General features: G+C 45.3%; 1 protein-coding gene across 1 annotated transcript; it reads left to right on the top strand.

The window, feature by feature from the left end:
* Positions 1-11,456: 11,456 nt before the first annotated feature.
* Positions 11,457-51,200, top strand: LOC120935231 (zinc finger protein 501-like; the record flags this gene model as incomplete). Its single annotated transcript, XM_040347397.1, has 3 exons — positions 11,457-11,547; positions 16,738-17,270; positions 50,523-51,200. Coding segments are annotated over exons 1-3 (1,302 nt in total), but the record flags the coding sequence as incomplete, so codon positions are not given.
* Between the last annotated feature and the right edge of the window lie 18,180 nt (positions 51,201-69,380).

Raw genomic sequence — 69,380 nt, 5'->3', positions numbered from 1 at the left:
TACTGTAGGCCTGCAATTCTTAGGAATAACTCATTTAAATCTGACCAAACAAGAGTCTTGTAGGCATCCCGGGTATGACATTTTTTTTAAAACAAAATTATAAATTATAATATAATAAATAATTATAACACGTAATAATATAATTATAATAAAAATTATTCAATAATGTAATCAACTCAAAATCACTGAAATGTGCTCAGTTGCAGAATTGTCGCTGTCATTACTTTTATTTTTTTATGACGAATTTCCCCACAAATCGCTATCGCACAATTCTGCAAGTGATTATAATTTATTATCGCTGTTTTCTAGCTGCTCTAAAACCATTTTTGACATAAAGGGACACTTTTGGTTGCTATGGACAATCTACAGTTTGCAGGCAGAAAGAACAGTTTTTATTATATAAAAGTACATGTAGGGCACTGGGCAGACCACTAGGGACAAGGGGGGTGTGTATTGTTTACATACAGTACTGTAATCTATAAGATTACAGTATACTGTATGTAATGTGTTTGTTTACGTTTTTGAATTTGGCGCCGTTCTCCGCACCTGTGCGTCGTAACGTCGCAGGGAACGGAGATCGGCGGCACAGGAGGACACTGTGTGAATCGAGCGAGGACCCGCTCGCTCACACAGCGTGGTGGCATCGCTGGATCCAGGGACAAGGTAAGTAACTTTGTCTGCTGCTGCAGGGAGGCGAGCCCGAGTCTGACTCGGGGTTACCGCTTTTGGTATAAAAATCTCACCCCGAGTCAGACTCAGGATTACCGCTAGGAGGGTTAAAAGAATATATATTGACATAAAATAAATGAAAAGTAATGTTTAGATTATCAATGACATCCTAGGACCGAGGGAAATATATGACAATCGCTTCCGTTAATTTAGAATTTTGTTAGAAGAAAGAATTATATGAGAAATATGAGTTTAAATAGAAGTGTTTTAAAGAAGCTAACCAACATTATGAAAGATATCGAATTGCGATTATAAAAATGTGAATTAACCTGTAACACATATTCATCAAACACATATCAAAATGATTCATGTATCCACATTATTAATTATTTAGCAGTGATTGGGATATAAACCTATGCATGATTGGAAAGAATGTTTTTGGGAAATATACGTTTATAGAGGAATATAGAAACATGTTATGTAGAAATCAACAATATACAAATTGTATCATATATAAATATAAAGTTACCAGTGTGTATATATGTGTGTGTGTATATATATATATATATATATATATATATATATATATATATTACACATATACATATATATGGATAATCTCACAATAAAGGTGAGACACCTGGTGATTGAAAGTGATATGATATTACTTCTCAGAGTCTAGGGAACAGTTAATTATTAAGTTGTCAGCCAATAGAAAACAGACACGTCTTGACAGGAACTCCCATATGGGCCAGGGACCTATGAGTTAAGGACAGATGTCAGATGGGGAGAACTTGGTATAATTTTTATAGTCTTATTGTTATGACGGATATAAAAGAGGGAGAAAATTAGATAGAAGGGATCTATGGAGAAGACCCCAAGAGGAGACCCCATCAATAGGAGCACCCCATAAGAGCAGGAATGAAGCAATGACTGAAGTATGATGCAGGGAGGACTGACTCCGATGGGGAGGGGCACGCTAGGACGATGCATGAAGACATCTCCTTATAAAATGGAGGTACACAGAAAGACTGCAACCATTTTAGCTCTGGTCACTTGCCAGTGGGAAATAGTCATTTTGGAATCGGTAATTATGCCATTTTTGATTTTATCTCAAATCTATTGTTGTTCCCTAAAAATGTTGAAATATTGAATATCTTGTAGTTATGGTTTGTTCTCATAATCAATAACTGGTAATTTTTCCTTAAAGAGTACAATTTTTATTATATCTTTATTTTTACATAGTTCTATTGACAAAACAAACGTCCAATATATTTCACATTGTTAACCACTTACTTACCTGCAGTATAGTAACGGTTGGACGTGTGAAATAGACGCTTTTGTTTCATTGTCATTTACATAAAGTTATTTTGAGAACTTACCATGACGCTAATGTCAAGTATATTGCATGCCCCATTTGTTTTGTTTTTATTGATTTCAGGTCGTTCATGTAACGCAATTGGTATTTTAATTTCATGTAAATATTCATATTTGTCTACCAATAAATTAGCTATTTTGTATGATCATACGTCTCCGTGAATAAGTTCATATTATATTTAATGAATTAAAATTCACTGAGGTCCAATCAGCAAAATTTTCTTCCAGCAGGGGTCCGAACATCATGTCTTTACCCGTGGCGCCTTTTCGCATGTGCCAAACCGCATGTTGCTGCCGCACTATTTTGAAAAGACGTCAAGAACGTCTTTCTCCATGTTTTTTGCGCGCAGTGCAGCCCATTAAAAAGGGCTGACCTACCCACGACATGTGCACCTCATGCACATGTACAGATCTGAACCCATTCTTACATCAGCATCCTCAGTCCCCAGTGCACATCAGAGCCCTCTCCCTCTTGAGGATAAGGGACTGGTATGGATTTTTTTTATTTTAGCATGTGGTGTACCCTTAAAATGCATACCAGACAAAGGGCCCTGGCATGATTGGGGGTACCCTATGTTTTTATTTTTCTTAATTTTTAAATGTGAGCAATTCATTTGTTTACATTCAGTAGATGCAGGGCTTTTTTTCAGGGGGAACTCAGTTCCACCACCTCTGGCTCAGACCCTTTGGTGCCTGCTCACCACAATCACTTGTAAACACAGAAGTCTGGTTTCTGTGTTTACAAGTGACAGCTTTGTAACCCCCTGAACTCTGCACTTTGTATGTAATGCAATTCTGGTATTTAATGCCCCTTTAAGACCCTTCTACTGTTTGTGAAATCTGAACAGGTCGTGGTTGAGTTCCTGCACCTATTTTCTGAGAAAAAAAGCTCTGACCATGACTTATGGTTGTTAAGGACACAGCAGCTGTCTGATTCTTAACAACTATGTTGTTCACTGATTGTTAAAGATTCCAGCACCTGCCGTCTCCTTAACATTCGGTTAAAATCAAAAACACATTCCTTAAATATTGCATGCCTCCATCGCTGCTTCATTATCACATGCATTTATTTTTTTATTTACTGCTGTTAATTTACTTTAACACTGTTTTATGTGGTATTTACTGAACTTTTTTCCTTTTGGAAATAAATACTGTACAGCATAAAGGGAAAGTGAATTTACATTTTCAGCATCGCATGTGGTATTTGGGAAATGTGTCAGATCACCTAAATACTGCCTGTGATCAGCTTTAGAGAATGGAGCCCATTATATCTTGTGAATTACACAAATTAACCAATTGTATAAAAAAAGAATATAGTATAATGGTCACCCCTGTATGAGTGATCAGGGATATAGCATAGTGTGGCGTCATCTATAGAAGTCCCAGTTGATACAAGTCAAGCAAGCCTATGGTCCCCTAGGAATGCCATGTTCACTGGTGTGGTGTCTTGCAGGTATGTAGTCAGTGGGATGTGCAGATGAGTCCGTTCAGCATGCAGGCAGAGACAGGGTCAGCAAACAGGCAAAGGATCAGTCCAGGCAGCAGACAGACTCATGGTCAATGAATAGGCCAAGGTAAGTACAGGTGGCAGGCAGGGGCAACACTGTAACTGGTGTGGAGGTGATCAGGGACACAATAGCTGGAGTGAAGGTGATCAGGGACACAATAGCTTGTGTGGAGGTGATCAGGGACACAATAACTGATGTGGCCGTGATCAGCGACACAATAACTGGTGTGGCAGTGATCAGGGACACAATAACTGGTGTGGAGATGATCAGGGACACAATAACTGGTGTGGCGATGATCAGGGACACAATAACTGGCGTGGAGGTGATCAGGGACACAATAACTGGTGTGGTGGTGATCGGGGACACAATAACACATATTACCAGAATGTAGCTCCAAAATGAAGACAATGTTCCGGCCCCATAAATGGGGAAATGCCCTGACCCAGAAGGGGTTAATCTACAAATAATAAATGTTGGGGCAGCGCTTGCACTATGGACAGAATATCTGAATCCACAACACGATAGTTCCAATACACCTTTCTGATAACAAAGTGTCAGACAACTCCTGGGGTAACCTGGCAGCACTTACTCAGAAATACCCCGGCTGTAGATGACTAGGTGTGCTGGGCTCTGTAGTCCCACAGAGTTTGTGGTGCCTGAGAAGCAATAGACATCTCTATAGCAGTAGATGGGGAAAACTGGGAGTCCTGGCTACAGATACTCTGATGTGTTTGGATTGGAAAATTACAATCTTTGTCCATGAGGGCTATTGGCAGGTGAAGAGATCCAAAAAAGCGCTCCTACCCCCTCCCAGATTCCGTAACCATTAATAGCCCAGAATAAATTAAACATCTTCTATAGCATCATATATCACTAAATTCATACCAAACTTTATAATCATCAATAACTGGTAAAACTACATAAAATACTATAAATATGCAAAGAAAAGATGACTCAAAAGCAAACAGCTCAATATCAATATTCAGTCCAGCCGGAACAATTGTATTCAACTGGAAAATCAATTTTGATTCCCATCTGAATGTCTTTTTTTATAAAATTCCCCCCTCCCACTGCGGGTTCACATCTCATCCCCCCAAAATCCTGTCCCTTTCAGACTCCTATTGCGAGACTCATCATAGTGTCTCTGGAGGAGCGCTGATCATTCCTGTGTAAAATCTTACAGAAATCTTCCCTAATCCTGACCTTTAATTATCATTTCATTCCCCCCCACATACAATGTCTGGAACCGACATTTACTGACATCAATAACTCCCCTCGTGGTACAGACCATAAATTCCCTCATTGTAATATACGGGGTTATTCTACATTTCCACACTATATATGTGTGTACAGGGCCGGTGCAAGGATTTTTGCCAACTCAGGTGAAGGTGCATTTTGCCGCCCCCCCCCCCCCCTGCTTTTAACCTCCGCTAGCGGCCAAGAAAGAACACGTGCAAGGCGCCGCTTTGATTTCAATGGGCAGGGTTGCTTTAGGATTCACCGCTCCAGTGTGAAAGCACTTGGGCTTTCACACTGGAGTGAATGTATCCACTCTTTAAGGGCGCTTTGCAGGCGCTATTTTTAGCGTTATAACGCCTGCAAAGCGCCTCAGTGTGAAAGGGGTCTTAGGCTACTTTCACACTGAGGAGCTTTGCAGGTGCTGTAGCGCTACAAATTAGCACCTGCAAAGTGCCCTGAAATAGTCTCTTTTCTCACTCCAATGCGAAAGCCAGAGAGCATTCACACTGGAGCGGTGCGCTGGCAGGATGCTCAAAAAAGTCCTGCTAGCTGCATTTTTGAGGCGCTGTAAGAACGGTGTACACACTGCTTCTAAAGTGCCCCTGCCCATTGAAATCAATGGGCAGCGCCACTGAACTGCCAGCAAAGCGTCACTTTGCGGCCGGTTTTAACCTTTTTGGGCCTCGAGCAGTGTGCTGGCAGGACGCTCAAAAAAGTCTTTGAGACGCCCTGCTAGTGGCTGAATAGCGCCACAAAAACAACAGTAAAGTGCTGCTAAAATATCGGCGCTTTACTGCCGACGGCGCAACGCCCCAGTGTGAAAGTAGCATAAGTCATGTGCCAGGCATATGACCAAACAGATGCAAGCAGCCAATCAAATATAGTACTTGCTCAGTATGGATTAAATAAATTAAAATTATGCATAGCCATGGATGTAAATAAAGTGATTTGTGCAACAGCAGGTACTACTTGCACAAATCACTTTATTTATGTCTCTTTATATCTATGGCTATGCATAATTAACATTTATTTAATCCATATTGAGCAAGTACTATTTGGCTGCTTGGCACTGGCAGTTGGAACCTGGCTGGCACACATCACACAACATTACATTACATACACATGAATGATGATTTGGGGTTCCCCTAATTTCAAGCCTATGCTAGCTAGTCAATGGAATGACGCCGATCTGGCCGGTCACACTTTTTAAGCATGGGGGGCGCCTGTCACACTCGGTGCCTCCATGCTGCGCTGCCAGACTGCTGAGCTAATTTTTTTTTGCAGGTGCCGTGCCGCCGCCGGGGATATAGTGCTGGAGGCGGCCGCAGCGGAGCCATAGGAGGACAGGGTTTTACGAGCAGGGGGCTTTATTTTTTGGCGCCCCCCCCCCCCCCCCCCTATAGCGACACATGGCACTTCCCATGTCTCAGGCTGCCAATGCCATACCGTGGTCCATGGATGATAAACACATTGGCCCGGATTCAAAGAGAGCTGTGCATTATTTACGGAGGCGCAGGGCAACGATTTTGCCCTGCGCCCCCGCAAATTTGCTCTGCTGCCCTTGATTCACGGAGCAGAAAAATTGCCCGGCGCTAGAGCACGCAATTTAAATGATCCCGTAGGGGGCGGGAATCATTTAAATTAGGCGCGCTCCCGCGCCAAGCGTAGAGTGCATGCTCCGTCGGGAAACTTTCCCGACGTGCGTTGCGGCAAATGACGTCGCAAGGACGTGATTTGCTTCCAAGTGAATCACTTACGCAAATGACGTGAAATTCAAATTTCGCGACGCGGGAACGACGGGTATACTTTAGCATTGGCTGCCCCTACTATTAGAAGGGGCAGCCTTACGCTAAACACGCCGTACGGAAACGACGTAACTTGCGTACGCAGGGCTCGCGCAACATTGTGAATCGGTGTTAGTATGCAATTTGCATACTATACACTGAGCACAATGGGAGCGCCCCCTAGCGGTCATCGCAAGAATGCAGCCTAAAATATGCGTGGCATAAGAGCCTTATGCCACGCAGATTTTAGGCTGCAGTCGGCGTTACAATGTTCCTGAATCAGGAGCATTCGCTACGCCGGAGCAAGTAAGCAATTGCGCTGTGTAATCTATGGTTACACAGGCGCAATTGCTTCTTGAATCTGGGCCATTGTTCTGGTGGCTGCGGTAACTAGGCGGTGGTCAATTTTCCGCCCTGTTCCCAGGGTCGGCGCTGGCACCGTAAGGCAAGTGCCCATCTTGCCTTGCGCTAGCGCCGGCCCTGTGTGTGTATCATCTGCTGGAGATAAAAGACGTCACAGTGACTATGGAGGAAGAGGACGGACATGACGGGGTTACTGGGTGTAAATAGAAAATAAGATCTTATTACCTCCTCTGCTGCCACTTCTCTCTACTTCTTCCCGACTCAACTCTCACCCAAAACTTCCTGTCTGAACCTGACATCACTTCCTGTCTTCCATAGAGACGTCCTGTGTAGAGGTGAGATCACCATCTTGTGGAGCTCAGAGGAACTGCAGCCCAGAGAAACATCTCGTAGTGTGAACACGGCCTTGTGCTGTGTGTGTATGTACTGTATATTCTTATAGATGGGTCATCTCCACTCCCACCAAGGGGGATAGAAATATATTACTGCTCGGGGGAGGGGGGAGACATTTTGGCCCCTTTGATTTGGCAGTAAAATTGATGTGAGATTTAGTCATGTAGAACATCTGTTATATGGATACAAAGAACCCCAGCCGAGAGTAAAGGGTGGAAATGGCTCCTGATCCCCAGATTTGGGCAATTATGTCCCCAATATAAATAGAAAAAAACCTGCGCTATGTGTAACAACTCAAATACCTCCAGAAATAACTTCTACCGGACTGCTGCTGTAACAAAGGTAAGTCTTCCCTTTATCACCTAGAAGAGCATTATGTGTCACAGCGCTGTCCTATTGTGTGTGCCGCCCATCAATTATCACAAATACACTAAAATATGTGGAGACATTCATATATAAAGTGCTAGGGACTCCAATAATATTCTCTGCAGATCTACTGCTTCCACGTTACACCTACTTCATTCATCTTATAGTGTTTGATAAATGAAGTAAACTGATCCATGTGCAAATTCATATACAACATAAAGTGCTTTGTACTCAAGATGATGTTCCCTGCAGATCCACTGCTTCCACTTTACACCTACTTCTTTAATTGCTGCTTTATTTAAAAAAAATCTTTGCAAATTCATGTAATCATACAATATTTTGTTCTAAATATAGTGTTCTCTGCAAGTCCACTGCTTCCACTTTGCATCTACTTCAACTAAACGTATTAAAAAAATATCCACCAATCAATGAAAAGTTGATACTATCCCACAGTTGTACAGATACAATACAGATAGGTGAGAATATTCTGGGACCTTCTATGTCCCCCCTTTGTCTTCTGTGCTTTTACACGTTTTTACCTTTCTTTATCTACGATCTTATTATCCTGGCATTTCTACCTCATTATAGATACCCCTTTACTGTGAATCTGCTCCTGACGAGTGGTATGTAACCACGAAATGCGTAGAGCTCCCATAAGATGATATGTCACAGTTCTTATGTTTAATATCTGTATTTTACCATTTTATTGTAATGAACCAATTTACCACATGGTTTACATGATACCATTACAAATTTTGGTCTATATACCCAACGTCTGCTACTATGTATTACGTTGAGACAATTGTGTACCCCCATATATTGTTAAGACGACCTATTATTATAAAATGCTACTATTTTACAGGTGTATGTATGCCATTTTTTGTATTAATAAAATAATGGATATATTAATTGGCTCTTTTGATTAGCAGAGTGCTTCATACAAAGTCCCACTCTTTAGCTTGTGTTGTTTATACTGCAACTGAAGGTTCATCTTGGCTGAATACCCATTCAGTGCAGCCGTTATCTCACCCCAAACAGGGCAAATTCACTCCAAACCCAAACAAGTGATCTGTTTATTGGTCCCTTATTGGTGACCGATGGGAGAAGGATCCCCTCATATCAGTGATCAGTGAAAGAAGGACATGTTTACATTATCATGAAATTGTTGTTACTGAAAGACAGAAATGTATCAATTCACAGGGAACCCCTAGAATCCTTTGGAGGATCCCTGGCTGATAAAGGCTGGACTAGTCAGTAATTTATTTCTCTCCCCCTTGGTGGGAGTGGAGATGACCCATCTATAAGGATATACAGCACATACACACACAGCACAAGACCACTTCAATATATTTCTCAGGACTGCAGTGCCTCTGAGCTCCACAAGATGGTGATCTCACTTCTATCAGGAATACAGACAGGAAGTGATGTCAGGTACACACAGGAAGTTCTGGGTGAGAGGTGAGTCAGGAGGAAGTAGAGAGAAGACATTGGAAGTGGCAGTAGAGGAGGTAATAAGATCCTATCTTCTATTTACACCCAGTAACCCCGTCATGTCCGTCCTCTTCCTCCATAGTCACTGTGACGTCTTTTATCTCCAGCAGATGATGATACACACATATATAGTGTGGAGACCTAGATTAACCCCTTCAGGGTCAGAACATTTCTCCACTTACAGGGCCGGAACACTCTCCATTTTGAAGATGTGTCACCTTTCCCACCAATCACCTTCTCACCACCTATATCAGGGGTCTCCAAACTGTATAAACAAAGGGCCAGTTTAGACTAGGCCAGTGGGAGTAGAAAATGTCCAGTGGAAGTAAACAATGCCCTGTCATTGGTGTCAGTAGGAGGAACTGTGCCCTATCATTGGTGTTGGTGGGAGGAATAGTTCCCTATCATTGGTGTCGGTGGGAGGAACTGTGCCCCATTGTTCGTATCAATGAAATGATTAGCGCCCCATTGTTAATATCAATAGAAGGAATGGTGCCCCATCATTGATGTCGGTGGGATAAATAGTACCCCATTGTTAGTGTCAGTGGATGGAATAAAGCCACGAGGGCCAGATAAAGGCAAGCAAATGGCTGCATGCAGCCCCCGGGCCACAGTTTGAAGACCGCTCGTCTATACTAAACGGTTTATACCACTTTTATTAGTGGAGGAATGGAAGTGTATGGCATTGGAAGAAATCACATCCAGGTACATGGTTGTCAGGAAAATTTGGCTGTACGCTGAGCGCACACCATATCTCCTGTGGCAATAAGCACACATTTCATCTAATGATATAATGCATCTTCCCCATCATTCTATTTCCCGTATATACCCAAGTAAACAGACATCACCACAGCTTACGTTCTCAGTTCCATCGTACGACTGCCCCAGCGACCAGTAGGGCTGCGCATCTTCACCGGTCTCACGATTCGATGCGATTACGATTATCAAGTCCACAATTCGATTTGATTAGATTCCGCGATGCATCACGATTGCAGCGCAAGTGCGCATGGCTCTCCCCCCGAAATACTAAAGGAGATGGATCAGAGACTGCAGACGTGGTATAGGAGATGATCAGAGACTTCGGGCATAGTACAGGAGATGGTCAGAGACTGCAGACATAGTACAGGAGATGGTCAGAGACAGCAGACATAGTACAGGAGATGGTCAGAGACTGCAGACATAGTACAGGAGATGGTCAGAGACTGCAGACATAGTACAGGAGATGGTCAGAGACTGCAGACATAGTACAGGAGATGGTCAGAGACTGCAGACGTGGTACAGGAGATGATCAGAGACTTCGGGCATAGTACAGGAGATGGTCAGAGACTGCAGACATAGTACAGGAGATAGTCAGAGACTGCAGACATAGTACAGGAGATGGTCAGAGACTGCAGACATAGTACATGAGATGGTCAGAGACTGCAGACATAGTACAGGAGATGGTCAGAGACTGCAGACATAGTACAGGAGATGGTCAGAGACTGCGTGCATGCTACAGGAGATGGTCAGAGGCTGCATGCATGCTACAGGAGATGGTCAGAGACTGCGTGCATGCTACAGGAGATGGCCAGAGACTGCGTGCATGCTACAGGAGATGGTCAGAGACTGCGTGCATGCTACAGGAGATGGTCAGAGACTGGGTACATGCTACACGAGATGATCAGAGACTGGGGACATGCTACAGGAAATGGTCAGAGACTGCAGAATTTATACAGAAGATCAGCAGGTAAGTATGATTTTTTTTTTTTAAAGAAAAAAATAATACCATTTAGTATCACTTTAACAAACCCATTGAGTCTTTTGGCAGCAACTTGCATAGTAAACAGGTCAACATCACTGCACAAATAAAAAAAAGGGAGACATTCCAATCAGCAAGAAATATACTGCTTCTAGATCAGTAGATGGTTCCAGAGGGGAGAGATGATAGGGAAATCACAGGAAGCAATTAGACAGTAAAAGAGTTTGTGCAGCCCCCAATGTGTAAGGCAAACAGTACACACACAGGATAGCTGCAGCAGGGAAGGGGGGGTGTGCCACCTTTACACTCACCCATATATCAAGCATGACAGGCTTATCTCTCACCTCCGGAGCACTTTCATCCCCCCCCCCCCCTCCTCTCCTCACAGCTCGTTTGTAGTTTCCAGAAGCCGACTTTATGCCTCATCGCACGGATGTTACAACAGCTGCAGTTTCAGCTCCGTGCGGTGATCTTTGTGTCTGTCTCTCAGGCAGCTCCTTGTGCAGCTCGGCACCGCCCATCGGGGAGATGACCAGTGTCACTGTCCAGTCAGAGCTCCAAATCACAGAGGAGGGGGAGATCGTGGGTGGGGGCAGCAACGAGGCTCAGGCTACAATGTGTGAGTTGAGGAGGGGACTGCTCCAGGCGCAGCCAGCCGATCGGCAGCATATCATTCCAGCAAAAACATTGTTGTGCGGGGGAGCGGGAGGGGCCGCAATGACGTCATTAATAATCGATTATTGCCGAATACGGCATCGATGCAGAATCGGGCAGGGTATAATCTCGATGCATCGATCATTTTCAACACCCCTAGCGACCAGTGTGCTTGGCTTTTTACCACAAAAGAAATCACAAACAGGAAGCGATGACTCCAACAGCCAATCGCTTCCTCCATGGAAAGTGACATCACAGGAAATTACCTTCACACAGGAAATGACCTTACATAAAATCCTTCCAACAAAATTAGTTACAAACAACCAATGAATAATGGCTAAAGGAGTCCTATGGGCGTGTCTGAGCAGAGACAGAGTGTATGCGTTACCTGGAAGCCATGTTGTTTAAAGGGGAGTTCCAGCCATTTGTATGTTTATTTATTATCCTCTCCCCGGCCGGCGTCTTTATTCTCAGTGTGGGCACCCGGCCGTGACAGCTTTCGGCTTCACGGCCGGGCACCCACTGCGCATGCGCGCGCGGCCCGGCGCCGCGCCGTGTAATTGGCCAGGAGATCGCCTAGGACCTGTGACGTGTCCTAGGCGATCGCCTACAGCAGCCCCTTCCTGAAGGCGATTAAGCTTAGTCGCCTACAGGAAGGAGGAAGTGGGACAGGAAGTCCCACTCTTGCTGAAGCCCCCACTCCCCCCCCAAAAAAATTACATGCCAAATGTGGCATGTAAGGGGGAGAGGAGTGGGTTAAGAGGAAGTTCCAAATTTGGGTGGAACTCCTCTTTAACTAATCAAAGGCATCCGCATGGCCAAACAAACATGAACTCCATTTGTGACCAGAACAACTCAAAGACTCCCATATTTACCGCTGGTTATGAATCCTTATTCTGCGTTGTTCTAGAGAACAATGCATACCCGGATTATACTACCGTTCCTGGGGATGGGAGGTTATCTGCAGGTGTACGCTACGAGTCCTGACATTTGCTGAGCAGAGACAAGAGCGTACATCCGCCTATAACCGATAATGTCCTTGAGAGTAAACATATCCCCTTCAGACAAACTTCTGTGCAATGCACAGGGGCCCTTTCGCTGGCGGACATACCCCCACTCTGCAAACACCTCTCTCCAATCACAGGAAGTTTTCCACTACCAGACGGGATTCAACCAGCATCAGTCAGTTTTTTAGAGCGGGTTTCGTGAGTACTAACACTGGGTGACACTATGACAATACATAATAAATACATCTTCATTAAATTTCCACAACAATGTGAATGGTCAAGTTGGTGACAAGATACACAGCGGGTCCAACCAGAAAATGCACAGTGAGACCTATCTAGTAATAGAATTTCCATCCATTGTGGTGAGTGTCATCCATGTGGGGTCACCTGGAAGTGGTCACGTGTTTATCTGTTACTAATGGCACCAGCCATTGTTTTTCAAGCAACTAATATTTGAAGGGGTCTTTTTGATACATTGGACATTAGTTATGTTTTCTGGTGTCATTCATTTATTTATCTTTTATCTTTTCTATTTATCTTTTACATGTGGCAAAATCTTGATTTTCATTTTTGGCAGCGCAGTCTTTATACACATTTACTGGAGATCATATGACCATCACATTGCCTCCACCTCCCTCCCTGATAGAATAGAGAAATAAAAAGAAGATTCTAGAAGTCACCAGAGAGATGATGTAGGAGAGGGGAGCGGTGTCGGGAATTCTGGGACATTATCCAGTAACAGACAAGGGGTGTGTCTGGATGGTGACTGTATCATTGTGTGTGTCAGGTTCCTATAAGGTGTCAGGATGTCACTGTCTATTTCTCCATGGAGGAGTGGGAGTATTTAGAAGGACACAAGGATCTCTACAAGGACGTCATGATGGACAATCAGCCGCCCCTCACATCACCGGGTAAGAGGAGACTTTATTGTAAAGGAGAGAGCAGTACGGAGGCTCCACCTAGATCCCCCATCATCTGATAAACACATAGAAACAATGTATTCAGTCAGTGTGTGTGTTTCCTACAGATGGATCCAGTAATGGGAACCCACCAGAGAGATGTCCCCGTCCTCTGTATTCCCAGGATTCCACACAGGAAGGTCACACCATCCCTCACCATCATCAGGTAGATGAGGAACAATCACTGATAGTATCATTAGGATCTGTACATTATCTGCATTGTTACCATTGATGTCATTTTTATTCTATATTCAGAGTGGAAACCTGAGATATTCTAAAGTTGAGATTAAAGAAGAGATAAAAGAGGAGGATGATGAGGATGGGGTGATGGAGGAGTCAGAGTCTCTAAAAGAACACAAAGATCTGTACCAGGACACCATGGTGGAGTCATCCAGCTACAGAGACCCCCCAGAGAGATGTCCCCGTCCTCTGTATTCCCGGGATTCCACACAGGAAGGTCTCACCATCCCCCACCATCATCAGGTAGATGAGTGACAATTATTGGTAGTTCTGATTTATACACAGCATGTTTGTTACAATGAATGTTTTATTATATATTTAGAGTGGAAATCTCAGGGATTATAATATTGTTGTTAAAGAAGAGTATAAAGAGGAGGATGAGGAGTATGGAGTGATGGAGGAGTTTTCAGAAGGACACAAGGATATCATGGAGCCACCTAATACCAGGAACCCACCAGAGAGATGTCCCCGTCCTCTGTATTCCCGGGATTCCACACAGGAAGATCACACCATCCCCCACTGTTACAAGGTTGGTGGGACAGAGATTATAAACCACAGACTCATGGAGACAATGTGTGAATTTGTGATGTCACAATAATAAAGCTTTTATTTTACGGATGATATTCTCTCTCATTTTCTTGATTTAGAGTGAAGATCCAATCGATATAGAATTTGAGGTTAAAGCAGAAGAAGAAGAAGAAGAGAAGTATGTGAGGGATGATCAGCAGTCTATGGAGGAGAATGGAATAATAAGACTAATTATAGAGGAGGACACTCCTACAGAGATCAGCACAGGTGGGTCATTAACACTAAATACATTCCTCCACCCATACTGCTCACTGATTGGTGCAGACTAGGATGGGGACTGGGTGATATCAGCCTGTAATCCCCTGGTCACTTTCCTGAGCTGTGTTCCCTGTCCTGTATTCCTGGGTGGAGGGATATGTCTGTAAGGTCTCAGACCCAAGTCACTGAGTGCAGTCTCAGGAGATGGGAGGCAGCGGTGTGGAATCTCTGCAACATTTAGGTTACCGCTGATTACTGAATACCAATATTATCCACTTGCTGATCACCCATAGTAAATATACGTCATTACTTTGAAGTTAAATACAGGTGTTCTTTCAGCAGCTAGCAGCCATAAGCCTAGTATCACTATTTACTGTGGGTGATTCTCTACACAATAAAAGTGGATTAGCCCTCGAGATCCCTTTTATAGATGACGGGTGAGGTCCCCTGCCTCTTTCCAGTCTTTTCTGAGCTTACTGTATCCGTCAGTTTACCCGGACTTGATCCGATTCAGCTGTTTGCTAGGCAGGAAGTCAAGTGAGGACAAGATGGCCCCCACGTGGCTCTATGCCCTTGAAGGACCGGAGCGACCTCTGACGTCAGTTTCAGCAATGGCATAAACAAAGGATTTTTTTTCTTGAAGTCAAAATGTTTTTTTTGCTTTTAAACGTGAATGAGAGTTCTGGGATCATGCTTACTTCTATTAAAAGGGATGTTATCATTCCTTGTATTAGAAAATTAATAATTATAAAAAAATTAAAGTGCCCCATGCCTCCGTGCTTACGCAGAGAAGCGAATGCATATGTAAGTCACACCCGCATATGTAAAAAGTGTTTTGCTGACCATGCCATATCAGAATGACGGTTACAGCGCGGTCAGCTTATTCTGGGAGGGCGTACAATGACATACTCTCAGATGGAGCAATCACTTGTCAACAAACTGTCATCATATCCGGTTCAGCTCCTCCCCTCTCCTTACACTGATGTGAGGAGAGGAGGGAGCCGGTGCAGCAACACTTGTGGGCTGGATATAAAGGGCCCACAGTGCTGATCTGTGCCCATTCATGCTCACCATGGCTCATTCAAGCCTCATCCATGGCTCGGTCACGCCTCATCCATGGCTCGTTCACGCCTCATCCATGGCTCTTTCACGCCTCATCCATGGCTCGTTCACACCTCATCCATGGCTCGTTCACGCCTCATCCATGGCTTGTTCACGCCACATCCATGGCTCGTTCACACCTCATCCATGGCTCGTTCACGCCTCATCCATGGCTTGTTCACGCCACATCCATGGCTCGTTCACGCCTCATCCATGGCTCGTTCACGCCTCATCCATGGCTCGTTCACGCCTCATCCATGGCTCATTCATGCCTCATCCATGGCTCATTCATGTCTCATCTGTGACCACCCATGCCACATTCATGCTTACCAATGCCTTATTCGTGCTCATCCATGCCCCATTCGTGCTCATCCATGCCACATCAGTCCTCATCCATGCCACATCAGTGATCAATCATGCCACATCCATGCCACTACAGTGAATCACAAACATGTAATAGGTAGTCAAATTAGATTTGAAATGTATGCCCCAAGAACACCTGATGGTGCTCCTTGGATGTTGGGCCTCTGTAAGTGGTCGGGCTGTGGAAAACTCTCACACATGTGGTATCGCCATACTCAGGAGGAGTAGCAGAATGTATTTTGGGGTGTAATTTTTGCTTTGTACATGCTATGTGTTAGAAATATGTTATATATGGACAACTTTGTTAAAAAAAACGAATGTTCTCATTGTTTTTTCACTCTCTGACTAAGGTCCATGAATAAAAAAAATTCTGGTAGGAGATCAGAGGACTCATTTACTAGTTACTTTGAGGGGGGAATTGTAAGATCATCATAGACAAAGCTGCCTGATGTGGGCGGAGGCCTGGTTTAGGGGAACCAATCCTGCTCATGTCTAGTAATATTCTTTTTATTTCTATTTTAGTAGATGGACGGGAGATGAGGAAAACCTCAGAGGATTGTCTCACTTTGTCTCCAGACTGTAAAGTAGAAGATGAGGACATCACACAGTATAGTCCAGAAGAAAACCTGACTACCTCAAATGTCCATCCGGCACCACACAGTGTAGATGGACCATCGTATTTCTCTTATCCTGAGGAACCTCAGACTGTGAGGGACGGTGCCATCCTTCCAACAGAGAAGAGGTTTTTCTGTACTGAGTGCGGGAAGTGTTTCCATTCTAAATCTAATCTTAATGTGCATATAAGATCTCACACAGGGGAGAAGCCGTATTCCTGTTCTGAGTGTGGGAAATGTTTTTCACGGAAGTCCCATCTTTACACACATCAGAGATCTCACACAGGGGAAAAGCCGTATTCCTGTCCTGAGTGTGGGAAATGTTTTTCAGATAAGTCCAGTCTTTCCAAACATCAGAGATCTCACATGGGAGAGAAGCCGTATTCCTGTCCTGAGTGTGGGAAATGTTTTTCACAGAGGTCACATCTTTCCACACATCAGATATTTCACACGGGGGAGAAGCCGTATTCCTGTCCTGAGTGCGGGAAATGTTTTTCAGATAAGTCCAGTCTTTACAGACATCAGAGATTTCACACGGGGGAGAAGCCGTATTCCTGTCCTGAGTGCAGGAAATGTTTTACACAGAAATCCAGTCTTTACACACATCAGAGATCTCACATGGGGGAGAAGCCGTATTCTTGTCCTGAGTGCGAGAAATGTTTTACACAGAAGTCCAGTCTTTACAGACATCAGAGATCTCACACGGGGGAGAAGCCATATTCTTGTCCTGAGTGAGGGAATTGTTCCTCTCTGAAAGGCCTGTCTTCCTGTACATCGGGGATCCCACACAACCCTCGAGGTGTATTAGTGCCTTGAGTGTGGGAAATGTCTTGTGTATGAATGTTGCTGGACATCACAGCTCTCATGTGGGGAAGAAGCACACCCTGATATACACCTCAGATATACTCCATGGCTGATCATCCTGTAAGAAACAGTTCATAAGGAGATCAGAGATCACCAAAGACATGGATGAAGTGTTGTACCGTGTTGGCCATTGATAGCAGTGTAAAAATAAAAAATGGAGTCATTACCTCTTATTGGCTGAGTACATTTTGTGGTGTAAGATTTTACAAACACCTAGAGGTCTGTTTAAAAAAAAATGTTGAACGGTTATGAACGGCACAGCGTATCGTCTTTACGCTACGCCGCCGTAAATTACAGGAGCAAGCGCTGTATTCACGAAGCACTTGCTCCGTAATTTGCGTAGCGTAAAAGGGGCCGGCGTAAGCGCGCTTAATTCAAATGATCCGTTAGGGGACATGGATCATTTAAATTAGGCGCGTTCTCGCGCCGAACGTACTGCGCATGCGCCGTCCCTAAAATTTCCCGACGTGCATTGCGGTAAATGACGTCGCAAGGACGTCATTGGTTTCGACGTGAAAGTAAATGGCGTCCAGCGCCATTCACGGACGACTTATGCAAACAACGTAAAATGTTCAAATCGCGACGTGGGAACGACGTCCATACTTAACATTGGCTGCGCCTCCTAATAGCAGGAGCAGCCTTACGCCGAAAACGAGTTACGCAAACGACGTAAAAAAACTACCGCCGGGCGCACGTACGTTTGTGAATCGGCGTAAGTATGTAATTTGCATACTCTACGCTGACAACTACGGAAGCGCCACCTAGCGGCCAGTGTGAGAATGCACCCTAAGATACGACGGCGTAAGAGACTTATGCCAGTCGTATCTTAGGCTAATGTCGGCGTATCAAGCTTTCTGAATACAGAAAATAGATACGCCGGCGTAGCTTTGAATTTACGCGGCGTAAATCGTTCCTGAATCTACCCCATTGTAAAATGCAGATTTTGGGCCTGAAGATTAGATAATACCCCCAAACATATATTTTCTGAAAGCAGAGTCCCTGGAGAATAAAATGGTGGTAATTGTTAAGGTGTTCCTCGTACACAAATGTCACCTTCATATCCGGGTTTATTTTCTCCTTTCCCCCATTTTCTATGGTGTGATCTTTTCTACAATACTTTGTTATAATAATGTAACACGTTGTGTATTGTATTGTACACAAATTAATAATGACTCCGCCTCCACATTCCAGACACGTCATTTTCCTGACCAATCGGATGTCTACCTTTACTATTCCCTGATTTTATGACTGCAATCTTGTTAAAAGTAACATTATAATAAAACGTTTATTGAATGAAGAAAAATAAAGAGTGTGTGTCGGTGTAATGATGAAAATCTGTGATATGAAACATTTCTCATCGGTGACACTATAAAAGTCTTTACAGGTCATCAGTTTAGAGTTCGGGGTCATTATTCTCACCATCTGCAGAGATCTGCGTTGTTCTGCACTAGGGAAATGCACATCTGTGCAAGACACATAGATAACAATTGTTTTCTATGTCTGGTTCACACCCAAACCCGTGTGTGATGTGCGGGGCGGAGCTGTGTGGGGTTATGCAGCATGTCTGCAGTTTTCCGCACCTAAACTGAAGAAAACTGACAGCACCGCTCTGCACTCCATAGGAGAGGAGAGCCGTGTGTCCCCACAGATAAGAGAGGACAGCAGGAGGAATCATGGCGGACAGGAGCATGTGATCAGTGTGGTGGGGGAAGGGGGGCAATTATAAGAACTGATCTCCTGTGTGTCTCTCCCTGCAGCTGCTGGAAGCTGCTTCTCCTCCTCTCCCTCCTGCCAGCTTTCAGTGGCTGCAGGGAGAGAAGCCAAGGAGATCAGTTCTTGTAATTTCCCCCACCAAGCAGATCACATGTTAATGTCCACTATTTAATTCTTTCTCCTTGCCCCCCAAGTGCTGTCATTTCCCCTCCCGCCAGCTGCTGAAAGCTGCTTCTACCCCTCTCCCGCCTGCCGGCTTTTCATTTACCAGAGTCACCAACATCCTTCACACTCTCCTCACCTCTTCATACACACTCAGGAGCTCCGCCTCTTCATACACACTCACGAGCTCCGCCTCTTTATACACACTCAGGGCTTTGCCTCTTCATACACACTCAGGGCTCCGCCTCTTCATACACACTTAGGGATCCACCTCTTCATACACACTCAGGGCTCCGCCTCTTCATACACACTCAGGAGCTCCGCCTCCTTATACACACTCAGGAGCTCCGCCTCTTCATACCCACTCAGGGCTCCGCCTCTTCATACACACTTAGGGCTCCGCCCCTTCATACACACTCAGGGCTCCGCCTCTTCATACACACTCAGGGCTCCGCCCCTTTATATACACTCAGGGAGGAGAGAAAGGGGAATCCCTCATCATGTAACGCCTTTTATTAAAAGGAAATACTAAAATCTGCACTCACTGAAGTGGGAAGCTGCCACATTTAGCATTGGTAGTCATACTGCAACTGAAGGTTCATCTTGGCTGAATACCCAATCAGTGCAGCCGTTATCTCACCCCAAACAAGGGAAATTCAGTCACAACCCAAACAAAACAAAACAAGTGATCTGTTTTTTTTTTTAACAGAAAAGTTTTTATTAAAATAAAAAGGAAAACAAAAAAACAAAACATAAAATGAAAAAAAAAAATACAGAATGTGAAATCATATCACGGTACAGTACAGTTTCAGTACAATAAAAGAGAAACAAGAAAAATACAAATATGCATAGCAAAATGACTACTAGGAAATGCACAGAATACTAATCGATGCTAGATACCAACTGGCCTCAAATGATCAGCATGGTAATTCCATCATATCTAAGACATACTTCAGATAGGGGGCGTATCACACCCGACGGGGGTGTCGGGGGGGGGGGGGGGGCTCATAGGGATCTAAACAGTGAGTGATCTAGCAGTTATCCACGAATTCCAGACATTGTCAAATTTTTGGGGGCATTTACGGCTCATATATGTCAGTTTATAAAGAGGCAACACCGAGTCGACCATTTCACGCCATTGAGTCACCGTGGGGGGGTCGTCATTTTCCACTGTCGCAATAGCGTCTTCCTGGCATAAAAGCATAAGTAAAACAGTTGTAGTCGTGCGTGCGTAGAGTGAGTCACCAGCTCAGTGGCACCCAAAAGGAGAACCCTGGGATCCAGTGACAGCGGGAGCTTAGTGGCGGCGGCAATTTCCGCCACCACCGCACCCTAGTATCCCTGGATGACAGGACAGGCCCAAGTAACATGATAGAACGTTCCCACCGCTTGTTGACATTTCGGGCACCGATCCGACTGTGTCTGATATATCCGGGCAAGTCTTTGGGGGGTGTAATAGGCCCTATGTAAAAATTTTAACTGGATAAACCTGTCCCTAGCAGAGATAACAGTTGGTATGTACTGGGATAAAACCGAATCCCAGTCTTCCTACAAAAGGTCCGGGATGTCCGCCTTCCAAACCCCATATAGGGGGGACTCGCCATTCGAGTCCATGTAGGTGAGGCGGAGATAAACAGAGGACACCAGTCTATCTACCCCACGGGAAGCAAGGAACCTCTCAACTCTATGTGGCTCAACCGAAACCACCCTGGGGAATTGTGCCTGCGCAGCATGCTTTAGCTGTAGGTATCTGAATAGCATCCACGAAGGGAGCTGATATGTTTCACGCAGCTCAGGAAAAGGAAGCAGTGTCCCCGTTGGCATAATATGTTGTATTTTCACAATCCCAAATCTGGCCCAGATACTGGGATCCGGGATAGACCTGAAATGCGAAAGTTTGGGGTTACCCCATAATGGGGCATGAGGGGAGATGGAGTCAGACACCGCAACAGCTGCAGTGACCTTCTCCCAAACCTGAATCGTAGTGCGCATCGGGAGAGTCACCTGCGGGTCAGCTCTAGCTCCCCTATAGACCAGATTACTAAGTGCAGAGTAAGATCCCACGATAGCCGCTTCAAGATTTACTGCAGGGTTGGACCTGGACTGTTTAAACCACCAGCGAACAGTGACCAGCACTGCCGCCCAGTAGTATTTCCTGAAGCACGGTAAAGCCAATCCACCAGAGGACAGAGGGAGTTGAAGTTTGCGTTTCGCTATTCTAGGAGCCCCTCCACCCCAAACAAATGAGGAGACTACCCTATCCAGTTTGCAGAAAAAGGAAGCCGGGATGGGGACCGGGGTGTTCCGAAATATGTATAGGAACTTAGGGAGAAACACCATCTTCAACAGGTTTACCCTCCCCACCGGTGTCAGGGGGAGCGTCCTCCAGGCCTGGCATTTTGCGATTAGGTTTTGCAGCACCGGGTATAGGTTGTTTGCCAGAAACTGTGTCAAGTCACTACTGATTTCAATCCCGAGGTAACGAAATTTAGAGACTCTACTCAGGGGGGTCAAGGTCAGACAGACGAAACAGGCTAGATTTGCTCCAGTTAATTCGGATCCCCGAATAGCTACCGAACCTGTCAATAATCTCAAGGGCCGCCACCAGGGATTGGGAGTCGTCCCCAAGGTATAGAAGGGTATCATCAGCGAAAAGTGACACACGCTCTGTCAACGGCCCCACCTCAAGTCCCCTCACCTCAGTCGTTGAACGGAGCAGCATAGCCATGGGTTCAATGGCCAGGGCAAAGAGCCCCGGAGACAGCGGGCATCCCTGCCTCGTCCCCCTACACAAGCGAAAAGGGGGGGGAGATGGCGCCCCCAGTGCGCACCCTGGCCACCGGCAACTCATACAACAGTTTGATCCAGCCAACAAACCTGGCACCAAATCCAAATTTGTCCATCACCCGCCACAGGAAGCCCCACTCGACAGAGTCAAAGGCCTTCTCTGCGTCGAGTGAGGCCACCGCCCCGCCGTTGACTCGTTCACCAAAGATCGCTATATTAGTGTGGAGCCTACGGATATTTATGTCAGTGCCCTTCCTAGGCATAAACCCCGTTTGGTCACCATGGATCAATGAAAGTATCACTGTGTTCAACCGATTGGCCAGAATTTTTGTAAAGATTTTAGCATCTATGTTTAATAATGATATGGGCCGATAAGACGAACACAGCTCCGGGTCTTTCCCAGGCTTAGGTATCACGACAATCACGGCCTCCATCATGGAAGCCGGGAGGGTCTGCTGCTCCAACGCTGCAGTGAGCGTGGAATGGAAACGCGGGCCCACTACCTCCAGGTTAGTCTTATAAAACTCTGTGGGGAGTCCATCAGGACCCGGGGTCTTGCCTGCCTGTAGGGATTTAATAGCCCCCTGGACTTCCAACAATGTAATGGGAGCTTCCAGATTCGCTCGGGCCGTGGAAGTCAGGGAGGGGAAGTCTAGTGTCTGCAAAAACGTCTCTAGTTCCTCCCGGGAGTGAGATGTCCGGGATGTATAAAGATCTCGGTAGTATTGTTCAAACCTGCCATTGATTGATGCAGGGTCCAAAAGTAAGGTACCATCATCCTCCCTGATATTTGCTATACAAAAGCTCCCTGTTTGTTCAGTTGCCAACCAAGCCAATAGCCTCCCCGACCGCTCACCCTGCTCAAAGATATGCTGGGTCTGAGCGAGGAGAAAGCGACGGCAAGAGGCAGCATTAAGAAGCGACAGCTCCCTGTAGGCAGTGAGCATATCAGCATGGAAGCCCTGATCAGGAGCCTCTGCATATCGGGCCTCCAGTCTCAGAGCCCGCCTCTCCGCATCAGACAGTTCCAGCCTGGATTCTTTCCTGACCTTAGAAATATTAAATTGGTATCTACCCCTAGCATAGGCTTTAAACGCATCCCATACCACTTCTGGGGGAGCCGAAAGATCATTATGGGCCCAATAGTCCCCAAGTTCCGCCAGCATCAGCGGCTCCAGTTTCTCGTCAGTGACCCAGTACCTGGAGAGTCTCCACAGGCCCATAGCAGAGGCCGAATCCACGGAGAGCTCCAGCATAACCGTTGCATGATCCGATATGCCTCGCGGCAGATGGGCCACCGCACTCACCCTTTCCAGGAGGGGGTCACCCACATACACCAGGTCTATACGGGACAGTGTCGCGTGAGTCGCAGAGTGGCAAGTGTATTGCCTGTCCTGTGGGTACTTCCATCTCCACACATCACTCAGTCCATAAACCTCCGCCCACCGGGACAGTGCCGAGTCAGTCGATTGGTCAGGGTTTAGTTTGTCAACATTAGGTCTGGGGGCCATATTGAAGTCACCTGCCAGTAGTACATTGGAAGCAGGGTAGCCCGCGAGCAAGGCCTGTATCTTATGTAAGATTGTCATACCCAGTAGCAGGGGGCAAGTATAGACCCACAATCACCATATCTAATCTATCACAGAGAGCGTGAATGAGGACATATTGCCCATCTGGGTCCAGGCGGAGATCCAGCAACACAAAGGGCAGCGCCTTATGAATTAGTACACTGACCCCCCAGGAGTGAGAGGAATAAGTCGAGTGGAAGTATGATCCAACCCAGGGCTTCTTAAGAGAGAGGACCCTGGAGCCCGTAAGATGGGTCTCTTGGAGTATACAGATGTGCGGGCGGTATTTCTTTAGGTAGGAGAACACCAGGGATCTTTTAAATTTCGAGTTCAACCCCCGCACATTCCAAGATATCACGCTCAGGGGGGCCATGTCATCAGAGGGATAATAATCGCCTCTCTACCCCCATTCTGATCCCCACCAAGACCCACCAGCAGGCAGATACACATGAACATATAAACTAGCAGCAAAATCACATGTGTCAGACATAATAGGAGTGGGCATAAAATGTAGTCGTGTGCAGCATAGAAAAAAACAAGACTGTATCATTGGCAGAAAAGGAATAAAAGAAAAAACAAAACAAAAAGAACCCCCCCCACCCCATGCAACCCCCAAAACCCGGGTGCGTTTGACACCCCAAACCAAACATGACTATAAGTCTATGGGAGGCAGTTCACCAACAGGGCGCCTAGGAGGCACAGCAGAGAATAATGTAGAGGTAAAAAACAAAAACAAAAAAAAATACCCCCCCCGCCCCTTCGCCTGCTCCCCAAACAGTCCAGTTCAGGAAAGGAAACAGGAGCAAAACAGTAAGAATGCATATTTTCCCTGCGGTGGGAATCGATCACCCAGATAGCACTGGGGGCACAGTCATCTTGAGGTAAAGCCTGAGTCATCGAAAAGAGAGAGGAAAAAAAATAAATAAAACAAAACCAACGAAAGGGAAATCATTTTTCTTTTCCTCCCCCCTTTTCCTCTCCTTATCCCCGACTCCTGTCTTTTTCTTCCTCTTGGAAAGAGAGAAAATAGGTGTGGGTGAAAGATAGATATCCCCCCCAGGTCTCCAACTGGGAAAAGTAGCAGTCGCTAGAGCCATCGCTACAACCGCTCCCCCCCCCAATCTTCACAGGAGGATCGGTAGTCCAAGTCTCGAGGGGGAGAGCATCTCCAGCGACAATAGACAAAGTCCCCCTGGCCGTTGGTCACATCCAGGGATCTGCAGGCAGCAATCACGGCCATCAGTGAAAGTGTAGGTAGAAATCAGCAGTCACAACGGCAACGAGAGGACCGGGGAACAGTTCAGGAGGGGGGGGGGACAGTGCCAAAGATAATGTCAGACAGTCTGGAGACATAAACAAGGAGGCACATAGGAACTCACCCATCACCCGAGAAAACAGGATACCGTCCAGGAGCTCAGTGCCTCGGGAGGGTTTCCAGCCAGTTAGCAGCCTCCTCAGGGATCGTGAAGAAACAAAGGGACTCTCCATCTTGGACTCGCAGCCGGGCCGGGAACAGCATGCTGTACTTCATCCCCCTCTGGAGCAAAGCCAGTTTCACCTGGTCAAATGATTTCCGCTGCTTTTGCGTCTCCACGGAGAAATCCGGGAAAATCATCAGGCGGGTCCCCTCGAATCGCAAGGCCTCAATCTTTCTGCTCTCCCGCAGCTCCACATCACGATCGCGGAAATTCAAGAGGCGAAGGATGAATGTATGCGGCGGCGCTCCGGGGGGACCACGAGCGGCCGGCATCCGATGGGCCCGCTCCACCGCAAATCCTGGAGCGCTGTGTCTGTTCCCTCCTTTTGAGACGCCATGTTGGAGACCGTTTGGGTTCCGGGCTTCCCGCCACAAGGCTGAACACGAGCCGGCGGTGACTTCTTGTACACATAAGTCTTGTTTAGCGGGCATACCAGGCCGGGCACCCGTTCAGCAGGTCTCAAGTGCATTAGTCCGCAGGGAAATAGGATAAATGGCAGGCAGGGCAGCGGAGCTCCTCAACTATGCGTCCGCTCTGGTGGCCTTCTTGGACACGCCCCTCACAAGTGATCTGTTTATTGGTCCCTTATTGGTGACCGATGGGAGAAGGATCCCCTTATATCAGTGATCAGTGAAAGAAGGACATTTTTACATTATCATGAAATTGTTGTTACTGAAAGACAGAAATTGATCAATTCACAGGGAATCCCTAGAATCCTTTAGAGGATCCCTGGCTAATAAAGTCTGGACTAGTCAGTAATATATTTTTTTATCCCCCTTGGTGGGAGTGTAGATGACCCATCTATAAGGATATACAGTACATACACACACAGCACTTCAAAATATTTCTCAGGACTGAAGTTCCTTTGAGCTCCACAAGGTGGTGATCTCACTTTTACCCAGGAGATCTCTATGGAAAACAGGAAGTGATGTCAGGTACAGACAGGAAGTTTCGGGTGAGAGGTGAGTCGGGAGGAAGTAGAGAGAAGACATTGGACGTGGCAGCAGAGGAGGTAATAAGATCTTATTTTCTATTTACACCCAGTAACCCCGTCATGTCCGTCCTCTTCCTCCATAGTCACTGTGATGTATTTTAAATCCAGCAGATGATAATACACACATATATAGTGTGGAAATGTAGATTAACCCCTTCAGGATCAGAACATTTCCCCACTTACAGGGCCGGAAAACACTCTCCATTTTCTAGATGTGTCACCTTTTCCACCAATCACATTCTCACCTCCTCACCTCATCAGTCTATATCGGGGTCTCCAAACTTTCTAAACAAAGGGCCAGTTTAGACTTTAGAGGGGCCAGTGGGAGTAGAAAATGTCCAGCGGAAGTAAACAATGCCACATCATTAGTGTCAGTGGAAGGAACTGTACCCCATTGTTCATATCAATAAAATGAATAGTGCCCCATTGTTTATATCAATATAAGGAATGGTGCCCTATCGTTGGTGTCAGTGGGATGAATAATTCCCCATAGTTGGTGTCAGTGGATGGAATAGCGCCGCAAGGGCCAGATAAAGGTAAGCAAAGGTCTATACTAAATAGATTATACCACTTTTATTAGTGGGGGGTGTGGCAGTGTTTGGCATTGGAAGAAATCACATCCAGGTACATGTGATTGGTCAAGTTGGTGACAAGATACACAGCGGGTCCAACCATAAAATGCACAGTGAGACCTATCTAGTAATAGAAGATCCATCCATTGTGGGGAGTGTCATCCATGTGGGGTCCCCTGGAAGTGGTCACATGTTTATCTGTTACTAATGGCACAGCACCTGTTCACCTACCTCTTGTTTTTCAAGCAACTAATATTTGAAGGGAAATTTTTGATACATTGGACATTAGTTGTGTTTTCTGGTGTCATTCAATAAACTGTTTAATAATCTTTATTTATATTTTTGGCAGCGCAGGAGTGGGAGTATTTAGAAGGACACAAGGATCTCTACAAGGACGTCATGATGGAGAATCAGCCGCCCCTCACATCACCGGGTAAGAGGATCCACCTAGACCCCCCATCATCTGATAAACACTTAGGCCCGGATTCACATACAGCGGCGCATATTTATGCCGCCGTAGCGTATCTCCTTTACACTACGCCGACGCAGCGCAGAGAGGCAAGCACTGTATTCACAAAGCCAGTGCTGCCAAAACTGCGCTGGGTTTCCTAGGCGTAAGCCGGCATAGGTGGAAGTGGGCGTGAGCCATGCAAATGAGGCGTGACCCCATGCAAATGATGGGCCGAGCGCCAGACAGATATGTATAACAAACAGCGCATGCGCTGTCCTGTGGACGCATCCCATTGCGCATGCTCAGAATCACGTCGGAACTACTCCCTAAGATACGTCGGATCACTGCCTACGGCGTGAACGTTACCTACGCCTAGTCATATTCACGTCCAACGTAAACTTAGTTAAATACGACGGCTTGTGTTCCCTGGTACAGCCCTTTGCATGGATGCTGCTGAGTTACACCTCCTTTATGGGGCATAACTTTACGCCGGATGTATGACTTTAAGCGCACTGCGTCGGACAGACTTGCGTTCGTGAATCGGCGTATCTCCCTCATTTGCATATCTGAATAGAAAATCAATAGGAGCGCCAAATACGTCCAGCGTAAATATGCGCCCACTCTACGCCGGCGTAGGCAAGTTATGTCGGTCGGATGAAGCCTATTTTCATGCGTATCTTAGTTTCTGAGTCCGGCGCATAGATACGACGGCGCATATTTTCACTTACGTGGCGTATCTTGAGATACGTCGGCGCAAGTGGTTTGTGAATCCGGGCCATAGAAACAATGTATTCAGTCAGTGTGTGTGTTTCCTACAGATGGATCCAGTAATGGGAACCCACCAGAGAGATGTCCCCGTCCTCTGTATTCCCGGGATTCCACACCGGAAGGTCACACCATCCCTCACCATCATCAGGTAGATGAGGAACAATCACTGATAGTATTATTAGGATCTGTACATTATCTGCATTGTTACCATTGATGTCATTTTTATTCTATATTCAGAGTGGAAACCTGAGAGATTCTAAAGTTGAGGTTAAAGAAGAGATAAAAGAGGAGGATGGGGTGATGGAGGAGTCAGAGTCTCTAAAAGAACACAAAGATCTGTACCAAGACACAATGGTGGAGTCATCCAGCTACAGAAACCCACCAGAGAGATGTCCCCGTCCTCTGTATTCCCGGGATTCCACACAGGAAGGTCACACCATCCCCCACCATCATCAGGTAGATGAGTGACAATTATTGGTAGTTCTGATTTATACACAGCATGTTTGTTACATTGAATGTTTTATTCTATATTCAGAGTGGAAACCTCGGGGATGATAATATTGATGTTAAAGAAGAGTATAAAGAGGACGATGAGGAGTATGGAGTGATGGAGGAGTTATCAGAAGGACACAAGGATATGATGGAGCCGCCTATTACCAGGAACCCACCAGAGAGATGTCCCCGTCCTCTGTATTCCCGGGACTCCACACAGGAAGGTCACACCATCCCTCCCTTTTGCAAGGTTGGTGGGATGGAGATTATAAATCACACTTATAGAGAAAATGTTTGGATTTTTTATATGATGTCACAATAGTAAAGCTTATATCTTACAGATGATATTCTCTCTCATTCTCTTGATTTAGAGTGGAGATCCAATCGATATAGAATTTGAGGTGAAATCAGAAGAAGAAGAGATGTATGTGAGGGATGATCAGCAGTCTATGGAGGAGAATGGAATAACGGGGACATTTATAGAAGAGGACACTCCTACAGAGATTAGCACAGGTGGGTCATTAACACTAAATCCATTCCTCCACCCATACTGCTCACTGATTGGTCCAGAGTAGGGTGGGGACTGGGTGATATCAGCCTGTAATCCCCTGGTCACTTTCCTGAGCTGTGTTCCCCGTCCTGTATTCCTGTACACACCATCAGACCAAAATCCCCGCGGACAGAAAACGCGGTGACGTGGCGGCGACGATCGAGAACCAGGAAGTTCAATGCTTACACGCATGCGTCGAATCACTTTGACGCATGCGGGGGATTTCGGTCCGATGGTTAGGTGTACTAACCATCGGACATGTCCGACGGACAGGTTTCCACCGGACAAGTTTCTTAGCATGCTAAGAAACTTTTGTCCGCTGGAAACCTGTCCGCTAGGCCGTACACACGGTGGGACATGTCCGCGTAAACTGGTCCGCGGACCAGTTTCAGCGGACATGTCCAGTCGTGTGTACGCGGCCTTACAGGTTTTCTTCTAAGATTGCCCTGTATTTGTCTACATTCATCTTCCCATCAACTCTGACCAGCTTCCCTGTCCCTGCTGATGAAAAGCATCCCCACCACATGATGCTGCCACCACCATGTTTCACGGTGGGGATGGTGTGTTCAGGGTGATGTGCAGTGTTAGTTTTCTGCCACACATAGCGTTTTGTTTTTAGGCCAAAAAGTAAAATTTTGGTGTCATGTGACCAGAGCCCCTTCTTCCACATGTTTTCTGTGTCCCCCCCCCATGGCTTCTCACAAACTGCAAAAAGGACTTCTTATGACTTTCTTTCACCAATGTCTTTCTTCTTGTCACTCTTCCATAAAGGGCAGATTTGTGGAGAGCACGACTGAGGCCCGTACACACGAGGAGACATGTCCGATGAAAACGGTCCGCGGACCGTTTTCATCGGACATGTCTCCTGGGAGCTTTTGGTCTGATGTGTGTACACACCATCAGACCAAAATCCCCGCGGACAGAGAACGTGGTGACGTAGAAGACACCGACGTTCTCAAACACGGAAGTGCAATGCTTCCACGCATTCGTCGAATCAATTTGACGCATGCGCGGGATTTCGGGACGCTGGTTACACATCATAACCAGCGGACATGTCCGATTAGGTGTACTAACCATCGGACATGTCCGACGGACATGTTTCCAGCGGACAAGTTTCTAAGCTTGCTAAGAAACTTTTGTCCGCTGGAAACCTGTCCGCTAGGCCGTACACACGGTCGGACATGTCCGCAGAAACTGGTCCGCGGACCAGTTTCAGCGGACATGTTCGACCGTGTGTACGCGGCCTAAGGCCTCGTACACACGACAGAGTTTCTCGGCAGAATTCGCCGAGAAACTCGGTCAAAACCCGGATTCTGCCGAGAATCTCTGTCGTGTGTACACTTTTGGCTCGATGGAGCCACCGAGGAACTCGACGAGAAAATAGAGAACATGTTCTCTATTTTCTCGTTGTCCTCGTTGTTCTATGGGAGAAGGAGGCCCGCTGAGCTCCTCGGCGGCTTCATCCCAAAACTCGACGAGGAACTCGACGTGCCAAGCACGTCGAGTTTCTCTGTCGTGTGTACGGGGCCTGATAGTTGTCCTGTGGACAGATTCTCCCCCCTGAGCTGTGGATCTCTGCAGCTCCTCCAGAGTTACCATGGACCTCTTGGCTGCATCTCTGATAAATGTTCTCCTTGCACGGCCCGGTCAGTTTAGGTGGATGGCCATGTCTTAGTAGGTTTGCAGTTGTGCCATACTCTTTCCATTTTCGAATGATGGATGGATTGAACAGAAGCAAATTAGTGTTTATCGGGTAAACAAGCCACCATTTCCATGAATACCCCCTCAAGTCTAATTACCATCAATAAATACTTCTTCTATGGTCCTTTATCATCCTTAGGTATGTAAACAATGTACCCTTAGAAATGTGTCATTAGATAAACAGATACCAATGTGGCTTTGCCCAACATTAACATCCTTTTGATGTGTAAAATGTATTTATCACCTGCCTGTCCTGGAATGTTTGTATGTGAACACCTCACAATACATATAATATAATATCCTACGTAAATCGACCAACATATTACAACACAGGTAACTGAGTCCGGGTAGTTTAGGGTCTGCCTCAGCTAGCTGAAGCTCAAGGAGAAGGTCACTCAGTCTCTGGAATTCTTCGTTGTCCTCGCTAGATATCTTTGGGAAAGTTTTCAGACGCATGAACAAAACATTTTCTATCGCTGCCGTAACTTTGCTCTAGTCGATCGCATTACGCTGTGAGGCCTGCTGTAGTATTGTCCATGAAAACCGATCTTAATGGTTTAACATGTCCAGCAGATAGAGGACCGAGCCATCTGATCAGCAGATCCAATTCTTCAGCAGCTGTAATGCCAAGATCACTGATTTCAGTTCTGAAAGCACATTTCCAACTTCTGTAGTTCTCAGGTTGGTCATAAGAACTTGTGAGACCAATCTTTGTGAGTTCTCTGCAAAGTATGTACCTCACAAACTCTGCTGTCTCAGTTATCTCTGCCTTCATGCAAGACATTGTTGGCTGAAAGGTGCTGATTTTGCTATCTTTGACACAAAGACATTGGTGCAGCAGATGCATTCAGGTGAGTTGCTTGTTTGAAGTCAATTGTTTCAATGTTGATTTGAGGCTGTACTGATGACAGGAGATTGATGACTTGCTTGCAGATTGCTCTGATGCTCTGTGATGTATGAAGGAAGGTTGGGTAGGCAGGCAGGAAAAGCATCGGAGTGATTTTGCATGTAAGAAGTTGTGCAGTTGTGCATTTGAGGGGATCTTCCATATCTGCTATGTTTAGGTTGATGCGGTCTCTCACTTGCACCTTCATCTGCACTAATAGATTGCGCTAGGACCCTTCAATTTGCAATAGCTGCATCATGTTTACACTGTTTCTTTAAGATTTCTATTGCTGCTCTTTGACATGCTGTCTGAGCTTCCAACTCTGCTTTTTGACTCCCTGTCTGAGCTTCCAACTCTGCTCTTTGACTCCCTGTCTGAGCTTCCAACTCTACTCTTTGATGTGCTGGCTGAGCTTCCAACTCTGCTCTTTGACTCCCTGTCTGAGCTTCCAACTCTGCTTTTTGACATGCTGTCTGAGCTTCCAACTCTGCTCTTTGACAAGCTGGCTGAACTTCCAACTCTGCTCTTTGACATGTCTGAGCTTCCAACTCTGCTATTTATGTGCTGTCTGTACTTCCAACTCTGCTTTTTCATGTGCTGTCTGTACTTCCAACTCTGCTCTTTGACACCCTGTCTGAGCTTCCAACTCTGCTCTTTGACGTGCTGGCTGAACTTCCAACTCTGCTCTTTGACATGTTGTCTGAGCTTCCAACTCTGCTCTTTGAGGTGCTGTCTGAGCTTCCAACTCTGCTCTTTGACTCCCTGTCTGTACTTCCAACTCTGCTCTTTAACACCCTGTCTGTACTTCCAACTCTGCTCTTTGACACCCTGTCTGAGCTTCCAACTCTGCTCTTTGACACCCTGTCTGAGCTTCCAACTCTGCTCTTTGACACCCTGTCTGAGCTTCCAACTCTGCTCTTTTATGTGCTGTCTGTACTTCCAACTCTACCTTTTCATGTGCTGTCTGTACTTCCAACTCTGCTCTTTGACACCCTGTCTGAGCTTCCAACTCTGCTCTTTCATGTGCTGTCTGTACTTCCAACTCTACTCTTTCATGTGCTGTCTGTACTTCCAACTCTGCTCTTTCATGTGCTGTCTGTACTTCCAACTCTGCTCTTTCATGTGCTGTCTGTACTTCCAACTCTGCTCTTTGACGTGCTGTCTGAGCTTCCAACTCTGCTCTTTCATGTGCTGTCTGCACTTCCAACTCTGCTCTTTCATGTGCTGTCTGTACAGCACATGAAGCTCTTTCACGTGCTGTCTGAGCTTCCAACTCTGCTCTCTTTTCTGTACATACGACCTGCACCTTGCTGGCTTCCGCTGCAGTGCGGGCATTAGTAAGTCACTCACTGAGTGTTGAGTATCTTGAACTGTGGAATTTAGAGGACTTTTTAGAATGTCTAGTGAAAACAGGTCTGTGAGATGCAGTGTCCTGTAGCAGCTCTGGGCCAGATTCACGTAGAGCGGCGCATATATAGACCGGCGTAGCGCATCTCTGTTACGTTACGCCAGCTCAATTTCGAGACGCAAGTACCGTATCCACAGAGTATTTGCGCCCAAATTTGCGCCAGCGTAACATAAATTTCGAGGCGTAAGGTGGGGTAATTGAACGTGGGTAGGAAGTGGGCGTGCTCCATTGAAATGAGCCGTGACCCCATGCAAATGAAGGGCCGGCCGGACTGCGCAAGCACGCATGATTCTGCACCTCACTGCGCATGCTCAGAACTCGGCCCGGCACAATCAGTGAGATAGGAACTAGGCCCGGCGTACTTAGTGAGATACGCTCTTTGCATAAATAGGCCCAGACATACGCCCTTCCATTGCAAAAGTACATCCATGTGTTTCCCTTCCTGAAGCAAGGTGCTTTTGTTCTGTTGTCTGTTGGTGTTTGTTGGTTTGTGTAGGAGTGTTAGAGGAAAGTTTTATTGGAGAGTGTTATAGGAGATTGTATTAGCTGTCTGTTTTTGCTGTGTGTTTTTGCTGTGTGTTTTTTGGTGTCTGTATTAGCTGTCTGTTTGTGCTGTCTGTTTTTGGTGTCTGTTTTTTGCTGTCTGTTTTTGTGTCTGTTTGTGCTGAGTGTTTGGTGGTGGTATGGCACCAAAGAAGAGGAAGCTAAACTTCTCTGTCCGTGAGGAGATTCTTGCCAGGGCCATTACCCTACATGGGCGATTTTTGCATGGCCCTGAGAGCCGGGACATCACCTCGGCCAGGAAGAAGCAGATCCTGGAGGGGGACCACCTTGCACCATCAGGCTGACTGCTGAGGAGCGTGCAGTGGCCCAGTGCTTCAACAGGCAGCAAGTGGTGGGCCTGCCTGGCTTTGACTCCGAGGAGGCCGTGAGGACAGGTAAGTTTTTTTTTTCCCTATCTGGCGAGTAGCATGTGTGGGGGGGGGGGGGAAATATGTGACAAGTGTGTGGATCCTCCAACCTGTGTATGTTTTGTGTCATCCACAGATGGCCAGGAGGGTGCTGGGCCATCTGGCCAGTCTGCACCATCCCCCGGACATCAGGCTGCTGAAAGGCAGGAGTCCTCAGGGGAGGGGAGTGGCCACAGCTCACCTCATGAGGAGGAGGAGGTCACCATTGCCAGTGAGATACTTCGCCTTTTGGATGAGGCTCCCCCTGTGGCTGGCAGCAGTCAGGCCTCCATCAGGGGTAGCCCCTCCCACTCCTCCCCCAACAGGGCTCCCCCCCAGGGGGCTCCCCTTCTCCCATGCCACAAGCCTCATCTGCAGGCAGGAAGGCCACACACAAGACCAGGGGGTGGCAGACTTTCTGCCTGCTAATCTGCGGAGGGACCAGGCCCGTCAGACCCGCCATCTGGGTCAGGTCACCCAGACTTTGGCCCAGATGGAGGAGAGCCTGGCCTCCATAAAGGACTCAGTGAATGATGTGAGCTGCAACTCCCTGGCATTCATAAACTGCTTTAATGACCTGCAGACTGCCACAGCAGGCGTGGGTCAGGAGGTGAATGCCCTGACCCAGGCTGTCCAAGCCAATACGGCAGCCCTGAATGTTGGCCTCACCAGGATAGCCGTGGCCTTGGAGGGCAGGCCAGCAGGTGGGAAGACACCAGGGGAGGCTCCTCCTTCCCCTGACCCCCCCCCCCATGAGTCTCCCCTGAGGGGCCGTGGCCGTCGTTGATTTGTGGTGTACTTTTGTTTTCAGTGTTTTTTTATTTTATTTTTGTTTTTACTGTGATTATGACTTGTTTTATGTTTGTGAATGATGTATGAATGTGGGGGTGACATTCCTGCCAGAAAAGGGGTGTCACCCTCATTTGTGGTGGAGAAGGGTTCTTCAGGACCAGGGAGAAGTGATCCCAGGTCCGTGTGAATGGTGTATGAATGTACAGTGACATAATTGGAGCCTTGGCGTGGCAATGCTGCTCCCTAGTACCGTGCGGTGTACTTTGGTCTAATCCAATTCGATGAGGATGTGGGGTGTGTGTGCTAGGGACCACAGTGGTGTGCATGCATGCATTCTACTTGTGGCATGATTAATGTGTGTGTTTAACGTGCAAAGGTGCCTTCTGCCAGGCGTCTCCTGGCTGATGCTCCCTCAGAAGACGGTACCCTCGGGCACGGGGGGATTGTGTGGTTCGGGGGTCAGGTCATCACGTATGTCAATCTCCAGGCCCCTTCTCACGGCGAAGTTGTGCAGCATGCAACATGCACCGATGATCTGGCACACAAAGTTTGGGGAATACAACAGGGTACCCCCAGACTTATCCAGGCATCAGAAACGGGACTTCAGGAGGCCAAAGTTGCGTTTCACCACTCCACGGGTACGTGCGTGTGCTTCATTGTATCTTTCCTCTCCTGGGGTTTGGGGGTTCCGGTATGGAGTCATGAGATGGGGTCCAAGTGCATATGCAGAGTCACCTGGAAGGGAAAAGACAGGAGGATGTCAGTCGTGCATGTGCCCCTCGTGATGTCTGCATCATGGGGGGGGACAGTCATGCCTGACACCCATGTCACTCACCAACCAGCCAGCTGTCCCCATACACGTTCTGTTCAAATTCTCTTGGGATGTTGCTTTGACGGAATATGTAGCTGTCATGGCTGGAACCTGGGTGTTTGGCACGGACGTGCCATATGAGGTATTGGGCATCGGCTATCACCTGTACGTTGATGGAATGCCAATGCTTAGTTTGCGGTATATGTTTCTCTGTCTCACGGGGGGACTGTAGTGCCACATGTGTGCAATCAATGGCCCCCACAGTGTGTGGGAATCTGGCAATTCTGTAGAAATCACGCATTGTCTTCAGCGTTGTGTTGGGCTGGTGATGTCATCTTTCAGGGTTGTGGTTAATTCCACGATGGCTTCAGGGCTGAATCTGAAGATGCAAAACACCTCAGAAGCAGCCATGCCAAAGACGTCTATGCGTGTGCGGAATATCCTCTCCCGTGCCCTCCTCTTACTCTGTTCCCTCCTCCTTCTGCGCGCCTCTAAAGTCACTAGTATAGCTATGAGCATGGATGCCCCATGGCATGTTGGCATACAGATTGTTGTCCTGCAAGTGTGTGTGCTCAGCTCGTCCCTAACGGTGTTGCTTTAGCTGACCTGCACATGTCTGGTGCAAAGTTAAGCCTGCTTTTATAAGGGGTAACTTTAGACCGGACATACAGCTGATGCGCACAGCACAGGGCGTAGCCTGCGCCGCACAAACGTACTTTTGTGGATCGCCGTATCTCCCTCATTTGCATATTTGACTAGCAAAACAATGGTGCGTCTAGCGTATTTTTGCGGTGTAATCGTTTAATGTCGGTCGGAAAAAGCTGGTTTTCAGGTGTATCTTGTTTTGGGGATACGGCGCATATTTACAATTACGCCGCGCATCTCTAGATACGCCGGCGTAAGTGCTTTGTGAATCTGGCCCTCCATCTTTGCTTCTGCCTTTAATTTGGTTAGTTGGATAAAACCATCACTTTCTAGATTAAGAACCTGAAAGCTGTTTAAAGTGGTTGTAAACCCCTCCTTGCAACTTGCACCTATAGGTAAACCTAGATTAAGGCTTACCTGTAGTTGCAAGAAATATCTCCTTAACCTACACGATTAAGGAGATATTTGCAGTAAGGACTGCACTGATGTCTGCGGCACATGCGCACTGAGCATGCCGTTTTTGTTAATGGGATAATGGGGGGTTAATGCCATAGTCCCGTGCATGCGTGGGGATCTGCCGTCCCACGCGCATGCACGGGAGTGACGTCATCGCCGCTCCGGCCAGTCACAGCGCCAGAGTGGCGATACAAGGAAGACGATCTGCGGAAACATGGCGGTGGTGGCGGATGGGAAAGAGGAGAAGTTCAGGGGCTGTGATCTCAGGTAAGTCAATCATAATGAGCTAGTATGCTATGCATTCTAGCTCATTATGACTTTCTCTTGCAGGTTTTTTTTTTTTTTTATGTTTGAGGGTTTATATCCTCTTTAATTCCACCAGTGAATGTTCTTCTGTGTTCATACTTTGTAAAACATTAATGAACTTATTGCAGGTAAACTGATAAAGCTCATATGAGGCATAAAGTTGTTTAATGGTGCCCTCTAGTGGCAGTAGCTCATGTTTAACAGTGTATTCGATTGAGTAACAACCTTTTCCCATAATAAGTTCAGGCTAATGTCAGTTCAGTTCTTTACAGCTTGCTAATTCTCCATTGCTTTCCAAGTTGGTTTGACTGAGCATTTGGGTAACTCGGCTGGCACAGGGTCTTGTGTTGGAGCTGTTGTGTGTTCACATTCAGAGCCTTTGTAACTCATGCTGATACGAGCACACAGCTTGGACTCAGGTTATGAGGCTCACACATGCTACTCTCTTGTACTTTCTTGCAATGAGGGCAGTAAATCTTGTCTGTAACAGGACTGTCACCCAGAAATCTAATTAGGCTGTAAAACTCAATTCTTCTACTGTTCTGACTCAACTACAAGGCCATAAGCTTATCTCCAGCTTCATATTGAACTTGTACAACCTGGTGATCTATTTATCCCTTGCATCGACTCAGACACTTTACCTCGATGAATAAACTCACATGTTGAGGAGACAGACGATGAAGCCTTTTGAATATTCCATTTAATGACAGATACTCATAGGGAGAGAAACATTGATGTAAGCCACATGGAAAGATATATACACTGTAACGAGACCCTTGCTCACTTCCGCTCTCCTGACACTCCTCTGCTACTATTGAGTCAGCTTGCAAATCGCAACGTCTGATGGTTCGGTCATCCAAGGCTCCGGGATCCGAACTACAGCTATGTGCCGTTCGGGATCCATAAGAACAAAACACCAGGCAGTGTAAGTTCAAACAGGACTGCCTTTAATGGCAGCATTCTGCTGGTTATATACAGTTTACAAGCTTATCATCAATCAAAGAACAATGAAATCTCCACCCCCTTTTCACACACTGGGGCTTCCATACAGATTTTAGGTAGACACTCTGGTGCCGACCATGACAAGAAACATTTCTTTAGATAATGACATCAGTGAAGTTAATTACTAATGTAACAGAATACGTTATCTAGACAGCTTGGCTCTGCATATAGAAGAGGTAATTACTACAGCGTTATATAAGGTACAACGAAGCAATCAGAATAATTAACATGAGCCAATTATCTAATCATTTAGCTTGACGAAGTGACTAGGCGTCTCGTCTGCAATTCCCCACTATACAATACACATACAATGAACTTCAATCACATTCTAAAAGACATTTAGTTGAGGTAATTATCTCCCAGAGACGTCCCATCTCTGACAACAGCTAATCACCTGCAGAACACAATAACAAGGTATTTCACAAGCCGGCTCCACTTAGCATTTCAATAGCCTGAGCTAAGCATTGAAGGGTCATTGTCCTATTGACCTAGTCAGGACAAAATAAACCACTTGTAATGTGTCCCATCTCATGTAATACATGAATTATGATTTATCAGCCACCCTCTCCTGTGTAACAGATGTCAAGTAGAAACACTTTAGCATCCCAAGGTCCATGACATACACCATGACAGGAAACAGTAGAATGATTCCAGTAAGAAGGAAGGGGAGGAGATATAAAGAAGTACGGTGAGAGAAAGAGCTTAGCTTAAACAGAAGAATACAGTTTAAAGACACAGAGCAATGATAAACCAAATGATGTAACACGACAGCTATGACATTTCACAGACCGAACTAGAATTATATTAAACCCAAAATGTCATATATTGCAGCTTACCAATCATTGGATGTGGTGGCTGCATTACTTTTCTTTTTAAGGCTTTTTGCCCTCTGTTTTAACCTGGTGATCTGGCCAGTAACACGCCTTCTCTATTAGAGCGCTCCCACTCTGGGGACAGCAGCATTATCAGTCTGGGGGTGGGGAGTGTTAGATGTGTTAGCAGATTTAAAAACAGTAAAGCCGTGTACACACGATCAGATTTCTGATGGAATCCGATGACTTTCATCAGTCTTGCATACACACTATGGGGCAGATTCAGAAAGATGTTATGCTGGCGTATCTATTGATACGCCGTGTAACTTCTAGGATGCTCCGGCGTATCTTTTTTCTGTATTCAGAAAGCAAGATACGCCGGAATTTTGCTAAGATCCGACTGGCGTAAGTCTCTTACGCCGTCGTATCTTAGTTGCATATTTACGCTGGCCGCTAGGTGGCGCTTCCGTCGATTTACGCGAGGAATATGCAAATTAGGTAGATACGCCGATTCAGAAACGTACGTCCGCCCGGCGCATTTTTTTACGTTGTTTACGTTAGGCTTTTTCCGGCGTAAAGTTACCCCTGCTATATGAGGCATATCCTATGTTAAGTATGGACGTCGGGCCAGCGTCATTTTTCGTTGATTACGTTGTTTGCGTAAGTCGTTCGCGAATAGGGCTGTACGTAATTTACGTTCACGTCGAAAGCATTGGCTTGTTGCGGGTTAATTTGGAGCATGCATACTGGGTTACGTTCACGGACGGCGCATGCGCCGTTAGTCAAAAACGTCAATTACGTGGGGTCAGCCTTCATTACCATACAACACGCCCACTACATGGATAATTTGAATTCCGCGGGCTTACGCCGGACCACATATGCTGAATACAGAACCTGCCTCACTAAGTTACGGCGGCGTAGCATATCTGAGATACGCTACGCCTGCAAAAATTTATGCCGGGCTATTTGAATCTACCCCTATCAGACTAAATTCCGACCGTGCCAAGCGCGGTGACGTAAAACACTACAACGAGCCGGAAAAAAAAATGAAGTTCAATGCTTCCGAGCATGCGTCGACTTGATTCTGAGCATGAGTTCCACACAGACGATCGGAATTTCCTATCAATTTTTTATCCATAGGAAAAATTTAAAACATGTTCTATGTTTTTACACCGATGGAAAAACGTCCGATGGGGCCGACACACATTCCGTTTGTCTGATGAAAACAGTCCATCGGTCTTATTTCATCAGACAAACTGATCGTGTGTACACGGCTTAACCGACTGAAGCCAAACTCCATCTCACACTTTATAATCAGTTACAGCAAACTGTTTTATTTTTCCTTTTGGAATAAAGGTTTTACAAGAAAAAATAAAAGTTGATCATTGTAAGCACCCGTCAGTGGTAAATGATCTGCCCCATCCCAGTAACTAATACATTATTCTTTAGTGTTGGAGCTTTTATTGAACAGATTTACTAGCCAGATCACCAGATGAATATATAAGACATCCTAAAAAAGAAAACAAATGCAGGCATCACATCTAATAATCGATAAGCTGCAATATAATAACTGTTTTTTGGGGGTTAATAGGTCTTAAGTTTTGAATATTTATATTTCCTTCAGCAAGTCCAGTAGAAGGTTTATGTAAATAGTGCATGCTGGTGGAGGAAATAAATATTTAATGCTCGCTCTCCACACCTGGGCTGGGGTCTAGTGGAGGGGCTGCTGGATGGAGCTCTGCTGTTAGGTCCAATAGTCTGCTTTGGGGCATAACATGTGCTGAAATTATCCTGAAGCAGCTGTGCCTGGTCTGGAGGAAGCTGTGCCAAGGAGGAGACCCAGGTGAGGCCCCTTGCTGGAGTGAGCCATAAAGAAAGCCGGTCTCTCAGGCCCTGTACAGACGAGCGGACAGTCCGCTGAAAACGGTCCGCCAGACCGTTTTTAGCGGACATGTCCGCTCGGAGATTTCTGTCTGATGGTTGTACACACCATCAAACAGAAATCCCCTCGGACAGGATACGCAGTGACATGCCGCGCTGTCGCCGCGATGATGACGTGGCGACGTGCGCGGCCCTGGAAGGTCAATGCTTCCACGCATGCATCGAATCACTTAGACGCATGCAAGGGCTTTGGGCCGAGCGGAATTTTTTTTATTATACGCCCCTGTTAAACAGGGGCAGAAAAATTGGGCCTTAGGCAGTGGTGGCGGTGTCACAACACTGCAACCCCTCACAGATACTGTAATTGGAGCGCAGCAAAGAGCCACATGCAAAGTATTGCATCAAAAATTGTAATTAGACGCCCCTGTTAAACAGGGGGAAAAAATTGGGCCTTAGGCACTGGTGGCGGAGCCCAGAAAAAAAATATCTTACTAGCTATCAGCAAGATCAGTGAGGAGGAAAAGGATATTCAGTCAGCAGCATAACAGGACAGTCACTCAGCATAGGCAGTCTCCAAGGGATCTGTCATTTCCAAAAAAATATTCAGTTACATCAGCATCAGGTGCTTGGTAGCTGGTGTTGATCCAAGCCTATAATGTGAGTTGTGATACCGGCGCAAAAAATAAAGTAAATAAGTGCTAATATAATTATGGTGTTCAGTCTGCTGCAGTTGTGATTTACTCCACCAGATGGTGCAGTTGTGTAGATATTATAGTGTTCGTACTATTGTACTACTGCGCTGACTTTCAGTGAAATAAATAAATGGATAAATATATATTTATAACTCAAATACCCGTAGCAATCATAAATAAACTCATATATTATACAAACGTTGTGATGTGATCACATATATAGGATGAATAAATAAATAAATAACAGTGTTCCCTTTGTTCACCACCTCAGAGGCGCTACAATGCGCTGACTATCAATAATTGTGTATAAAATATAAATAAATAAATGCAACAAAGCTATAAACAATCTATGTATAAGATAGTCCAATATATTCGTGCATTAATGCAAAGTCCTCAAAGCGTGTTTCACTCTCCAACTCTCTATGGGTTCTTTTATTGCTCCCAGAAAAAAGTCCCATATGGTGTAGTACGTTTTTAAACATTTATTCATAAAACATTAAGAAAGCAGTTTATGCACTCACATTCTTTTGTGCCTAAGCCGGCACTAGCCTGTCCAGCGTCACTGCTCTCTCCCCGGCGTGCGCTCCAAGTCTCGGTCGAAGTGCGTTCTAGCGGGCGGAAGTGCCTGTGCTGTATCGTTGCGGGGTCGTGCGGCGTAGTGACAAAATCGTGATACCCCTAGGCCTCGACGCGTTTCGAATACTTGTATTCGTCCTCTTCTTTCTTCTTTTTTCTTTTTTCTGGGAGCAATAAAAGAACCCATAGAGAGTTGGAGAGTGAAGGTCCGGGACCAGCAGTGGAACCGTACATGTTTACATGCTGTTTTTCTTTTTGGATCTGGTGAGAGCATAGCCTAATAGGAGGTAGTGGTGACACTTGCATTTAAGGTGGAAAAGTCACGAATTTGATTGCAGCAAGGCACAACATTTCTGCACATACTGGAAACACGCTTTGAGGACTTTGCATTAATGCAGGAATATATTGGACTATCTTATACATAGATTGTTTATAGCTTTGTTGCATTTATTTATTTATATTTTATACACAATTATTGATAGTCAGCGCATTGTAGCGCCTCTGAGGTGGTGAACAAAGGGAACACTGTTATTTATTTATTTATGTATTTAATTTATTTATTCATCCTATATATGTGATCACATCACAACGTTTGTATAATATATGAGTTTATTTATGATTGCTACGGGTATTTGAGTTATAAATATATATTGATCCAAGCTTGATTCATTTTTATGAAGGTCAGTCGATCGACGGATTCGGTGGAGAGGCGCACCCTGTGATCGGTCACAAAGTCTCCAACAGCACTGAATGTGCGTTCTGAAAGAACGCTGGATGCAGGGCAAGCCAGTAGCTCAATTGCGTACTGTGCAAGCTCTGGCCAGTGATCCATCCTCAAGACCCAGTAAGCCAGAGGATTTTCAGTGGGGAAGGTGTCCAAGTCTGATTTTGCCCCTAGGTATTTACGCACCATGTAAACCAAGTGCTGGCGATGGTTGCTGGAACCGGTCATACCTTGGGGCTGCGGACTAAAAAATTGTCTGAACGCATCGGTCAGACGGCCACCTTCTCCACCGCTCCTTCTCTGACTCGCCGAAGCCTCAGCAACACGTTGTCCAGGAACAGGATTTGGTAATCCCCCAGGTTCTGGGAACGCGTTGCACAGAGCCTTCTGCAAGGCCTCCCGAAGATGTTTCATCTTCTGCTCCCTCTGCGACGGCAAGATAAGCTCCGCAACCTTACTCTTGTAACATGGATCAAGGAGAGTTGCCAGCCAGTAATGATCCCTCTCCTTGATACCACGAACACAAGGATCCTTACGCAGGATTTGCAGGATCAGGGAGGCCATGCAGCGTAGGTTTGCTGAGGCATTCGGGGCACAGTCCTTTTGGTCACTGAGGACGACAGGATCCGCAGCCACCTCATCCCAGCCACGTAAAAGTCCATGGGTTCCTTGGGACTCTAAGTGATCCCTTGAAGACTGCTGCTGCTGAGTGCTAGGCTCCACCTCCATGCTCCTGATACAATCATCCTCCTCCTCCTCCACCTCGTCCTCCTCTTCCTGTGTGCTAGGCGGGCATGCAGGACCACTGACTGGATAAAGGGGGCCTTGAGAGGTAAGGAAGTCCTCCTCTTCCTCCCTCTGTTCTGCCTCAAGGGCCCTGTCCATTATTCCACGTAGTGTGCTCCAACAGGTGAATAAGAGGGACAGTCTCACTGATGCATGCACTGTCACTGCTCACCATCCTCGTGGCCTCCTCAAATGGTGACAGGACAGTGCATGCATCCCTAATCAAGGCCCACTGGCGTGGGGAAAAAACCCCAAGCTCCCCTGACCCAGTTCTGCTGCCATATTGGCACAGGTACTCATTGATGGCCCTCTGCTGCGTGCAGCCGCTGCAGCATGGCCAATGTAGAGTTCCATCTGGTGGGCATGTCACAGATTAGGCGGTTCTTGGACAGGTTGTATTCCCTTTGGAGGTCTGTCAGCCGAGCAGTGGCATTGTATGACCTTCGGAAATGCACACAGACTTTCCTGGCCTGCTTCAGGACATCCTGTAAGCCCGGGTACCTGCCCAAGAACCGCTGCACCACCAAATTGAGAACATGAGCAAAACAGGGCACATGGGTCAGTTTTCCCTGTCGCAGGGCAGAGAGGAGGTTGGTGCCATTGTCGCTAACCACCATTCCTGGCTTAAGCTGGCATGGTGTCAACCACCTCTGAGCCTGCCCCTGTAGAGCTGACAGAACCTCAGCCCCAGTGTGGCTCTTGTCTCCCAAGCACACCAGCTCTAGGACCGCATGGCATCTCTTTGCCTGCATTCCTGCGTAGCTCCTCGTACGCCTACTGAGCACGGCTGGTTCAGAGGAGACATCAGCACAGGAAGAGGCCACAGAGGAAGAACAAGAGGAGGGGGTGGAGGAGAGAGGTGTGTCACAACCAGTAGTAGTGTTTTGGAGGCGTGGTGGCGGAACAACCTCCAACACTACTGTACCTTGCCCTGCGTTCTTCCCAGCTGCCAGCAGAGTCACCCAATGCCCCGTGAAAGAGAGGTAATGTCCTTGTCCATGCCTGCTGGACCATGAGTCAGCGGTGATATGCACCTTACCACTGACCGGCATGGACATTGCCTTCCACATGCCGGTAGAGAGCGGGAATCGCCTTCCGTGAGAAAAAGTGGCGTTTGGGTACTTGCCACTGAGATACCACACATTCCACAAACTCACAGAAGGAGGCAGAATCTACCAACTGGAAAGGTAGCAGTTGAAGTGCTAGCAATTTCGCTAAGCTAGCATTCAACCGCTGGGCATGTGGATGGCTGGGAGTACTTCTTTTGGCGCTGCAGCAGCTGGGGCAGGGAAATTTGTCTGCTACCATCAGTAGACTAGGTTGTGACACACCTATTTCTACACCTTCAGTCCTATCAGTGCAGGCTTCAGAGAGGACTGAGGGTCTAGTGGGGTTGGAGCTCCCAGCTGGTGAGGGGCAAGGGGAGGTCCGCTTTGTTCTTTGGTGTGGGTCTTTCAGGTATGCTTGCCAACGAACTGCATGGCAGGTCGACATATGTCTGGTCAAGCATGTGGTGCCCAAGCGGGTGATGTTTTGGCCTCGCGAGATATGCTTGAGACATATGTTGCAAATAGCAATGGTGCGATCTGATGCACATGTCTCAAAAAAGGCCCACACCAAAGAACTTTTGCAGTAACGTTGAGACACAGCAGCGCCCTGCACAGGCGTAGCTCTGCGATGTAATGCAGTTGGTGTGCTGCCCTTAAGCTGGCCCCTGGAGGGCATCCTGCCTCTTTGGAGATGTGCCTGTGCCTCTTCCTCCTCCTCCTCTTCCTCCTCCTCTCTCCTATCAGGCACCCACGTAGAGTCAGTGACCTCATCATCTTCTCCCTCCTCATCACTGTCGAAAACCTGGCAGTATGCTGCAGCTGGGGGAACATGACTGCCAGATTGCTGTCCCTCTCGGGCACCCGCTCTCTCTGGACTCACATCAATGCCTTCCTCTATCTGTGTTCCGTCATCGGAGCCTTCAAAACGCTGCGCATCTCCATGTAGCATGTACCCAACACTGTGTTGAAACAGTTCGGGGGACTCCTCAGGAGGACATGGTGGGACTAGGGAAGGATTGTGTGATGCCATTGTGCAGAGGGAAGAGGACGCCTTGGCAGCTGCTTTGCCAGACAAACTAAGCTCAGCCTGGGTGAGAGAGGATGAGGAGAATGAGGACGGCTTGGTCATCCACTCTACTAATTTCTCTGCATGTTGCGGCTCAACACGGCCAGCTCCCGAAAAGAAGGACGAGCGTGTCAGACGGCCATGTGTTGAAGAGGATGCACCGTGTCCACCACCAGCGTTGCCTCTAGATGCAGAGCCTGCTTGCCCTCGTGACTCTCTGCCTCTCGTTGTTGTCCTTCCAGACATTTTAATGGCCTGCACAGGACAAAATCAGAAATAAACAGCACATGTGCAGTAAGAGCGACTGCGTTTATGTGCAATTAAATAACACGTGCACTAACAGCAACTGCGTTTATGGGCAAATAAATAGCACATGTGCAGTAACAGCTAATGCGTTTATGTGCAATTAAATAGTGCATGTGTGCTAACAGCAACTGCATTTATGGGCAAAAAAACAGCACACGTGCAGTAAGAGTGACTGCGTTTTTGGGCACAAAAACAGCACACGTGCAGTAAGAGCAAATGTGTTTATGTGCAATTAAATAGCCCATGTGCAGTAACACCAACTGCGTTTATGTGCAATTAAATAGCCCACGTGCAGTAACGGCAACTGCGTTTATGGGCAAAAACACAGCAAACGTGCAGTAAGAGCGACTGCGTTTATGGGCAAAAACACAGCAAACGTGCAGTAAGAGCGACTGCATTTATGGGCAAAAAAACAGCACACGTGCAGTAATAGCGACTGCGTTTATGGGCAAAAAAACAGCACACGTGGAGTAAGAGTGACTGCGTTTATATGCAATTAAATAGCCTACGTGCAGTAACACCAACTGCGTTTTTGTGCAATTAAATAGCCCACATGCAGTAACAGCTAATGCATTTATGGGCAAAAAAAAGCAAACGTGCAGTAAGAGCGACTGCGTTTATGGGCAAAAAACAGCACACGTGCAGTAAGAGCGACTGCGTTTATGGGCAAAAAAACAGCACACGTGCAGTAAGAGCGACTGCGTTTATAAGCAAAAACACAGCAAACGTGCAGTAAGAGCCACTGCGTTTATGGGCAAAAACACAGCAAACGTGCAGTAAGAGCGACTGCATTTATGGGCAAAAAAACAGCACACGTGCAGTAATAGCGACTGCGTTTATGGGCAAAAAACAGCACACGTGCAGTAAGAGCGACTGCGTTTATGTGCAATTAAATAGCCCGCGTGCAGTAACACCAACTGCGTTTATGTGCAATTAAATAGCCCACGTGCAGTAACAGCTAATGCATTTATGGGCAAAAAAAGCAATCGTGCAGTAAGAGCGACTGCATTTATGGGCAAAAAAACAGCACACGTGCAGTAATAGCGACTGCGTTTATGGGCAAAAAACAGCACACGTGCAGTAAGAGCGACTGCGTTTATGTGCAATTAAATAGCCCACGTGCAGTAACAGCTAATGCATTTATGGGCAAAAAAAGCAATCGTGCAGTAATAGCGGCTGCGTTTATGGGCAAAAAACAGCACACGTGCAGTAAGAGCGACTGCGTTTATGTGCAATTAAATAGCCCACGTGCAGTAACAGCTAATGCATTTATGGGCAAAAAAAGCAAACGTGCAGTAAGAGCGACTGCGTTTATGGGCAAAAAAACGGCACACGTGCAATAAGAGCGACTGCGTTTATGGGCAAAAAAAACAGCACACGTGCAGTAAGAGCGACTGCGTTTATGAGCAAAAACACAGCAAACGTGCAGTAAGAGCCACTGCGTTTATGAGCAAAAACACAGCAAACGTGCAGTAAGAGCCACTGCGTTTATAGGCAAAAACACAGCAAACGTGCAGTAAGAGCGACTGCATTTATGGGCAAAAAAACAGCACACGTGCAGTAATAGCGACTGCGTTTATGGGCAAAAAACAGCACACGTGCAGTAAGAGCGACTGCGTTTATGTGCAATTAAATAGCCCACGTGCAGTAACACCAACTGCGTTTATGTGCAATTAAATAGCCCACGTGCAGTAACAGCTAATGCATTTATGGGCAAAAAAAGCAAACGTGCAGTAAGAGCGACTGCGTTTATGGGCAAAAAAACAGCACACATGCAATAAGAGCGACTGCGTTTATGGGCAAAAAAAACAGCACACGTGCAGTAAGAGCGACTGCGTTTATGAGCAAAAACACAGCAAACGTGCAGTAAGAGCGACTGCGTTTATGGGAAAAAACACATCAAACGTGCAGTATGAGCGACTACGTTTATGGGCACAAAAACAGCACACGTGCAGTAAGAGCAAATGCGTTTATGTGCAATTAAATAGCCCACGTGCAGTAACACCAACTGCGTTTATGTGCAATTAAATAGCCCACATGCAGTAACAGCTAATGCGTTTATGGGCAAAAAAAAACAGCACACACGGGCAGTAAGAGCGACTGCGTTTATGGGCAAAAAAACAGCACACGTGCAGTGAGAGCGACTGCGTTTATGGGCAAAAAAACAGCACACGTGCAGTAAGAGCGACTGCGTTTATGTGCAATTAAATAGCCCACGTGCAGTAAAAGCGACTGCGTTTGTGGGTCAAAAAAAGCACACGTGCAGTAAGAGCGACTGCGTTCATGGGCAAAAAAACAGCACACGTGCAGTAAGAGCGACTGCATTTATTAATTAAATAGCCCACATGCAGTAACAGCAACTGCGTTTATGTGCAATTAAATAGCCCACGTGCAGTAACAGCAACTGCGTTTATGTGCAAATAAATAGCACACGTGCAGTAACAGCTAATGCGTTTATGTGCAATTAAATAGCGCACGTGCAGTAACAGCAACTGCGTGTATGTGCAATTAAATAGCACACGTCCACTAACACTGAGTACTATGTTTATTAGGTGTAAACTGAACACTATGCAGGCAATACAACACGTTAGAGCACTGCAGCTAGCACAATCTACTGCCTAACAATAGGAATAGCTGATCTAGCTATACAGTGTATAAATATATGTACAACGCTAGGATGTATATATATCCTCTACACACTGTAAATTTAACTAAACTGACTAGCCTGCCTGCTCTATCTATCTATCTGGTAGAAAAGACACTGGGGTTGATTTACTAAAGGCAAATCCACTTTGCACTAAAAGTGCACTTGGAGGTGCAGTCGCTGTAGATCCGAGGGGGACATACAAGGTTGAATAAAAACAGCTTGCACATGATTGGATGAAAATTAGCAGAGCTTCCCCTCATTTCAGATCTTCCACTCAGATTTACAGCGACTGCACTTCTAAGTGCACTTGTAGTGCAAAGTGGATTTACCTTTAGTAAATCAACCCCACTGTGTCTCTCTCTATCTCTCTCTCTCTCTAACTGACTGACTTCTCTTTAACAAAGCCGGAACACACTACACGTGGCCACCTTGCAAGCGGCCTTATATAGTGTGGGGCGTGTACTAAACCCCCTGAGCCATAATTGGCCAAAGCCACCCTGGCTTTGGCCAATTATGGTTCTTCGTTTTTTTGCACGCTTTGATTGGCCAAGCATGCAGGGTCATGGTGCATGCTTGACCAATCATCAGCGCGCAATGCCGCAGTGAATTATGGGCCGTTGCGCGTCACTCGAATTTGGCGCGAACGACCCGTTTTGTTCGAAATTCGTCGAACGTACGAACAGACAATGTTTGAGTCAAACACCAAGCTCATCCCTACTCCTGACCCCTACACTATATACATTTGTTGTACATACTCCTGACCCCTGCACTATATACATTTGTTGTACATTCTCCTGACCCCTGCACTATATACATTTGTTGTATGTTATAGTATATTGTACATTACATAGGCCTTACTTCTTTTGCATCCATTCTCTACCAGCTGAACATTTTATATCTGATGATGTGATTGGAGCACAGACTTTTACATGGTGATAATAATGTGATAACATCCTCAAACTTTGGAACCTTAAACAGAAAGTGATAATGAGGGAGGAGTCAATAACCCAATGATGGAGGTCTTTAGGATCAGTCCAGTCTTCATCGTGGTTGTTCTCCCCCCATCCTCACTCTCTGACCTCTGGTTGGGCTCAGCCCGCTGTTATTTATGACTAAATCATGGATTAAATAAGGAAGTGCAGGACTTCTTGTGTTGGGAAGATGGCAATGAGTGATAGAAGGGGTGGGGACACTAGTCCTATAATCCCCTCATCACTGTCACTCCTATAAAAGACAGTTCTCGTTGTTTCCTCACTCTTTGACTAAGGTCCATGAATAAAGAAATGAACTGGTAGGAGATCAGAGGACCCATTTACTAGTTACCTTGAGGGGGAAATTGTAAGATCCTCAGAGACAAAGCTGCCTGATGTGGGCGGAGTCCTGGTTTAGGGGAACCAATCTGCTCATGTCTAGTAATAATCTTTGTATTTCTATTTTAGTAGATGGACGGGAGAAGAGGAAAACCTCAGAGGATTGTTTCACTTTGTCTCCAAACTGTAAAGTAGAAGATGAGGACATCACACAGTATAGTCCAGGAGAAAACCCGACTACCTCGAATGTCCATCCGGCACCACACAGTGTAGATGGACCATCGTATTCCTCTTATCCTGAGGAACCTCAGACTGTGAGGGACGGTGCCGGACCATCGTATTCCTCTTATGCTGAGGAACCTCAGACTGTGCTGGACGATGCCGGACCATCGTATTCCTCTTATCCTGAGGAACCTCAGACTGTGAGGGATGGTGCCAGACCATCGTATTCCTCTTATGCTGAGGAACCTCAGACTTTGAGGGACGGTGCCATCCTTCCAACAGATAAGAGGTTTTCCTGTACTGAGTGCGGGAAGAGTTTCCATTCTAAATTCAATCTTAATGTGCATAGAAGAACTCACACAGGAGAAAAGCCGTATTCCTGTCCTGAGTGCGGGAAATGTTTTTCTCAAAAGTCTTATTTTCAAATACATCAGAGGTTCCACACAGGTGAGAAGCCATATTCCTGTCCTGAGTGTGGAGAATGTTTTTCACAAAATTCTAATCTTAAAAAACATCAGAGGCTCCACATAGCTGGGAAACCATATTCCTGTCCTGAGTGTGGGAAACTTTTTTCACAGAAGTCAACTCTTTACAGCCATCAGAGATCTCACACAGGGGAGAAGCAATTCTTATGTCCTGAGTGTGGAAAATGTTTTTCACGGAAGTCCCATCTTTACAGCCATCAGAGATTTCACACAGGGGAGAAGCCATTTTCATGTCCTGAGTGCGGGAAATGGTTTTCCCAGAAGTACCATCTTTACAGCCATCAAAGATCTCACACGGGGGAAAAGCCATTTTTATGTTCTGAGTGCGGGAAATGTTTTTCACGGAAGTCCCATCTTCACACACATCAGAGATCTCACACGGGGGAGAAGCCGTATTCCTGTCTTGAGTGCGGGAAATGTTTTTCAAAGGAGTTCAATCTTTACAAACATCAGAAATGTCACACAGGAGAGAAGCCCCTTTCCTGTCCTGAGTGTGGGAAATGTTTTTCAGACAAGTTCAGTCTTTCCAGACATCAGAGATCTCACACGGGGGAGAAGCCGTATTCCTGTCCTGAGTGTGGGAAATGTTTTTCAGAGAAGTCCAGTCTTTCCAGACATCAGAGATCTCACACAGGGGAGAAGCCGGTTTCCTGTCCTGAGTGAGGGATCCCACACAACCCTCGAGGTGTATTGGAGCCTTGAGTGCGGGAAATGTCTTGTATATGAATGTTGCTGGACATCACAGCTCTCATGTGGGGAAGAAGCACACCCTGATATACACCTCAGATATACTCCATGGCTGATCTTCATCATATAAGAAACCGTTCATAAGGAGATCAGAGATCACCAAAGACATGGATGAAGTGTTGTACCGTGTTGGCCATTGATAGCAGGATAAAAATAAAAATGGAGTCATTACCTTTCATTGGCTGAGTACATTTTGTGGTGTAAGTGTGAAGGATGCTTCAGTTTAAATTCTCCCTGCTTGGTTAATGCTGTGTTAGAAGGTGATTTCATGTGTGACTCATCTCTCTGTTAATATGTTAAATAAGGCTAGCTTTTGAAAGGCCTTTAATTGTGTGATAACACTGTCTAAAACCTATTGATGCTCAGAGGTGTGAATAGGTGTCAAGCGGCATGCGGAGACGAAACGTCTGCCTAGGAAAGTCAGTGTGTGAAGGTGGTTTGTTTGATGCCATTAATTAAGGAATGTGCAGTGATTAGACATGATAATTATAGGCCGGTGCCGACCTGTCTAGAATGTTGTAGTAATTAGCCTTAGTGTGTGATTAGGAGGGGTGGAGATCTCATGGTTGCTTTAATGCCTGGTACTGTATATAAAGCTGAGAAGAAACCATTAAAGTCTGTCTTGTTCCAGCAGTGAGCTCTGACTCATGTGTGGCTTAATGGGCGATCTCAGGAATATTCCTCCTAGTGGAATATTGGGTGATGTTCTTATGGAAGAAGGGAATCTTTGACGGGGATATTATACCAATACCGTCACAGTAAGCTTTCACAAACACTTTGAGATCTATTTAATAAAAAATAAGTTGAACACATGTGACCAGGACAGGGAGAATGGCCATGTAAACAAGGCAGATTGCTGTTCTGGGACAAAGAATGGCATTGATCCTGTGTTTCTGCTGAGTAGGACCACAAATCTCTGCCTTGCCACAGTACAAGCACCTCGCCCCACAGTTAGCTCCATTTGTGGGTAAAATAGGACATCCATTTTATTTGGGTACAATGTCGCACGATTGAGCAATTGTTAGTTAAAGTAACGCAGTGCCGTATCGTAAAAAATTACCTAGTCTTGAAGGAGGGGTAAACCTTCCAGAGCTGAAGTAGTTGATAGCGCAATACAACATGAAATTGTGTATTTGTACTGATTGAGGAATTTCTGGTAAAACAGCGCTCTGATGACTAGATGGAGCTGACAATCATAGGAAATCACTGCGTTAAATTATGGCCAGAATTTGTAATGGCTGGATGAATTTTTGTCACATTTGTTTGATACATTTTCTATAAGTAGAGCCCTAAGCTTTCTTCATCAGGCATAGCTTCATACAACTACCTGAGATCATACTCAATTATGAGTACAGTACACACTAAAGCAGGGGCCTAAAACTGGCGGCCCTCCAGCTGTTGCAAAACTACAAGTTCCATCATGTCTCTGTCTAATGGAGTCGTACTTGTAACTGTCAGCAAGTTGCAATGCCTCATGGGACTAGTAGTTTTGCAACAGCTAGAGGGTCGCTAGTTTGAGACCTCTGCGCTAAAGTAAATAAGTTAAAGTTTATGTAATAAAGAGCGAGGTTGGGACTTTATATGAAGCATGCAGTTAGGAAGCAAAAAATACATTATATTTCTTTAACCACTTCCATACCAGGCACTTACGCACCTTCCCGCCCAAGCCAATTTTCAGCTTTCAGCACTGTCGCACTTTGAATGGCAATTGCGCGGTCATGCTACACTGTACCCAAACAAAATTGGCGTCCCTTTTTCCCCACAAATAGAGCTTTCTTTTGGTGGTATTTGATCACCTCTGCGATTTTTTTTTTTTGCGCAACAACTAAAAAAAGACTGAAAATTTAGAAAAAAAAATAGGTTTTTATTTTTTTCTGTTAATTTTTTTGTAAATAAGTAAGTTTTCTCTTTCAATTACGGGCACTGATGGACATCAATTAGGTAGTACTGACGGGCACAGATAAGGTGGCACTGATTGGCGGCGCTGGTATGCGGCACTGATGGGCACACATAGGCGGCATTGATGGGCACACATGGGCGGCACTGATGGGCACTCATGGGCGGCACTGGGCACTCATAGGCAGCACAGATGGGCACTCATGGGTGGCACTGATGGATACTTATGGGTGGCACAGATGGGCACTGATAGGTGGGCACTGGGCATGGATGGGCACTGTGGGGTGGCACTGATGGACACTGTGGGGTGGCACTGATGGACACTGTGGGGTGGCACTGATGGACACTGTGGGGCGGCACTGATTTACCCATGTTGCCAGTCGGTGCCCATTTGTGGGCACTGACTGGCAGGGTGGGCTTCCCTGGTGGTCCAGTGTGGCGATCCGAGGGGGGACTGCGCTGATAAACAATCAGCGCGAACCCCCCCCTGTCAGGAGAGCCGCCGATCGGCTCTCCTCTACTCGCGTCTGTCAGACGCGAGTGAGGAAGAGCCATCAACGGCTCTTCCTGTTTACACCGTGATCAGCCGTGGTTGGACACGGCTGATCACGTGGTAAAGAGTCTCCGTGAGAGACTCTTTACCGAGATCGGTGTTGCGGGGTGTCAGACTGACACCCTGCAACAACGATTGCCGCGATGCGCGCCCCCGGGGGCGCGCAGCGACTCAGAATCCTGAGGACGTCATATGACGTCCAGTCAGGATTCTACAACCACTTTGCCAACGTCAATATGTCATTGGCGGGCGGCAAGTGGTTAACCACTTCCCGACCGCCGCATGTACATATACGTCGGCAGAATGGCACGGACAGGCACATGTACGAACCTGTATGTGCCTGCCTAGACATGGGTCAGGGGTCCGATCGGGACCCCCCCTGGTACTTGCGGCGGTCGGTAATCCTCTGGGAGCGATCCGGGATGGGGATTCGTTTCTAGCCACCCCCTTTGCGATCGCTCCCAGCCAGTGAGAATCCCCCTCTGCCCGCCCTTTGCCTGTGTAACTGTAAACACAGGCAAAGGAAGTGATGTCATCCTCCTAGTGGAGGCGCTTGAGGAGAGAAGACATCTCACAGTAAGTTGCACCAACAGACCACTAAAACCAGTACACACAGGCACACAAATCACCCCCCAGCCCCCTGTCACAGTGTCACTGATTGCAGTGATCATTTATTTTCTGATCACTGCATTTAGTGTAATTTGTGACAGAAAAAAGTGTTAGGGCTTTAGGTCCAGGGTGTAGCCCCCTAATAAAGGTTTAACCCCTTGATCACCGCCCTAGTTAACCCTTTCACCCCCTATTGCCAGTGTCACTAAGCGATCGGTTTTCTGATCGCTGTATTAGTGTCACTGGTGCCGCTAGGTAGCTAGTTTTTTTTAGGTTCGCCGCCAGGTTTCTATAGCGTTAGGTACCCCCATAAATAAAGGTTTTAACCCCTAATTGCCCCTAGAGTTAACCCTTTCACCAGTGATCACTGTATAAGTGTCACTGGTGACGCTGGTTAGCCAGTTAGTTATTTAGTTATTTTAGGTTCGCCACCAGGTTTTTAGAAAGTGTCAGGTACCCCCATATATTACCTAATTGCCCCCTAGTTAACCCTTTCACCAGTGATCACCGTATAAGTGTTACGGGTGACACTAGTTAGTTTGCTGTTTATAGCATCAGGGCACCCGCCGTATATAACCCAATAAAGGTTTAACCCCCTGATCGCCCGGCGGGTGATATCAATTAAATTTTAGCATCAGTCAGGGTCTGCGTCGCCCCAGACAGCGTTAGGTTAGTGCCAGTAACGCTTACACCCATGCGCAAAGCATCCACCCCCCTTAGTGGTATAGTATCCGAACGGATCGATACCTGATCTGATCAGATCTATACTAGCGTACCCAGCAGTTTAGGGTACCCAAAAACGCATTGTTAGCGGAATCAGCCCAGATACCTGCTAGCACCTGCGTTTTGCCCCACCGCCCAGCCCAACCCACCCAAGTGCAGTATCGATCGATCACTGTCACTTCAAAAACACAACACACATAACTGCAGCGTTCGCAGAGACAGGCCTGATCCCTGCGAACGCTAACAGTTTTTTTAAGCCTTTTCTATGTTTGCTGACACAGTCAGGTGCTTTTTTTATCTGTGAATCATCACCAGTGTACCACTAAATTTAGAGCCCAAAATGGCAAAGCGAATGTACACTGGTGAAGAGGCTGTCAGGATTCTGAGAATGACAGATAGTGAAGAGGAGGTCACGCATCTGTCAGATTCTGGCTCAGAATACGATCCTATTTACGACAGCGGTTCCATGCCAGATAGCTCTGACGACGAATTTGTGGTCCCTGCTAAGGCTAGGTGTACCCGACCCCGTTCTGATGTTGTTGAGCAGCAAGAACCGCAGGACCCTTGTATTGGGCAGAGAAGTACTAGCGCCACTATTCCTTCTGATGAACTGGCAAGCACCAGTGGCCTAGTACACTCTGGTCGTTCATCCAGCACTGCAGTATCACGTGGTGACGTGGCAAGTCCCATAAGTGCAGTTCAAGCTGGCAAGCACAAGTAGTGTCCTGCTGCCACCAAGAAAAAGAAGACAAAGACAGGCCCATTGGGCCCATAGTGCCCTTCCTGCAGAATTTCCCTATCCTGATTGAGTCCCCACCACTTCTGCAGCACCCGTACTTCCCCCATTCACTGGCCAACACGGTATTCAGGTGGATACAGCTAATTTTATGTCACTTGATTTTTATTTGCTGTATTTCACGAAAGATCTCTATAGATCTATTGTGGACCAGAGTAATTTATATGCTGGTACTTACATCGCCGCTAATCCCCAGTCCGTCCTTGCCAGAGAATGGAAACCACTTACGGTTTCTGAATTTAAGACCTTTCTGGGCCTTACCCTCAACATAGGCATACACCAATTTCCGAAGTTGCGGATGTATTGGTCCACACATCCCATTCACAATATGCCCATATTCTCTGCTCACATGGCCAGGAATCGATACAAGGCGATCCTGCGGTTCTTGCATTTCAGTGACAATGCACTTTGTCATCCGCGTGGAGACCCTGAATTTTGACCGGCTCTACAAAATTCGGCCCCTCATAAGCCATTTCAGCGAATGTTATGCAGCCTTGTTTAATCCCCAGCAAGTTGTATGCGTTGATGAGTCCCTGATTACATTTTCTGTCCGCTTGTCTTTCAAGCAGTACCTTCCCAGCAAGTGTGCCAGATACGGGGTCAAGCTCTATAAGCTTTGTGACAGGGCAACAGGCTACACATGGAGCTTTAGGGTTTATGAGGGCAAAGATAGTGAGGTAGAGCCGGAGGGTTGCCCAGATTACATGGGGAGCGCTGGCAAGATCATGTGGGACTTGGTGTCACCCTTATTCAGAAAGGGGTACCACTTATACGTGGACAATTATTACAGCAGCGTGCCACTTTTTAGTCACTTGTTTGATCATCAGATTGGAGCATGTGGCACCGTGCGACCTAATCGCCGGGGCTTTCCCCAGCGGCTTGTAGATTCCTCTCTTAGGCTGGGGGCAAGAGCCTGCTGCAGGTGTAATAATTTGCTCGCTGTGAAGTGGCGGTACAATAAGAATGTTTTCGTTCTTACCACCCTTCACGCAGACACGACAGTACAAATTCGTACGGCAACTGGTGTTGTGGAGAAACCCCTCTGTGTCCACGAATATAACAAAAATATGGGAGGGGTGGACCTCAACGACCAGTTGATGGCGCTGTATCATATTGCCCATAAGGCGAGACGCTGGTACAAAAAAGTGTCTCTATATTCATTTCAATTGACTTTACTGAATGCTTATGTCTTATACAAAGCTTCAGGACAGAATGGATCCTTCCTTCAATTCCAGGAGGATATCATCACAGAACTCCTGTATCCAGGCGGTTCTGTACCTCACCATCCCCAACCAAATGCAGTAAGCTGACTGCATGAGAGACATTTTTCGTATGTCCTCGAGAGTACCCCTACCCAACGAGCCCCCCAAAGAAGATGTCGTGTCTGTACCAAGCGCGGACATAGATGTGACACCCGTTATTTTTGTCCCTGTTGTCCTGCCGATCCTGGTCTTTGTATTGGTGAATGTTTTAAACGCTTCCACACACTAGTGAAGTATTAGCGTAGGGTAAAACATTTCACAGGCTAGGCACACTTACACAGGGTCTCCCAAGATGCCATCGCATTTTGAGAGACCCAAACCTGGAACCGAAAAGTTGAAGAGTTACAGTTACAAAAAAAAGTGTTAAAAAAACACCAAAATAGTTGTTGTTTTATTGTTCTCTCCCTCTCTATTTTTCTGCTCTTTTTTACTGTATTGTATTCTGCAAAGTTTTATTGTTGTTATGTTTTTTCATGCTTGCTTTTCAGGTATGTAATTTACTTTACTGTTTTCAGGTACGCCATTCAGCTGTTGCGCAGACTTATTTATCTTGACAGCAACAGCGTTTGCTCCCACGATATATAAAGCCGTGACTCCAGTGCTGTAGGAGGTGATTTCACCACCACAGTTAAAAAAAGAGCATATATGCCAAAGCATGGGGGCATTAGGGGCGGAGGAGCGATTTTGCTCCTAATGCCGCGTACATACGGTCGACATTCCTACTTAGGCTTTCCCGTGGAAAAGTCTGACCGTGTGTACGTGGCATAACTTTTTTTGCGGGAGGATGCCCCCATGCTACGGCATATATATATATTTTAGGCACAGGTTGCGTTAAAAATTTTTTTATTTTTTACTACGTTTTTTTTTTGGTATTTGCTTTGCAGGTATGGTATGATCTTACTGTTATACTGTAATGTTACTTTGTTTTAATGTTAACCATCATTTGCTTAGCAGGTACGCCATTCAGTTGCAGCGCGGATTTATTTAGCGTGACAGCAACAGCGTTTGCTCCCACGATATATAAAGCCACGACTCCAACGCTGTAGGAGGTGATTTCACCACCACAGTTAAAAAAAGAGCATATATGCCGAAGGGGGCATTAGGGGCGGAGGAGCGATTTTGCTCCTAATGCTGCATACATACGATTGACATTCCTACGGAGGCTTTCCCGTGGAAAAGTCTGACCATGTGTACACAGCATAGAAAAGTCCGACCGTGTGTAAGCGGCATAACTTTTTTGCGGGAGGATGCCCCCATGCTTCGGCATATATAAATGGTGCATGCATGCCCATTATTAGAAGTGGGTGGATGAAGGGAGGTATTCTAATGGTGGGCATACCCACCGATCAATCTTTTTTTCGTTCAGCCAATAGGCTGCATGAAAAAAGAGATTACAATACATGTCCAACAAGAACTATCAACGTACTGGTATGTTGCTGGACTTTGAATGGTTATACCAGAATGATGCCTGCAGGTTTTGGTATCATCTTGGTATCATTCTTTTCAGCCAGCGGTTGGCTTTCATGCTTTTTTCGGCGTAAAGTTACCCCTGCTATATGAGGCGTAGCCAATGTTAAGTATGGACGTCGTTCCCGCATCGAGTTTTGAAAATATTAAGTCGTTTGCGTAAGTCGTTCATGAATAGGGCTGTACGTAAGTTACGTTCATGTCTAAAGCAATGACGACTTGCGGCGTAATTTCAAGCATGCGCACTGGGATTTTTTCACGTCAAATACGTGGGGTCACAGTGAATTTGAATAAAACACGCACATCAGCCACATTTGAATTAGGCGGGCTTACGCCGACACACATACGTTACGCCTCCGTAACTCAGGGCGCAAGTTCTTTCTGAATACAGAACTTGCGCCCTAATTTACGGCGGCGTACTGTATCTGAGATACGTTACGCTACCCGGAAAGATACACCAATGTATCTGAATCCGGCCCTATGTTTTTATGTAAACAAACAGTGACAGAAAGGGCTTTGTCTTCAAGTGGTTAGAAGAGTGGGTGATGTGTGACATAAGCTTCTAAATGTTGTGCATAAAATGCCAGAACAATTTAAAAAAAAAAACAAATGACCCCATTTTGGAAAGTAGACACCCCAAGCTATTTGCTGAGAGGCATCTCGAGTCCATGGAATATTTTGACACAAGTTGCGGGAAAAAGATTTTTTTTTTTCGCGCAAAGTTGTCACTAAATGATATATTGCTCACACATGCCATGAGCATATGTGGAATTACACCCCAAAATACATTCTTCTGCTTCTCCTGAGTACGGGGATACCACATGTGTGAGACTTTTTGGGAGCCTAGCCGCGTACGGGACCCCCAAAAACCAATCACCGCCTTCAGGCTTTCTAAGGGTGTACATTTTTTACTTCACTCCTCACTACCTATCACAGTTTCGAAGGCCATAAAATGCCAAAATAGCACAAAAACCCCCCAAATGACCCCATTTTGGAAAGTAGACACCCCAAGCTATTTGCGGAGAGGCATGTCGAGTCCATGGAATATATTATATTTTGACACATTTTGCGGGAATATGACAAACTGATTTTTTTTTTGCACAAAGGTGTACGTTTAATAAACCGTGATAAGCCGAGATAATGATGATCACGGCTTATCACAGAGCATTGCTGGTTAATAAACAGAGATAAGGAGCAGAGAACATGTTCTTCACTTCTCATCACAGCACATGGCTGTTTTGTCACAATCTGAAGATTTCACTGCTCTTCCACTGAAATATCTCCCTTCCAGATTCACCAGCTCAGAGGTGGAGAATCTGGGAGAGAAGCTGGTGTGACAAGAGGAAGAAGGCTTATTTCTTCCTAATATCAGCACCAGTGGGTTAAAAATGAATATTAACAACATAAAATATATATATATATATATATATATATATATATATATATATATATATATATATATATATATATATATATACACACACACACATACGTGTGTATATAGATACTGTCGTGGGTTTCATGGGAATAATAATTCAATATTTTTCAGCAAAAATATGAAAAGCCCATTAGGCCTCAAATTTGAGGTGAAGGATTGTATATGGAAGTCTTTCAGTCATTGGAGAGAAAACACATTTGGCTCAATTTGCCAAGTTCTCAATACATTAGCCATCTACTAATTTTTACAACCCCTGCTCTCAAGCAGAGAGATCTGAAAAATGGTAACTCTCGTCACAGAACAATGAAATAGCTTTCTCACCAAACAAGATGTTTGAACTGGCTTCAAATGAGTAGATATACCCATTGCGGGGTAGTTTTCATGAACAATTACGTTGACTCTAGCTGGCCTAAAAACAATGGCTTGTTGGCCAACGAGAGTCCCTGAGAAGAACCATTGTGTTAAAGTGAGGAACTGTTTAAATAAGCTGTGTCATTCTAAGATATCCTTGGATGCCAGCTAAAGCCCATACGAACACATAATGGAAGATATGTGAAATTATTCAATTTAGAAATATGTTAGGATATCTAAATGTTATTGTAAGACATTTTGTTAGAAGAAAGAATTATATGAGAAATTTGTTTTTATAAATAGAAGTGCTTTAAAGAAGCTAATCAACATTATGAAAGATATCACATTGTGATTATAAAAATGTGAATTAACCTGTAACCCATATTCATCAAACACATATCAAAATGATTCATGTATGCATGATTGGAAAGAATGTTTTTGGGAAAAATACGTTTATAAAGGAATATAGGAACATATTATGTCTAAATCAACAATATACTAATTGTATCATATCTAATATAAATTTACCAGAGTTGTAGATGTGTATGTGTATATATATATATATATATATATATATATTATATATATATAGATATATGTCGATAGTTTCCGCAAAAATATAAATATTAACGTATAGATTATCTCACAATAAAGGTGAGACACCTAGTGGTTGGAAGTGATATTACTTGAGGTTCTCAAAGCCCAGAGAACAAGTTAAACATTAAGCTGTCAGCCAGTAGAAACCAGACACGTCTTGACAGGAACTTCCATATGTGCCACGAACCTATGAATGGAGGACACGTATTGAATAGGCAGAACTTGGTATAATTTTTATAGTCCTATTGTTCTGATCGATATATAATAAGGGGAGAAAATCAGAGAAGGGGGAGCCCAGGGATCAATGGAGAAGACCCCAAGGAAGACCCCCATCAATAGGAGCGCCCCATGAGAGCAGGAATGAAGCAATGACTGAAGTATGATGCAGGGAGGACTGACTCCGATGGGGAAGGGCACGCTTGCACAATGCATGAAGACTGCAACGATTTTAGCTCTGGTCACTTGCCAGTAGGAAATAGCCATTTTTGAAATCGGTAATTATGCCATTTTTGATTTTATCTGAAATCTATTGTTGTTCCCTAGAAATATTGAAGTATTGAATATCTTGTAGTTATGGTTTGTTCTCATAAACAATAACTGGTAATTTTTCCTTAAAGAGTACAAATTTTTATTATATTTTTATTTTTACATAGTTCCAATTTTATTGCCAAAACAAACGTCCAATATATTTCACATTGTTAACCACTTACTTACCTACAGTATAGTAACAGTTGGACATGTGAAATAGACGCTTTTGTTTCATTGTCATTTACATAAAGTTATCTTGAGAACTTACCATGACACAAATCAAAGGTATTGCATGCCCATTTTGGGGGGTATTTTATTGATTTTCAAGTCGTTAATGCAACGCAATTGGTATTTTAATTTCATGTAAATATTCATTTTTTTGTCAACCAATAAATTAGCTATTTTGTATGATCATACGTCTCCGTGAATAAGTTTCATATTATAGACTATTTCATATAGATTGTCTTGTATTTAAAAATATCTTCGTTATAAAATAATTCAAAATAAATTACTGTGCGGGTAAAAACGACCTTAAAAAAGCACTACAATACTGTATATATGTGTGTGTGTGTGTATGTATATATTAGGGCCGAAACAATTAATCAACAACTAATCGATTATGAAAATAGTTGTCAACTATTTTCATAATCAATTAATCGGCCAGTTGATTAGTTGGCCTGCATATAGTATGCATTTGTTTACATATCAGGAAATACAGTGCAGCACACATACAGCTCAGTACACCATCCATACAGGTCACCAAGTGCCCGAGAATTTGTGAATGTGAAAGTGTGAGGAGCAATGCCTCATGGGACATGTAGTCCTGGAAGTGAGTGGTTCTAAAGGCAGAAGTTTTTTTACCTTACTATAGCGGGCACTCCATACTATACTTTGCAGTCTGATATTGAGGCACTATGAAGGCAGGAGGAGCCAGAAGTATCGGTGAGGGACCCCAGAAGTGGAGGATCTGGGCTGCTCTGTGCAAAACCATAACAAGTTTGTTTAAAAAAAAAATCACTTTAAAGACTCTGTGCAGGGAAGATCAGCATCTGAACCCAGAGAAAGTGGAGGTAATAGAAGGCATTACAATTACTGTAGTTGGTTATTTATATTTACCACTGCATATGGATATTTAAGAATAAATTGCTTTTTTTATTTACATATTAACGAAATTGTACACCACACTTTAAAATTATCCGATTAATCGAAACAATAATCGGCCAACTAATCGATTATGAAAATAATCGTTAGTTGCAGCCCTAGTATATATATATATATATATATATATATATATATATATATATATATATATACACACACATATAAATATAGTTATCACATGTCTGAAAACATGTAATTACATGTTCTTTTAAAAAATAATTTCACTTTTTGAACTCGGCTGCACTGTAATCTTACAATATCTCACGAGATTACAGGCAGCCCACCCAAGTTTACACAGATCTCAGCTGTTTTCAGAGGAAACACTTCTCCTCTGTTCTCCCTCTGAGAACTGAAGTTCTCAGTTTATTAAACCGGCTGCAGAGATAATTTTCCTCTGAGAACTGCCGTGAACTGAACTGTGAAAAAACTTCACAGTTTATTAAACAGACACCAAAGTTGTCACTAAATTATAAATTGCTCACACATGCCATGGTTATATGTGGAATTGCACCCCAAAATACATTCTGCTGCTTCTCCTGAGTACGGGGATACCACATGTGTGGGACTTTTTGTGAGCCTAGCCGCGTACGGATCCCCGAAAACCAAGCACCGCCTTTAAGATTTCTATGGGCATACATTTTTGATTTCACTCTTCCTATCACAGTTTTGAAGGCCATAAAATGCCAAGATGGCACACAACCCCCCCAAATGACCCCATTTTGGAAAGAAGACACCCCAAGCTATTTGCTGAGAGGCATGTTGAGCTCATGGAATATTATTTTTTTTGCCCCAAGTGATTGAATAATGACCAAAAAATAAATAAATGTACAAAACGTTGTCACTAAATGATATAATTCTCACACATGCCATGGGCATATGTGGAATTACACCCCAAAATACATTCTGCTGCTTCTCCTGAGTACAGGGATACCTGTAGCTGGCCAGCTAGAACCTGTCCTAGATATCTAATATAACCTACATGTATATACAGCTAAACCTGCCAAGAACCTAAATTTAATGCACATATGTGAGAGACATATGTGATTTTATGCTTGAATGTCATATAATAGTTCTATGTTGTGTTCACAGAGGCAAAAGAAAAAATATGCCTTTAAGAGTCGTTTATTTATATGACAGTGAAGGTAAGCTCAAATTACACAGTAGAATTCATACCAGAAAGCATAGAGTTAAGCTTTTGTGACTCATCAGTAGCCTTGGCCAATCACAGCTAATCTCACATTGAGCAGAGTCTTGACCTATCACAGCTACCTTTGCATCCATTCTGTCTGGGAGGTTCCTAATACTGTACATGTGCTGCATTCATTCCACATGAAGACAGAGAGCAGAGCAGACATACAGGGGTAGATCCACAAAGAAAGTACGCCGGCGTATCTATTGATACGCTGGCGTAATTTCAAAATTCCTGCTTCGTATCTTTGTTTTGAATCCTCAAAACAAGATACAACGGCATCTGGGTTAGATCCGACAGGCGTACGTCTTCGCTAGGTGGCATTCCCGTCGTAATCCGCGTCGAGTATGCAAATTAGCTATTTCCGACGATCCACGAACGTACGACCAGCCGTCGCATTTTTTTACGTCGTTTCCGTTAGCAGCTTTAACTATACACCGGAAAAAGGCGATCTGGTGGCGTACTCAATGTTAAGTATGGCCGTCGTTCCCGCGTCTAATTTTGAAAATTTTACATCGTTTGCGTAATTCGTCGGTGAATGGGGCTGGACGCCATTTACGTACACGTCGAAAACAATGACGTCCTAGCGACGTCATTTGGAGCAATGCACCCTGGGAGTTTTAACGGACGGGGCATGCGCAGTTTGTTCGGCGCGGGGACGCGCTTCATTTAAATGAAACACGCCCCCTACCCGCCCAATTTGAATTCTGCGCCCTTACGCCGTGAGAGATACACTACGCCGCCGTAACTTACGGCGCAAATTCTTTCAGGATTCAAAGAAAAGAAAAGCAAGTTACAGTGGCGTAGCGTATCTCGCATACGCTGCGCCCACACAGATGTATGTGGATCTGCCCCATAGAGTTCAGTTTTATGGAAGCAAGGGCCTAAATAGGTATGTTACACAAGTTATATATGTTCTCATTGTAAATAGTGTGATCAGAACTGTATACTGATCTAGTTGTGTGTTCACTTATAGTTCCAGCGAACTAAGCCATCAAACAAAGTCATCTAACCACCCTAACTGCACTCATTCGAACTAAGTCACATCCATCCATCCACTTTAACAAGCCAACAAACCCTGCAAACCAAGTTGCAAACCACAGTTATACCTTTCAGAGAAATCAGAGAATGCTTTGATAACTTACAGAGAGAGATAGAGAGAGTATAAATACTGAAGAAAGAAATATATCCACCATTTTATGTTGAATGACAAGATTGTATATTTGAACCGCCATTTTGTGATACTTATTCAACACGTGTTTGTACATGGACTGTCTGCTGCAAAGCAGCAGTGTTATCTATGAAGAAAAGTGAAGTTCATAAAGAAGTTATTTAAGCATTTGGTGTGCTCTTTGAACCTTACTGTTTCCATAGAACCGCAATAGAGTAATAGACAGTCTTGTTGGACTGAAAAGTCAGAGACATCACAATTCTTCTAATGCCACAGCACATAAGGCACTTTATAGAGTTTCGCCTGCCACAATACCACATGTGTGGGACTTTTTGGGAGCCGCGTACGGGACCCCGAAAACCAATCACCACCTTCAAGATTTCCAAGGACATACATTTTTGATTTCAGTCACACAAATCTTGAAGGCGGTGATTGGTTTTCGGGGTCCCGTACGCGGCTAGGCTCCCAAAAAGTCCCACACATATGGTATCCCCGTACTAAGGAGAAGCAGCAGAATGTATTTTGGTGTGTAATTCCACATATGCCCATGGCATGTGTGAGAAATATATCATTTAGTGACAACGTTTTGTATTTTTTATTTTTTTTTGGTCATTATTCAATCACTTGGGGCAAAAAAATTAAATATTCATTGGGCTCAACATGCCTCTCAGCAAATAGCTTGGGGTGTCTTCTTTCCAAAATGGGGTCATTTGGGGGGGGGGGTTGTGTGCCATCTTGGCATGTTATGGCCTTCAAAACTGTGATAGGTAGTGAGGAGTGAAATCAAAAATGTATACCTTTAGAAATCTTGAAGGCGGTGCTTGGTTTTCGGGGTCCCGTACGCGGCTAGGCTCACAAAAAGTCCCACACATGTGGTATCCCCATACTCAGGAGAAGTAGCAGAATGTATTTTGGGGTGCAATTCCACATATAACCATGGCATGTGTGAGCAATATATCATTTAGTGACAACTGTGCAAAAAAAATCAGTTTGTCATATTCCCGCAACTTGTGTCAAAATATAAAATATTCCATGGACTCGACATGCCTCTCAGAAAATAGCTTGGGGTGTCTACTTTCCAAAATGGGGTCATTTGGGGGGGGGGGGGTTGTGCTATTTTGGAATTTTATGGCCTTCGAAACTGTGATAGGTAGTGAGGAGTGAAATCAAAAATTTGTGCCCTTAGAAATGCTGAAGGCGGTGCTTGCTTTTTGGGGCCCCATACATGGCTAGGCTCCCAAAAAGTCCCAAACATGTGGTATCCCAGTACTCAGGAGAAGTAGCAGAATGTATTTGGGGTGCAATTCCACATATAACCATGGCATGTGTGAGCAATATATCATTTAGTGACAACTTTTTGTAAAAAAATATATATTTTTTGTCATTATTCAATCACTTAGGACAAAAAAAAAAAATATTCAATGGACTCAACATGACCGCGCAATTACCAGTTAAAGCAGCGCAGTGCCAAATTGTAAAAACACCTTTGGTCCTTTAGCTGCATATTGGTCCGGGGCTTAAATGGTTAATGATGTTATATTTATTTTGATATTACACCTGTATACACATAAAGGCACAGATATACATACAAGGCACAGTCATTCATGATACATTGTCATTATTAATTTCTCAATTCATGTTAGCGTATTACATATTTTGAGATTGATCCACTTATATTGAAATTAGACATGTGGCATAGAATAAATAGATCTATGTTGTAAACACAAGATTGTAACATCTGTAGCTTGACGCATTTCGTGTCTATGCTGCCACTTATCAGGAGAAGATGTATAATGGTAAGAAAGATATATTAAAATAAACAATAAAAAAATCTGACTTACACAAGAGAGAGGGGGAGGGAAAGGAAAGACCACCCACCCATACTTACAGGCCGATTATTGATAAAATGTGTGGCAGCGAGCACCAAGGTAATTGAGGGCATTTTCTAGCATGGGAGCTGAGGTGGCACAACATTTGGCTCAGTTAAAGGAAAACGTGAGAGGGTGAGTGTGATTGAGAGGGTGGTCCTCACCAAACAATGGTGACATATAATAAATCTCCTATGCCATCTGTGAATGAAGTCATATAAAGTCCCAACCTCGCTCTTTTTTACCAAGCAGGGATGGAGGCAATTTGATGTAACTGTCTTAGGCCTCACACAAAGTCCCAACCCTTTCTCTTCTATAAGTTAAAGTATATGTAAACCCTTGTAACAACCCTTTCACACTGAGGCGATGCGCTGGCGGTAGAAAAAAAAATCTCCTGCCAGCAGCATCTTTGGAGCTGTGAGAGGAGCGGTGAGAGGAGCGTCGTGTATACCGCTCCTTCCTATTTAAAACAATGGGAAACTGCAGCAAAACCGCCCGCAATGCACCTCTACAGGCGCATTACGGCAGTATTAACCCTTTATCGGCCACTAGCAGGGGTTAATACACTGCTAGCGGCCGAATCCCGTGGCAAATCTGACGGTATATCGCCGCTATTTTTAGCGGCGCTATACCGCCACCGCGGCTCCCGCCCCAGTGTGAAAGGGGCCTAAATATTGTTACTCGGTCTGCTAATAGCCCCCATTACTTAATGTAATGGTTCTTAGAAGTTCTCGCCTGAAAATTAAGCCAAAAAACAACAAAGCAGTGCTGCCTCAGGCTTCAGTCAGAATAGCAGAGGAGTGTCTCTTAGTGAGTGTTTTGTCTATTGTCATAAACCCCTTCTACCCACGTAGATAAGTGGAGACTACTCTTGTAAATCTGAAGATTTGTTGTACTATTTGTTTTAGAAGAGAAAAGACTGGCCAGTCATTATGGGCAATACTTTAAAAAAGGGAATGAAGGGTGAGCAATAGAGAATATATGAACTGAAGGTACGTTTCCACTCATACTGAGCCCCTAGATAAATGGGTAGAATGGACAAAAAGAAAAGCTAAGGGACTTTTAATTTACAAGTATGGCAAATTTTTCTGCACGTTTATGGCCCACTACTGTGCAGTGAAGGAATGTGGAGAATAGCTTGCACATGGGAAACCCAAGCTGAAGTAGAAAATCAAACTGACTTGACGGAGATGTTTAATAAAAAGTACTGCCTGAATTTATTATGTTTGGCCAGAAGACTGTAGAGAAGGACCCCCCACCTTATGTGGCTGCCAGTTTGGCTTTAAGAGATTCATCCACAAAAGCACAGGAATTAGATTACGTGAACCACACAAAAAAATTAGCTGGGTAAAATAGTGGAGAGCAGAGGTTTAACAGCCCCATATCAACCTACAAAGCAGGATTTGGCTCATTACCTAGAAACAGATGATTGGCATAAATCTAAAGGCACATATGCAAAACAAAATCTTTCTGAACTTAAAGGGGTGTTCCGGGCAAAAAAAATAATTAAAAGCCAGCAGATACACATACTGCTGCTGCTGGCTTTTAATAAATGGAGACTTACCTGTCCTGGTGTCCCTCGATGTCAGCACCGCAGCTGATGTTTCCCATCAGTTGTCGGGTGCTGACATCGCCATTGCAGTTAAGGGAATCTGGCAGTGTCGCCTTCCGGCATCACGCCGGGAACCCTACTGCGCATGCATGTGGCCCGCTCCTCTCTCCTATTAGCCCGGCAGCCAGGGGAGGAGGGAGCCCCATGGTCCGTGGCGGGACTCCCGCAAGTGGGGAAGGATACCTGTCCCCCCCCCCCCCGAAAGGTGGCAATTGTAGCATCGAAGGGGGGGGGATCCGATGAGTGGAAGTTTCACTTTAGGGTGGAACTCCGCTTTAAGGCTTTGGACAGAGAAAAAGGAGATAGAATCTGAACTTCTTTAGCAAACCATAATTTCCAAATTGTAGCAGCAAGAGGAAGGGAGAAGCCACCCCTTCTGTCCCTGTCACAGAGCAATCTGTTGCAGTTTATCCTGTCAAGGGCATGATGGTGGCACTTACTGACTGCTATTGGATAGCACCTGGATTTAGTGCATTTGCAGCCAGGTTTTGTACTTCATGTCTCACTTGTGCTCTGTACAATACAGGGAGGCCTGTCTATGTTCCCCAAAAGCCTTCTCCTAAGCCAGGTTTTCCATTACAAAGAATTCAAATACACTATTCAGATGCCCTGAATAGGCACCTATGAGTATACTCTAGTGTGTGTAGACATGTTCTTGGGTTGGCCTGAGTGCTGGCCAGTAGCTAAAGCAAATGCAAAAGGGGGCGTGGCCTGGACATGGCCTTGTGAGGATGCTTCGGCTCTGAGCTCCCGACCTTCTGGGTCTACTATGCTCTTTTTTTAAATTATTTATTTTTATTTGATTTTCTTAGTCCAGCAATTAACAAATACAAATAACATAATTACAA

This window comes from Rana temporaria, chromosome 4 (genome assembly GCF_905171775.1).
Source record: "Rana temporaria chromosome 4, aRanTem1.1, whole genome shotgun sequence".
Classification (NCBI taxonomy): domain Eukaryota; kingdom Metazoa; phylum Chordata; class Amphibia; order Anura; family Ranidae; genus Rana; species Rana temporaria.
This window is presented reverse-complemented; position numbering and strand designations above follow the sequence as displayed.